The following is a 72,089-nucleotide window of genomic DNA, read 5'->3' as shown; positions in this document are numbered from 1 at the left end:
GAGCACAACAGGCATTTACTGCTCTAAAAAACGCCATGTGTTCCACTCCAGTATTAGCACTACCTGACTTCACCAAATCCTTTGTCATTGAATGTGATGCTTCGGGTATAGGTATTGGGGCGGTCTTAATGCAGGAAGGGCGACCATTGGCCTTCACAAGCCAACAACTCAGTGGGAGGAATCTGGGCCAATCTACCTACGAGAAGGAAATGATGGCCATCTTACATGCAGTCGAGACCTGGCGACCTTACTTATTGGGGCGACGTTTCCAAATCCGCACAGATCATCACAGTCTTAAATATTTTTTGGAGCAACGCCTATCCTCCCCACAACAAAATAAATGGTTAGCCAAAATGCTGGGATATGATTATGAGATCATTTAAAAGAAAGGGAAAGACAACAGTGTAGCAGATGCATTATCTCGCCAATTTGAGGAGGAAAGTACTCTGCTCGCAATTTCCCTCCCCATTCCAGACTGGATTGAAGAGGCTCGCAGGGAATGGTTTTCACACCCCGAGCTCTCCCAACTCATTTCTCAATTGCAGGTAGATCCTAATTCCAGCAAGGGCTACTCCTGGCAGAATGATATTCTTCGCTACAAGGACAAAGTTGTAATATCACCAACATCCACCCTCAAAAGTCGCATTTTGGCAGAATTGCACTCATCTCCCATTGCAGGACATTCGGGCTTTCAGAAGACGTATGCTCGCACCAGAAGATCATTTTTTTGGACAGGCATGAAACAGGACATCCTTACTTTCGTAGCAGAATGTGATGTATGTCAACGCCACAAAGGGGAAACCGTCAACACACCAGGCTCATTAAAACCATTGCCCATTCCGGCATCAATTTGGACAGAGGTTTCTATGGATTTCATTACAGGTCTTCCAAAGTCAGGGAACAAGTCAGTCATCATGGTGGTTGTGGACCGACTATTGAAGTATGCTCATTTCTACGCCCTACCCCACCCGTTTACACCAACTTTGGTTGCTCAATCTTTCATGGATCAGATCTTCAAATTGCATGGCATACCCACTTCTATTGTGTCCGACCGCGACCCGATCTTCACCAGTAATTTTTGGCAGGAACTCTTCAGAATACAAGCCACTCAACTCAAACTCAGTACTTCATATCATCCGCAAACAGATGGTCAAACCGAAGCCGTCAACAAATGTCTAGAAACCTACCTTAGGTGTTTCACTTCAGAAAAGCAACACCTTTGGGTACAGTGGTTACCTCTGGCTGAATGGTGGTATAACACCAACTATCATGCCACCACCAAAATGACTCCCTATGAAGCAGTCTATGGTCAACTTCCGCCTTCCCCTACTTCTTATCTCAAGGGGTGCTCCAAAGTACAAGCAGTGGATCAACTCCTACAACACCGCGCAACCATGCTCGCCCATCTTAGAGAGAATCTTCATCAAGCTCAGAACCGCATGAAGCAACAGGCCGACCAACATCGCTCAGAGCGCCAGTTTCAAGAAGGGGATCAGGTCTTTTTGAGGCTGCAACCATATAAGCAAACATCACTCAAAGACAAGGGTTGTCAAAAGCTCTCTCCAAAATTCTACGGACCATTCCAAGTACTTCAGCGCATTGGAGAAGTGGCTTACAAGTTGGCTTTGCCACCTACGGCAAAAATCCATCCAGTTTTCCATGTATCATGCCTCAAGAAAGTGATTGGGAACAATTGCCAAGTTCAAACCAGTCTACCCGAATTGGACGAAGAAGGGTCAATTTGGCTTCAACCCGAACAGGTTCTAGATACACGAGACAAGCACCTGCGCGGCCGCATGATTAAGGAAGTCCTCGTCAAATGGAAAGACACCTCTCCGGAAGATGCAACTTGGGAACCAGCCACTATTCTTCAGCAGTTTCCACAGCTTCAGCCTTGAGGACAAGGCTAGTCTTAAGGGGGAGGGCATGTTAGGGTCCCACCCTAACCCCCTTATTTATGTCATGGGATCATGTCATAGTCAAGAGTCAATAAAGCCCATATTAATATTTGTAAGTGGTTAACCCGCAATTAATGATGGGACCACAGTTAGTTGCAAATGGGCCGTAGTATTAGATAGATGGTATTAATAAAACCCACGGTATTGGCCCGTGGTATTGCATGTATGAGTCGTATATAAAGGATAGAGACTCCCTGCGAGGAGCATTGTGTCTTGTTTTTGTAATCGAGCTCTACTCTATTGGAGGTTGCCCCCTCGAAGAGGCATGTGAACATTGCTCTCTGAATAATAAAATCATTGCTATTTTGTGTGTTAGTGTTAGTCTTTCCAGCCTTCCTCCAGTGATCAAATATGCTCTTACAAAGTGATTTTAAAGTGTCAAGGTCAAATTTTGTCATTTCAGTGAGTCTTCAAGCAAAATTTGGTCACTAGGCATTAGGTCTAGGGTTTGGGTCCAATTTTTCTTTAAGGTCAGGTCTTTAAAAGTCAATAAATGCCCAGCAGGCCAGAGGGATGATTATCAAAGTGTTTCTTCAAAAGATTTCATCTTGTACAGCTAATTTTTACCTTGGATTTAAAAACCCTGTTTTTAAAGACAAGGTCATTTTTCTCATTTTTGTAAAAAGTTGTAAAAATTAAAAAGTCTTCAAAAATCAGCATGCTGCCTTGGTCCCCTTTGCCAAGATTCCTCAGAAGCTATCCCTGCAAAAATTTTCAAGAAAAAACATCAGTTCAACCAATTTCAAGACAAAAGGAAACCATAAAGTCAACAGCATTCCAATTTTGAAAAAGTGTCATGATAAACATTAGAAAGAGGGTTTTGAAATGAAATCAATTTAAAACAAGAATATAAAGCCTCACTCTCCCTCCATTAGTCTTCATTGTGCCTCAAAGCAATAGAGAGAATTGTGTTGAAGAGAATTTGGGTGAATTTGTGAAGTCTGAGTGCGCGCGACCCATTGAGACTGGTGCGCGACCCGTTGGGCGAGCGCGACCCATCAGAGTGCCTTTGCCAGTGCAAAAATTACACGGTCGCGACCCGTTGGGCAGTACGCGCGACCTGTTGGGAATTCCTCTGCCAAATTTCGCCAGTAAGCTGCTAAATAACCCCGGATTGCTTCAAGGTTGCAGGTAGGCCTCTCATCATTAAAATACATTGTTTGCCAAAACTTGAAAAGCATGAGAATGTATTTTAAAGTCATCATTTTGAAATAATGAATCCAATGCATATTTGCTCAAGAAGGTCAAAGTGTTGGTTGAGCTAGGGATTGTCTTGTTGTTTTCAAGGTTATCCTTTTCACCCCCACTTTTTCCCTACATCCTATTTCCACCTCCCTCATCATTTTTACTCAATCTCTCTACCAAAAATACCAAAAGCCCTAAAACCCTACCCCTATTCCTAAAAAATCAAGAATCTAATCCTAAACCCTGCTTCTCATAAAAACTTTGCAAATGATAATTGTGTGATGGGATATATCATCATTCCTTCCCTTAAACTCCCTATTTCATGTATTTTCCCTAATTCCCCTTAGAAGTCTCCCTTCCCTAACATCTCCCTTGTGTTATTTGTCCCCTTGAAGCAGCATTTCAAAAGGGTAAAACAGCAGGTCATTTGAGCGAGAGGCTATGCTTCTCCGGGTCAATGCTCATTTGGAGAGGTTGCTGGCCAAGGCCAACCAAGATAAGGACTTGCTCAGGAACATGAAAAATCACTATTGGGCATGAATGCACGTATGCAAGGCAAAAATGAAGGTGCTCCAAAGACGGCTGGCCAAAGCACAAAAACGAAGGAAAAGGTCCAATCCCCTCCATATCTTGGTTGAGGCTTCCTTGAAGGAGCATGATGCTAAATAACTCAACTCCAGCACAAATTTCAAAAAAAATTGAGCATTTTGGGTCATTTGTGATTTTTTGGGCAAAAAACAGGTTTTTTCCACCAATAGGTCGCGCGCCGCGCACGACCCTTTCGTTGGGAAACTCCATTTTGGGAAAACTCGGCATTTCTGGATTTTTCATGCAAAGTTACACTTGCTCATCCATTTCCAAGAAATTTCACCAAGTTTTGGGCCTCCAGAAAGTCAAAAAACAAGCAAAAAATGACTTTCTGCCACATTTTTGACACACAGGAAGCAGTCTTGGGAGATTGCAATTTTGGAGGGGCAAATGATCACCAAATTCAGAGATTCCACTTGGGTTGGAAAGTAGACATCCAAACCTTTCCAAAAATCCCACTTTTGCCTCATTTGGACACCTGTAAGTACCTCAAAATCAGCTCCAAAGTAGCGCGACCCGTTCAGGAAAAGTGCGCGACCCGTTGGGCAGTTTTCATAGGAATTCATTTACAGCTCAGGAATTCGCCCAGCTTTGACCAGTTTTGACTTGTGATGGGATTTTTCACCCTCTTTGATGTAATTTATGTATTTTCATGTTGACATGACACTTATTTACCTATTCTAGAAGATTCATTCATAAAATAGCAAAAATTTAATGAATGAATTGGTTTCCTAGCTTATAGAGGCAAGTTGTTTTGATTGCCTAGATTTTAGTACTCAGTTTAGAATTGGTTGAAACAGCTCCTAGAAGGATGAGCTCAACCCCTAGAGGCAAGGAAAGATGTTATATTGCCTATATTATGTACTTTCTTGCTCATTTTCATGGTTGGACTCTTGAGGGAGAAGCTCTTATTGTATTACTCATTGTATCTCTGCAATTTTGGCAAAGGAATACCAGGGTTTTGCAGTCCTTTTTGGGATTCTTGTGGTCACATGTATTGATGGTGTGTTTCTCTTTGTACTTGTAAGTGTGTTATGTGAATCATTTCCTTACTTTTCCTTCTGCAAATTAGGCAAATGAAGTGTTAAAGTAGAATTCATGATTGTCATGCTCTGCTTTTAAGTTTGCTTAATATCAATGTTTTCAACTGTTTAAGGGGAATTCAAGGTTATTGCTTGCTCTCCTTAACTCCTCACCGGTCATTCTCATCCATCCACCTCTATCAAAGGCATCAATACTGTCTCCTACCTCGCCCCAAAGAACCCCCTGCAGAAACTGTGTCCAATCCCCGCACCAAAATTTGCCCTTCCCCAACTTTCCACCAAAATCCTAAAACTCCCCAATTCAAACTTTTTAATCAGTTTACTAGCCTAAAATCAGTGTTTCCTTATTGGTTATCTCGCCCTTTGAAGATCTTATATCGAGATAGACCGGAGAGAGCCCTCTCCTGCCCCGTAGGGCTAGCTACGAGGCTAAGTGGTTTGATGTTACCTTGGAGTTTGCCTTTCTCAGCCTAAGGTGAAATTTCAAGCGCTAACACTGTGTTCTGGGTATCTTTTCTTCGCATATTCTGTATTTGGGTATTATTTTTCAGGTTAAGAGCATAACAAAAGCCATTTTTGGTTAGTCAACAGGGAGTATGTTGATTTGATTGTAACCGGAAAAACCATCCATAAAGGAGAAAATTTCATTGCCGTCACAATCATCAATGATTTGATCGATATAGGGCAAGAACGATCTCCCTAGTATCAACAGATATCTAGTGACAAGTAGGACAAGCAAATCTACCTTTCTCTAAATATATTGCGATTTATTAATAAAAACTAAGAGGTGTTTTAGACCCTACCTTAAGTCCAATGCTAGTTTGTGGCAGCCACGCTTCGACCGTCTGAACAAGTTTCCTTTTGAGAACCTGCAATCACAAACAAGCACACATCAAATAACACCTGCATAGCTAATATAATAAATCATATTCATCATGGTGATCAAGGAATCCGTGAAATAAACCATAAAACACAGCTTATTAAGAAAAATAAACTTGATTGTATTAACTTTGAAAATAGAAGAACTTTACAACCTTTGGTGCCTTGATGTTGTACAAGCTCCTCCCAGAGTCCAAACAAGAATCTCCTCTACTTTGACAAGCCTCACACTCTTCCCAATGAGATCAAAAAAGGTATGTAATCTCTCCTCTCAAGCTCAATTAGGAAGACTAAATTCCAACAGCATTTCACCTCAAAAATCTTCAGCTTTCAACCTCCTCAGTAACCAACCTAATGCCTCATTTTATAGTGCAGAGGAAGGAACTTACAGGTCCACCTATGAATGGATAGAGTCCTCCTTCAAAGGGATAATCTCCTCACATCAAGGGTTAGCTCCTTAAGGTATGGGATGCATGAACCTTAAAGGAGAGAACTTGCCACCTCAAGATTCCTTCTAGAAGCTTCCAGAAATGACTCAAAGTGAGTTTTTAAGAATGTACTTGCACATTTTTTACTTTTACAGGGGTCTGCACCCATCACACAGAGACAGAGTGGTCAGGTACGCAGGGGACATGACCAGTAGGTGCGGGACCGCAGGTAATGCCAAGAGAAAGTGCGGAACCAGAGTTTTAGAGACTTTTAAGGGCTTTCTCTTATCTTTCAAGGCTTGGAAGAACTAAGGTTTAAGACTTGCAAAGGAGGAAAGTATGAGTGGTGATAGACTCACACCGATTACAGAATGTCATGGTGACAATATTTTGTGCAACAGACCCAGTTAAGATCAGATGAGGGGCAGTGTACTATCAGATGCTTGGATATTTCTAGTAAGTATTCCTTGCAGGGAGAAGGATCTATTTCCAAGAGAAATACGTAATATAGGAGATTGGAGGACTTGTGGCCTATATATTGAGGCCTAGGTAGTCTATGATCTTCATCTTTTGATTGCAGAGAGTACAGGATAGTCTTGAGCTGATTCTTTTTGTAAACAAAAGAGGATTCCCACTTGATTGATAATACAAATAGGGGTTTTATGCTGGTGCTTTCCCCAATGATATATCTTGTGTTATGGTTGATTATTTCTCTTGATCAGTTATATGTGTTTATGCTTGATGTTGCTCATGAAATAGATTATGCTTTCACTTAATGTTTTGTAGGACTAGATCAAGTATTATGCTTTAGTACATTTCATATATCAGTTTGATCTACAGGTGTGAAATTTCTACATGGTATCGAAGCACAAGTGATCAAGGAAGAACAGTGTACAGGCAATAGAAATTCGAAGTTTATTATTTGGGATATAGATCTCAAGTTCTTATCACATCTATTTCACCGATGGCTTTCTATGGTTTGAGGCTTGAGTATGCCCTTGATGGCAGCTCAAACTACATAACTTGGAAGGATTGTATGGAGGAAGTATTGGAAGATAACGGCCTTAAGGACTTCATTGATCAAGAAGTCCCTAAGCCTACTGATGCTACTCAACTGGTGGAATGGAAAAAGTGTGTGGCTAGAGTTAGGAGAATCATCCTGGAGGGAGTTCGAGATCACATAATTTCGAGCCTCCATGGGAAGGAGACTCCACATGCAATGTGGAAAACATTGAAATATTTATATCAGAATAGCAGTGATCAGAGGAAGCTGGCACTGAAGGACAAACTTCGCAAGATCAAGTGTGAAAAGGGTGACACTATCTCTACGTTCCTGAACAAGCTCACCACCTGCAGGGATGAGCTTGCAAGTGTAGGGGTCGTGATTGCTGATGATGATATGGTGAGTCTAGCACTCCTTTGCCTTCCTAAGAGTTGGCATAGCTACCAGGACTCAGTGAATGGAAGGGACAAACTGCCAGATTGGGAAAAACTATCATCGGATTTGATCCAGGAGGAGATCAGATGGAGCACCAGGGATGGAGCTTCTTCATCAAAACATGATGATGAAGAGAACTTGGCTTTAGCATCTAAAGCTAAGAAAGGGAAAGGGAAGGCATCCCAATCCAAGTCTTCTCAAGGAGGGAAGAAGTTTGACAAGTCGAAGGTGAGATGCTTTCATTGTCATGGGTTGGGCCATTATGCTACTAATTGCCCAAAGAAGAAGTCGAAGAAAGGTTCCTCCAAGGAATCTGATGGTGATGCACTAGCTTCACAGTTTGAGATGGATTTCTCACTTATTGCATGCATGGTTTCATCCAGCATGGGATGTGTTTGGTACTTGGATAATGGAGCCTCTTTCCACATGTCAAGTGACAAGAATATTTTCATCACTTTGGAGGAGAAGGATCTCCAGATACGGATCGAGATGGGCAATGATGGAAAGTACCGTGTCTCAGGTGAAGGTATGGTTGTGTTTCAGAGGGAGAATGGTTCTCCCCTCACTCTTTCTAATGTTATGTATGTACCAGGGCTGAAAAAGAATCTTTTGTCTATTGCTATGCTTGAGGATAAAGGCTATGATGTAGTCTTTAGTTTGGGAAAGGTTTTCCTAAGGCATATCAACACTGGACAGACCAAACAGATAGGGCTTCGAATTAAGAATATTTATAAGTTACAGGTAGAAGACTGTGCTGCACTGAGTTCCAAAGCAGAGGTGGTGCATGGCCAAGATATTGGTGAGTTATGGCATAGGAGACTGGGCCACTTGCATCATGGGGCCTTGAAGATCATGCAGCAAATTTCTACTGGATTACCTAAGTGCAAGTTGGAGCAAACGATCACATGCAAAGGTTGCACTTTGGGTAAGTATGCAAAAGCTTCCTTTCATGATCGGGATAGTAGTAGAGCAGGAGTAGTTCTATAGCGAGTTCATTCAGATGTATGCGGGCCCTTCTCTACAACCTCCATGGCAAAGCATAGGTACTATGTTATTTTTGTTGATGATTTTTCTCGTAGATGTTGGATCTACTTCATGCAAATGAAGGATCAAAACTTCTTGAAGTTTTGTGAGTTCAAAGCTTTGGCAGAGAAAGAATTGGGGATGAAAATAAATACCTTGCAGACTGATAACGGTGGAAAGTATTTTTCCCAACAGTTTAAAGACTTCTGTGCTTCAGAAGGAATTAAATGGGAACTCACGGCATAACTCACAACATAATGAGGTGGCCTAAAGGAAGAACAGGTCTATTGTGGGATCAGCTCGAGCGATGTTGCATGATCAAGGCCTACCACTTCATCTGTGGGCTGAGGCATGCAATACAGCAGTATATCTTCAAAACAGAAGTCCTCATCGTATTTTGGGGATGAAGACACCTATGGAGGCTTTTTCCGGGAAGCGACCAAATGTGAGTCACTTCCGCATCTTTGGATCACCAGTCTTCTATCATGTGACCAAAGATGCTCGGAAGAAGCTAGACCCAACATTTGAGTTGGGAATACTTGTGGGGTACACGGATACACCTCGCAACTATCGTGTGTTTCTGCCTGCCAGTCAGAGGACCGTAGTGCGTAGGGATTTGAAGTTTGATGAGAAAAGAGCCATGCGAGTGTCACTTGAGAGGGAGCTCAAGTTGCATGGTGATGATGAGGAACAATTAGTTCCTAATGAGGAGGAGCTCTTGATGATGTGGATCAACCACATGCAGAGATTCCATTAGTGGAGATCACCACTGCTGGAGAATCTTCCAGAGATGGGCGAAAACGCTCACGGGAAGCTAATAGATTGATGCAAGATGCAAGAGAGAATATGGTGCAGCCATCCTCTCATTGCAGACAGAGGAGATCTCCTGATAGATACACTGGATACATGGCCCTAGTTGGGGAGTGTGTAGCGACCAAGACTTCTTCTTTTGAAGAGGTAGTGCAGCAACTAGTTTGGGTGGATGCAATGGTAGAGGAGTATGATTCTATCATGCGAAACAGTGTGTGGGATGTTGTCCCTAGACTGGTGGACAAGTCAGTGGTTACTTCCCGATGGATTTACAAGGTAAAGCATGCAGCTGATGGCAGTATTGAGAAACACAAGGCAAGGTTTGTTACCTGTGGTTTCTCACAGGTGGAAGGGATTGACTATGATGAGACCTTTGCTCCTGTTGCAAGGTACTCATCAATGAGATCGATTCTAGCACTATCAGCACAAGTGGGTTGGAAGATCCATCAGAAGGATGTGAAGACAGCTTTCTCAATGGGGAGATTGAGGAAGAGGTATACATAGAGCAGCCTGATGGATTTGAGACCTTCAATCGTGAGTCGCATGTGTGTCGGCTCAAGCAAGCATTGTATGGGCTGAAGCAAGAACCCTGTGCTTGGTATACCGAGATCGACAGCTATTTCACCGGGTTGGGCTTGACCAAGAGTGAATTGTTGAAAATAATACTAAGAGGGGGGGTGAATCAGTATTATCTAATTCTTTTAATAAATCTTCCTTATTTGTTCTTTGAATTATTTTTGCATGTCAGTACCATAAAATAATGAGCATGAACAAAGAAAACAGATAGTCACACCAAAGAACACAAGATGTAAGGTGGAAACCCAATGTGGGTGAAAACCACCTGCTGCAATATGTCTCTATCTTCTTTCAAATTAGAAACTCCTTTTACAATGGTTTTGTACTGGTGCAGTCCTTTACCAGTACGCAGGCTGCAACCTGTAGAGAGCTACAACTCTCTCTCTCGTTTTCCAATCTCTCCTGGAAGGGAGCTGCAACCCCCTACTTCTTTTCTTACAAGGACCACTTTTCATAAATTTTCAAACTGGATCCATAAGCATCAAATGATCATCAAGTATAAGAAAATCACCCAGTCAACTGTAGTAACCAGATCAGCAATAATAGAACCAAACCCAGAACACCTTATCAACAAAAAAAATACAGCCAAACAAAATGTCTTAAGACAGATACGCAGTTCTTCTTTCTCTGGTCTGCGTGCATACGCACTTCACCTTCTGCTCCCCTGCGTATACCCGCAGAGACCCTTTTTCCGCACTGCGTGTCCACGCACTGTTTCTTCAACCGCGCTGCTTACTGTTACTGCAGGTACGCACCCAGAGACACTATTACGCTGCGTACTATTGCTGCAGGTACGCGCCCAGAGATACTATCGCGCCGTGTACAGTTACTGTGCGTACGCACCTGAACCTTCGTCGCTCTGCGTACCCACGCAGGTCTCCTGTTTCTGCTCTGTGTACCCACGCAGATATTTTGTTTATGCTCTGCGTACCCACGCAGATCTTCTATTTCTGCTCTGCGTACCCACGTCGCTCTCTTGATAAACACCTGCGTACTTCTGATTAGGGCCGAATAGGCAGTCCACCAGAGTGGCACAGATGCTCAGATGCCCAGATCTGATCGTGCGCTCGAGAGATCACCCTTCACAGATTCACTTTCAACTTCATATAGATCAAGCTTTTAAGACCATAAACCAATATTTCAGATCTTAAGATATTCAATTGCAAAAGATACATAGCCAAGTGATCTCCTTTGCTTTATATAGGCAAGCTCCTCCTAAAATCATGGATCAATACCACGAGCCAAAACCATAGAAACACAAATACCGTCGGCTAGTTAAACATAAGAAACCCCACGTGTGCTTTTCTTTGCCTTGAAAAGTGTGCACTGGGGTACGCACCTCCTGGACGGCTTATCTGCGTATCAGGCCGCGGTCCCTTCACGGTGTACCTGCGGGTACGCACTTTCTGAATTGATCTCCTGCGTACTTCTTAATTTTCAATATATTGAGAGCCTTGCCATGGGGGTTGCCATCAAGTACAACATCTGTAACATATAGCCATACCAGAAACATAATGCCAACAATCTCCCCCTTTGGACTTGATGGCAACCTCTCAAACTTCAGCTTCATTCTCCCCCTTTGACATCAAGGGCAAAGGGTTATGCTCCCCCTAAGAACATGCTCCCCTGAATATGAACCAGACCTGCAGCGAAGAACCATAATCCACCATGAAAGAAAGAGATAGAGACATATTGCAGCTACTTCCATGATCTCCCTCTGCACATCCTCCATAATGCCAACAATGCATTATATGCTCCCCCTGAACCTATACCATCAATCTTCAACCAATCAGCCACCCAGCTCATGTATGCATATACAACCATCAATCAGAAGAGGTTCAGTAATAAGATGATGCATCAACAACCCCTAGCTTTTGCCTGAGGTATTCAAAAGTGTCCCTGGGCAGTGGTTTGGTGAGTATATCAGCAACTTGTTCCTTAGAAGGAACATACTCCAACTTGACCTTCTGTTCAAGCACTTGTTCCCAGAGAAAATGATACTTGATTGGTATGTGCTTGGTTTTTGAATGCATAACAGGATTCTTTGAGATGCTGATTGCACTTGTGTTATCACATAAGATGGGGATTGGTGGTGTACAAGTGATTTGAAAATCCTGCAAAGTCTGCATCATCCAAAGGAGTTGGGTGCAACAAGATGCAGCAGCAACATATTCCGCTTCAGCTGTAGACAAGGCAATCGAACTCTGTTTCTTGCTAAACCAAGATACCAGTCTAGAACCCATAAAGAACGCACCACCACTTGTGCTTTTCCTGTCATCCACGCTTCCGGCCCAATCTGCATCTGTATAAGCATGAAGTGTAAGATCTGTATCTCTATGATACCATAAGCCATAATTTTGAGTCCCTTGGAGATATTTGAAAATTCTCTTCACTGCCTGAAGATGAGTCTCCTTCGGATTTGCCTGAAATCTTCCAACTATTCCAACTGCATGCATGATGTCCGGTCGGGTACCTGTCAAATAAAGTAAACTTCCAATCATAGATCTGTAGGTTGGTTGATGTACTGCTGCAGATTCATCATTTGCACTGAGGCTACATCCTGTGACCATGGGTGTACATACTGGTTTTGCATCTTCGATGCCATATTTCTTCAAAATCTGTTTGAGATACTTGGTTTGAGATAAAAAGATTCCTCCTTCTTTTTGTTGGATTTGCAAACCAAGGAAATATGTCAGTTCTCCTAGCAAGGACATTTCAAATTCTTTCTGCATGACCAAGGCAAAGCTTTGACTCATAGCTTCTTCATTGCTGCCAAAAATAATGTCATCTACATACACAACAAGTATTAGTAATTTGTCATTTTCAACTTTTATATAAAGATTGCTATTTGCTGATCCTTTTGAAAAGCCTTGTTGATGAAGATATTTGTCCAAACGGTAGTACCAAGCCCTTGGAGCTTGTTTGAGACCATAGAGAGCCTTTTTCAATCTGCATACAAGATTTGGATCATTTCCAAGAATGAACCCATCTGGATGTTCAATGTATACTTCTTCTTCCAAGTCTCCATTCAGAAAAGCTGATTTCATGTCCATTTGAAATACTTTGAAGCTTTGAAAACTTGAGAGAGCAAGGAACATTCGGATGGCCTCAAGTCTTGCAACAGGAGCAAAGGTTTCTTCAAAGTCTATTCCTTCTTGCTGCGCATACCCTTTACAAACAAGTCTGGCTTTGTTTCTAATTACTTCTCCATTTTCATTCAATTTATTTTTGAAGACCCATTTTGTTCTGATAACATTCTTATCCTTTGGTCTAGGAACCAGCTCCCAAGTGTTGTTCTTTTCGATCTGCTCAAGTTCTTCATCCATTGCTTTCACCCAACATTCATCTTTGCATGCCTCTTTCACATTTTGTGGTTCAGTAGAGGAGAGTAATGCCAAATAACTTGAAGCTTCTGCAACTGTTCTTCTTGTTTGTACACCTGCTTCTTTCTGCCCCATAATCTGAGATTCTGGATGATTCTTCTGGACATATCTGGATGGAGTCTTTTCTTCTATTCTTTTTTGCTCCTCTGGTTCTTCTTGAGGTTCTTCTTCTTCATCATTCTGTCGTTGGGGGTAGCCTTCATCTTCTTCGATGTCTTCATGATGTACTTGCCTAGGAATGTATCCTTTCTCATCAACCACTACATCAATGTTGTCAACAATTCTGCCAAGTCTTTTATTGTAGCATTTGTATGCTTTGCTATGTGGAGAGTAACCAAGAAGAATGCCTTCATCTGCTCTAGGTTCAAGTTTGCCAAGCTGCTCATCAGTATTCTTGATATAGCATTTGCTCCCAAATATTTTGAAGTGCTTTACCGAAGGAGTCCTACCACTCCAGAGCTCATGAGGAGTTTGAGTGTTGTTCACCCGGACATTTGTTTTGTTGAGAATAACAACCGCGGCATGTGCAGCTTCACCCCAGAAAGTTGCGGGAGTTCCTGACTCATCAAGCATAGCACGAGCCATTTTTTGGACTGTTCTGTTCATTCTTTCCACAACTCCATTTTGCTGAGGAGTTCTTGCTGTAGAGAATTCTCTTCTTATCCCATGTTCTTCACAGAAATCGAAAAATTCATTTGAAGTAAATTCCCCACCTCTGTCGGATCTGAGGCACTTAATTTTGTGACCTGATTCATTTTCAACCAAGGCTTTGAAGGATTTGAATTTTTCGAATGCTTCATCTTTGTGCTTCATAAGTCCTAACCAGACAAAGCTGGAGAAATCGTCAATGAATAATATCAAGTATTCTTCTCCTCGAGGTGTTGTTTTCCTGAAAGGACCGCATGTATCTGTATGTACTAGCTCAAGAGGCATGCTAGCTGATCCTTCTTTCTCTGGAAAGTTAGTTCTGGTTTGTTTTCCAAACTGACATGATTTGCATATGGTGTTGTCAGGAATTTTGATATCTGGAAGATCGCGAACTGCCTGATATTTGCATGCTTTCCTTATTTGTGAAAAGCTTAGATGTCCCAACCTCCGATGCCATAACCAGTGCTCATCATCCTTGCTCAGATAGCATTGTTGTTGTCCTTCTTCAAATATGTACAGATTATTTGGAGTTCTTTTGCCTTTGATCACTGTTTTACCTGTATCAAGATCACGAACAAGACATCCATTTGATCTGAATATAACCTCGGTTCTTTGATCACACATCTGGCTGACACTTAGAATATTATGCTTCAATCCATCAACATACAAAACATTTCCAGCCTTGACCTTTTCTTTTAACTGAGCAATGCCTTTTCCTTTTATAGTTGCAGGAGTATCATTTCCAAAAGAGACTTTCTTTCCTTTTTCTAGAGCAGAATATGACTCAAGTTTTTCTTTATCACCTGTCATATGCTTCGAACATCCACTGTCAATGTACCATAGATTTTCCTGTCCTTCTGCATAAAATGCTATCCCACATCTTTCGGTTTGTGGTTCCTTTATTCTCCATGTTTTGGTGCTTGAGGCTTGTTCCTTTTTCTGCTGAAACCTGCTCCTGCATTCAGAGTCTTCATGACCAAAGTTATTGCAAATAGAACATTCAACTTCATTTTCAAGAACCGAAAAGTTGTTATAGGTCCTTTTTGTAATCCCGGTCATACTTCTTTGTTTTTGAGCTTCCCTAGTCATGATCGTTTTATATGCAACACATTGAGCTGCTTTGTGACCAAATTTATGGCAAGAAAAGCATTGTCCATTGAAGAAACTTTTGCGGTTATCGAATCTACTAGCCAATTGATTGTAATTTCTATTGTCATCTATTCTTGAACCAAATTGAGAAGATTTTACCTGTGGCTGGTTGTAGCTTTTGTTCACCCTTAAGATGGATTGCCCCTGATAGTTTCTGTTTGTAATTCGTCCCTGCTTTACCTGATGATCTTCATTGTGCTTTTGCTCATTTCTTCTTGCTGCATCAAGATAACTTTTTGAGGTGGATGCTTGAGAAGTTTCTCCATTATAGCCCAGACCTGTCTTGTTTAGTGGAGACCGCTGCACATTGATAATCTCATCCAAAGTTTCAGATCCTTTGACAAACTTAAGATTAATAGCTTTTGTTTTCTCAATCTCTTTTCTAAGACCAACAATTTCACCTTCTAATTTTTCAAGATGTTTTTCCTTTTCATCAATTTGAAGTTGTAGAGTATCAATGATCATATTCTTTTCTTCTATACATCTCTTGAGTCTAGTAATTTCATCATAAAGGTTATCCACATCTACAACATCCATATAATCATCATCTTCAAATGCCATTAACAACTTATATTCATTACCTCGTTCATCTTCATCACTGTTTGATAGACCATCACTATCTTCATGAGTGTAGTAGCTTTTCTTATTTGCATTCTGTTTCTTGTTCCATCTAGCAGGTTCCTTTCCTTTATCCTTATAAGGACATTTTGCAGCATAATGACCTACTCTTCCACAAGCAAAGCATTTAAAAGGTAACTTACCTCTGAACCTTCCAGAACCCCTTTGAAGATTTCTGACAAAATTTGATTCTTCTTCCTCTTCTTCTGGGACGTGGCTTGCTTCATATTAATCTCCTTTGCCTGATGCCTTGAAAGCAGCTTCTCTTCTATCTGATGGACCTCCCTTTCTCATTTCATAAGCAGTTAGAATTCCATGTAGCTGAGACATAGTAAGAATTCGTAGATTTTCCTTTTCTTCTATTGCAGATACTTTAGATTCAAACTTGGGGGACAATGATCTTAGAACCTTTTCAACCACAATAGCCTCTTTTATTTCTTCACCCAAATTTTTCATACAATTAACAATCTCATCTACCCGAAGAAAATAGTTAGCCACACTTTCATCATTATACATCTTGAGAGTCTCATACTGAATTCTGAGAGTTTGAAGTTTAGCACGCTTTACCTGTTCATCTCCTTCATAGCTCGTGACAATTTTGTCCCATATTTCTTTTGCGGATTTATAGTGCATTACCTTCATGAATTCCGTTTGGGATATACATCCTAATAGAGTACTGACTGCTTTCGCATTTGTTTCATACTTCTTTTTCTCGGCTGCATCTGTAGGAGTAGCTGAAGGAAAAGCGTAGCCTGTCTCTACGATGTCCCAAACTTCTGTACCAAGAGATTGAAGATAGGCAGTAACTCTTACCTTCCAATAATTGAAGTTTGTCCCATCAAAAACCGGTGGCCTGATTGATGCTTCTTTCTCGTAGTTGCTCATGATGAACGATCTACCTTCAAGCGATCAAGCTTCTCTGAAGGACCTGCTCCGATACCAATTGTTGAAAATAATACTGAGAGGGGGGGTGAATCAGTATTATCTAATTCTTTTAATAAATCTTCCTTATTTGTTCTTTGAATTATTTTTGCATGTCAGTACCATAAAATAATGAGCATGAACAAAGAAAACAGATAGTCACACCAAAGAACACAAGATGTAAGGTGGAAACCCAATGTGGGTGAAAACCACCTGCTGCAATATGTCTCTATCTTCTTTCAAATTAGAAACTCCTTTTACAATGGTTTTGTACTGGTGCAGTCCTTTACCAGTACGCAGGCTGCAACCTGCAGAGAGCTACAACTCTCTCTCTCATTTTCCAATCTCTCCTGGAAGGGAGCTGCAACCCCCTACTTCTTTTCTTACAAGGACCACTTTTCATAAATTTTCAAACTGGATCCATAAGCATCAAATGATCATCAAGTATAAGAAAATCACCCAGTCAACTGTAGTAACCAGATCAGCAATAATAGAACCAAACCCAGAACACCTTATCAACAAAAAAAATACAGCCAAACAAAATGTCTTAAGACAGATACGCAGTTCTTCTTTCTCTGGTCTGCGTGCGTACGCACTTCACCTTCTGCTCCCCTGCGTATACCCGCAGAGACCCTTTTTCCGCACTGCGTGTCCACGCACTATTTCTTCAACCGCGCTACTTACTGTTACTGCAGGTACGCACCCAGAGACACTATTACGCCGCGTACTATTGCTGCAGGTACGCGCCCAGAGATACTATCGCGCCGCGTACAGTTACTGTGCGTACGCACCTGAACCTTCGTCGCTCTGCGTACCCACGCAGGTCTCCTGTTTCTGCTCTGCGTACCCATGCAGATATTCTGTTTCTGCTCTGCGTACCCACGCAGATCTTCTGTTTCTGCTCTGCGTACCCACGCCGCTCTCCTGATAAACACCTGCGTACTTCTGATTAGGGCCAAATAGGCAGTCCACCAGAGTGGCACAGATGCTCAGATGCCCAGATCTGATCGTGCGCTCGAGAGATCACCCTTCACAGATTCACTTTCAACTTCATATAGATCAAGCTTGTAAGACCATAACCCAATATTTCAGATCTTAAGATGTTCAATTGCAAAAGATACATAGCCAAGTGATCTCCTTTGCTTTATATAGGCAAGCTCCTCCTAAAATCATGGATCAATACCACGAGCCAAAACCATAGAAACACAAATACCGTCGGCTAGTTAAACATAAGAAAACCCACGTGTGCTTTTCTTTTCCTTGAAAAGTGTGCACTGGGGTACGCACCTCCTGGACGGCTTATCTGTGTATCAGGCCGCGGCCCCTTCACGGTGTACCTGCGGGTACGCACTTTCTGAACTGATCTCCTGCGTACTTCTTAATTTTCAATATATTGAGAGCCTTGCCATGGGGGTTGCCATCAAGTACAACATCTGTAACATATAGCCATACCAGAAACATAATGCCAACAAAGCGGATGCGAACCTCTACCGCATCATGGTAGAAGGTAAGCTATTGATTATTATACTTTATGTCGATGATCTGATTTTGACAGGTGATGATCAGTTGATCAAGTCTTGCAAGGAGGACCTTGCAAGAGAGTTTGAGATGAAGGACATGGGCCTCATGCACTACTTTCTAGGCATGGAGGTGTGGTAGAGAGATGGGGAAGTATTTATGTCTCAAGGCAAGTATGCCAATGAGATACTCAAGCGCTTCCACATGGAGATGTGCAAGCCCATGGAGACTCCTCTAGCAGGTAACTGGAAGAAGGAGGATGCTACTTCAGGTGAGGTAGTAGCTTCTATTGTTTATTGGCAGCTTGTGGGTTCACTTATGTATCTAGTGAACACATGACTGGATTTGTGCTTTGCGGTGAACCAGTTGAGTCAAGCTATGGTTCAACCAACCAAGTTATTTTGGAAGGCGGCAAAGCATGTGCTAAGATATCTTAGAGGCACTACACAGTATGGATTATGGTATAGGCGGACAGAGGGAGTGAAGCTCCAAGGCTTCACGGATGCAGATTGGGCAGGTAGTCCATCAGATAGGAAGAGCACTTCTGGAGGAATCTTCAACCTTGGGTCAGCTGCGGTTTCTTGGTATAGCAGGAAACAGAGATCAGTTGCACTTAGCTCAGCGGAGGCTGAATACATGGCTGCTAGTCAGGCTGCATGTGAGGCCATCTGGATGTGGAAGATTCTAGTGGGATTGTTTGGTCAAATGATGGATCCTACCGTGATATATTGTGATAATCAGATTTGCATTAAACTCTCTGAGAATCCAGTGTTTCATGACAGGTCCAAGCATATAGATATCCGCTATCATCATCTATGGGATTGAGTGGTCAAGAGGATCATGATGTTTCTATACATTTCGACCGAGGAACAGGATGCAGATATTTTGACAAAGACATTGTCAAAGGGCAAGTTTGAGTTCCATAAAGATAGGATCTGGGTTGTTGATAATCCCTTTCTTGTTGAGAGGGAGCCTTGAAAAGTGTGCAACAAGAAATGCTAAATTTAAAATGTGCTAAAAATAGAACTCCTAAAATAGCACTTCTAAAAATTGCATTTTGGCCACCTTGGGTGAGAGGTGAAACTACTAAAAATAGAATCTTCTAAACATAGCATTTTTTAGTCCCTTCCTATTTTTAGCAGTCCCTGATCTAACTATAGGAAGTAAAAACGAACTTGGTCTTAACAGCAGTTTAAAATATTAATTAATTAATCTCCATGAGTTAATTAATTATGGAAAATTAAACTTGAAGTCTTTGTGAGAACATGCAATTAGTTGTCCCACTGATTAAGGAATTTATCCTTGATTTTCTCCACTGATTGAGGAATCAAGTATGAGTTCTATAATGAGAGGATTAGTTGACTTAGTTTTACTTAGTCAAGTCCAGTTAGATTAATTTAACAAGTTGTTAAATTAATGAGATATAGTTTGTTAATGCTTGCATGCATGGGACAACTATTATTTCAGATAACTGAGCATTCCCTCATGGATAACTGATGCATATCAGTTCAGATAGAGACCCAGTTGAGAACAGATGAGGGACAGTGTACTATCAGATGATTGGATATTTCTAGTAAGTATTCCTTGCATGGAGAAGGATCTATTTCCAAGATAAATACGTAATATAGGAGATTGGAGGACTTGTGGCCTATATATTGAGGCCTAGGTAGTCTATGATCTTCATCTTTTGATTGCAGAGAGTACAGGATAGCTCTTGAGCTGATTCTTTTTGTAAACAAAAGAGGATTTCCACTTGATTGATAATACAGATATGGGTTTTGAGTGAAAGAAGGATGAGTCTAGTTCGAATATTGATGAAGTAGTTGTTAGTATTTTAGCTCGGCGAGAGGGTCGACTGAGAGCGGAACAGAAGGCGAACAGCTAGGGTTTCAGATTGTTGCAGGGGTTGATCTCCATGGAAGGACATAGAGGAGGGAGCTCCACTCCCTCCTATAAGGAGGTCATGGCCAGTAGAGGCAAGAAACCTCTAGAAAATGCCAGAGGTACTGCTGAGGAAGGGAAAAGGAATATGGAAGAGGAGATAGAAGGAACCAAAACTAGGGAAAATAATAGCACAAAAGACAAGGAGGAAGAAGACAAAAAACAGGGAACAAAAGACAAAAGGGACCTTGTAAACCCAAAGCTAAGATCACTCCCAGAGTAGTTTTAAATTATCCTGCTCTGTAGGCGCACAGGGATCACATGCGAACTTATGCTATCATCTGTAAATTCATGGGATTATGGCCCACTGAAAAAGCTTTACAGACGTGGATCAAATACCACTGGAAACCTAAAGGGAGCATTGACCTACATCTTGGGTCAAAGGGATTCTTCACTGTGGTGTTCACAAATATTGAAGACAAAGACAGAGTGTTTGAAGGAGGGCCCTACTTCTATGCAGCAGCAGGCCTCTATATGCGGCCATGGATGATGAATTTTGTCCCGGAGTGTGAGACTTTTACTTCGGTCCCGGTCTGGGTAAGGCTCTATTCTCTACCTCTTGATTACTAGCAAACTGAATCGTTAGCTGCCATAGGCAATAAATTAGGTCATTTTGTCAAAGCTTCTGAAGCCACAAGAAGGGGAAAATATACTTCCTTTGCAAGGATATGTGTGGAAATGGATCTATCCGGAGCTCTTCCGGATGAGGTAATCTTGGAAGTTTTTGATGAAGAATGGGTGAAAATAGTAGACTATGAGCATATTCCATTTAGATGTCGTAGATGCCATGAACATGGGCACCTATTCAGAGACTGCCCTCTCAGTAAAGTAGAAAACAAGAGCAAAGCTAACACAATGAAGGACACTGATAGCTTTCACAAAGTGGTAAATAGAGGAAAAGGCGGAAAAAGAGGGCCAAAGCAACATCAAAATGAAGGGCAACAGGTTAGTCAGAACAAGTTCCAAGTTCTTGAAGAGGATGAAGAGATAACAAAAGAAGATCAAGCAATGGGAGGAAGTCCTGGGGAGAAGGAGAGAGAAGAAAACCGTGAACAAACACAGGATATTGATAAACAGAAAGAGACTATGATGAGTGATGCAGAACTGGAGATGGATCAGGAAATGACCCAGAGTGAAATGGAATTGGAGGACCATGAGCTACAGGAGATTCTTGACAGGGAACACCTAGATCTGGAAGGGTTCTTGATACAGGGAACCACAGACGGGGTAGAATCATTACCTAAAGAAGATCTCAATAGAATACAGCAGTTGTTTTTATGGAAAACTCAAGCTAAAGGGTTGGAGAAGGGAAAAAACACTGACAAGTAGGAGAACAGAGGTGTGAAAACGATGAAAAAAACTCCTGGATTAGCACCTAGAAACCCAGGAAAGAAAAGAGGTAGGAAAAAGCAGAATGAGCTATTGATGGAATGTGGAAAGCTAATGATAGATTCAGGTAAGATGAAAGATCTAGCCAGCTACTCCTTTACAAATCTTTAATTATGAAGTTCACATCTTGGAATATCAGGGATCTAGGTAGTAAAAAAAAACAGAGAATGCTTAGTAATAGAATGAAACAAGCAGCTCTGGATATAATCTTCCTCCAAGAAACGAAATGTTCCATTCAAAAGTTAAGAAAAATACATAGCAAATGGCTCAGCTACTCCTTTACAAATCTTTAATTATGAAGTTCACATCTTGGAATATCAGGGGTCTAGGTAGTAAAAGAAAACAGAGAATGCTTAGTAATAGAATGAAACAAGCAGCTCCGGATATAATCTTCATCCAGGAAACGAAATGTTCCATTCAAAAGTTAAGACAAATACATAGCAAATGGCTCAGTAGATTTGAGTTTCTAGAAGTCAAAGCAGAGAATACAGCAGGGGGCATACTCACTCTTTGGAACCCCCAAAAAATTGGCATAATAGATGTTGAGGCATCTAGGAATTATTTATCAGTGGTTATTCAGCCTGTAGGAGATAGGGATACCTATCTGGTCACGAATGTTTATGGCCCTCAAAGAATAGATGATAAACTCAGGTTTCTAGATTCCCTTGTGGATCTCAGGGACAAACATGCAGGAATACCTTGGATCATGGGAGGGGACTTCAACATGATCAAATCACTTTCGGAGAAAAAAGGGGGAACCAGAGCTCTAAGTAAAGACTCTTTAGCATTTCAAACCTTTACAGATAATATGAAACTAGTTGATACTGATACGAACAATGGCCTCTTTACTTGGAACAATAAAAGAGGAGGAGAGTCTCATGTAGCCTCCAAGTTAGATAGATTCATTATCTCAGAGGACCTTATGCTCATAGATAAGGAAATAATAGCGAGAGTTCTCCCCTTTGGAGGCTCAGATCACTGGCCGGTTCAACTGGAGATCAAGGGCATAGGTACCCCCAGGAATAGACCTTTCAGATTTGAGAATATCTGGCTTTCCCACCCAAAATTCATCAACAATATTGAAAAATGGTGGTCAAAATATTTGCAGATTCAGGGAACAAGAATGTTCCTTCTACACAAAAGATTAAAGCACATCAAGCTCAGGCTTAAAGATTGGAACAAGAATGATTTTGGCAACATTTTTGTGGGAAAAAAATCTGTTGAAAACAAAATGCAGGAACTCAACCAAGCCCTGATCACGGAAGGCTTTGATAAAGTCAAAAGTGATCAAGTTGATAAACATCATCAAGAATGGGAGAATTTGTGTAAACAAGAGGAATATTTTGGAGACAAAAGTCTAGAGTTCAATGGCTAAAAGAAGGAGAGCGTAACACTAGATTTTTCCACAGATCCACCATGGCGAATAGAGCTCACAACAGGATCTCTTCGATCAAGGACGAGGATGGGGAGCTTCATATCTCCCATGAGGATATAGAAGTTGTGTTAGTTCAACACTTCTGAGGCATAGCTCAGGAAAACAATTCAGACAGAGAGCATTTCATCAGGGACTTAACTAGACATATACCTAAGCTGGTGTCTAGAGAGGACAATTTCAACCTTAATAGGCCAGTAACTGAAGAGGAGGTCGGTGAGGTCCTCAGAGATATGCAGAATGGCAAACCACCAGGCCCAGATGGTTTCAATGTGGATTTTTTTAAAGCCTAATAGAATATTGTTAAACATGATATTTTGAATGTAGTGGAGGATTCCAGGGCAAGAAAAACCATTTTGAAAGTGCTCAATACCTCCTTCATCTCCCTGATCCCTAAACAGGACAATGCTCAAACACCAGATAGGTATAGACCCATAGCTTTATGCAATGTGGTATACAAGATAATATCCAAGGTAGTGGCCAACAGACTCAAACCTCTACTTCCTACTCTAGTTTTAGGGGAACAATCTAGTTATGTGGAAGGCAGACAGATTCTAAATAACATCATTCAAGCTCACAAGGTGGTTCACTCGTTAACTAGCAAGAGGAAGGCTGGAATGATCATGCAACTGGACATAGCCAAAGCTTATGATAAGGTGAACTGGACCTATATCAGGAAAGTTCTTATTGCTTTTGGATTTGATCATAACTGGGTCAGATGGGTTATGGCCCTGGTGACTTCCTCCAGCTTTTCAATATTGGTTAATGGCTCTCCCTCTGAGATTTTTATTCCTTCAAGAGGCCTCAGGCAGGGAGACCCGCTCTCTCCCTTTCTTTTCATCCTCATGATGGAAGGACTTGGTTGGTCTATCAAGCATGCTAAAGTAACGGGTAAGATTAAGGGCCTTCAATTAACTGAGAATGGTCAGGCACTGACTCATCAACAATTTGTAGATGATACCATGTTACAAGGAATCCCCACAGTCAAAGAAGCTCTAGCCTACAAACAAATCCTGAATGACTTTTCCATGGCTACAGGTATGGAAGTTAATCTCTCCAAATCAAAAATCTTTTTCTTTAACACCAATATTGCTATTCAGAGAAATATCTCCAGAATTCTAGGCTTTCAAAGGGATTCCCTCCCTTCAAAATATTTGGGAGTTCCTCTAACTGCTAAACCGATGCACAAGAGCATTTGGGAACCGTTGGTCAATAAGATGCAGGATAAAGTCAGAAAATGGACCATCAGATCTTTAAATCTAGCTGGTAGGTTGGTGCTTACAAAGGCTATGCTTCAATCAATCCCTGTTTTCATGTTATCAGCACTCCCAGCTCCAAAAGGAGTCTTACATCAATTCAGAAACATCCAAAGAGACTTTCTTTGGGGTAAGGAGGAGACAAGTAAGAAATGGGCCTTAGTTTCATGGGAAAAAATCTGTAGACCCAAGAACCACGGGGGCCTAGGCTTGGATGATCAGGAGATTCTTAGCAATGTTTTAGGGGCCAAACTATGGTGGCGTTGGGTTAAAGATCCAAAGGCTCAATGGGCAAGTATCTGGAAAGAAAAATATGCCAGCTCCTGGCAAACTAGTGATCTCATAAGAATGTCTGGAAATATAAAGGGCTCATACATCTGGAATAAAGCCTGGGAGAACAAAGGCCTAGTACAAAAAATAGTTTTTGGGAAATCTGAGAGGGAGATCTAGCACTATTTTGGGAGGATAAATGGCAACAAGAACCAACACTATTAAAAGAGGACTTTTTGGGCCTTAAGCACAAGACAGATACCCAAGGATTAAATAAGGTAAAGGATTTTTGGGATCATACTCACAATACAGGAAAGTGGAGAATCTGGAGAAACATAGATTGCAGGGATGATAGCCCCTTGAAAACAAAAGCAGAGGCACTTATGAGAATGTTGGAACAAAGGATGATTTTAGTAACAGGGGGGCAGGACCAACTAAGATGGGGCAACAATAAAGAGGGCACCTTTAATCTTAAGGAAGAAAAAGGTATTCTCCTTGTGCTGGATTCCCATTGGATAGGATATAGCAGAACCTATGGAGGCACTAAGGGTGGATGAAGATCAAACTCTTCATGTGGCTGGTTCATCACAAGAAAATCTTGACTTGGGATAATATTAGGAAGAGGGGTGTTTTGGGTCCTTCCAGATGCCAGCTCTGTGAAGCTCAAGAGGATACAATGGAGCACATACTCAATAGCTGCATTTTCACCTCCAGGTTATGGGATACATTTGCCACCATTTTCCAACAGACCGATAGGGACAAAGGGAGTATCATTAATACCCTAAACAATTGGAGAAGAAACTTTTCGGATTATGAATTTCTTAGCTCGGCTTGGGCCCTAACGCCAAGCTTCATTATATGGAATGTTTGGAAAGAAAGGAACAAGAGAATATTCAAAGATGAAAAGAATCCCTCTCATCGCCTGTTTGAGCTGATCTTAAAACAGCTTAAGGAGACGGTTGGCACCACAGTGCGTAATCACCCTAAGAATCCTCCCTCAGAGGCTGATTTAAGAATTCTCAGGCAGCTGGGTATGCAGGGGCTTATTCCTCAAGGCCTGGATAGGAAAGTAATCACAATGGAAACTGAGAAGGATTTCTGGCATCCTCCCCCGAAAGGTTTTTTGAAATACAACATTGATGGGGCTTCAAAAGGCAACCCGGGAACTGCTGGTTTTGGAGGGGTTTTAAGGGATGAAGAAGGACGCATTCTCTTCATCTTCCATTGCCATTTAGGAAGAGCCACCAACAACATGGTTGAATTAATGGCTTTGGAGCAATGCTTAGAGTTTCTGAAGCAGGACAACTGCCTAAATGTAATTATAGAAGCGGACTCTGAGTTAATCATTAACTCGGTGAAAAGAATTAGTTGTGGAACAGTGCCGGAGAAAGTCTCAAAACACTGGAGGCTAATCCGGGTTTTCCAAAGAATTCAGGGTCACCTCCAAGGACTTCGCACAGTAAGTTTCAACCATGTTCGCAGAAAGGCCAATAAACTGGCAGATATTCTAGCCAACCAAGGTGTGAGTTGTATAGAATGCAGGGTTTCAATGGAGTGGCATGAGTTGCCTCAAAGCAGACTAAAAGCACTTTGTTACGATCAAGCGGAAGAGGACAGGGAAGTGTTTCGAAACAGAGCCAAGGAGGCAAGTTCGAAATGACTAGATCTCATTATGATTCACTATTGTTTATCAGACTGGTCTTTTGTGGGAGGTTGCCCGGATTTCTCAGTTTATCGAGTGGTCGACCAGTGGGAAGGATCAAAACATTCCATGGTTTCAGGTTCAGGCATAGAAGAAAGGATGCGAGGGACGGGAATCCTGTCTTTTCCGGCAGCCGTAATATCCCTAATTTCCATTTTCGGGATGCAAAACCGCTTCCCTGGTGGTTTTTGGTTGATCGCATGACTCTCAAGCGGGAAGTGGTTTTAGCGAATTGGAAGCGATTCCATTCATCTTCCTACACGTGGCAGGGGGGTGGAAATGAATACCGCCCCCATCGCACACTAATGTCCGGAGACCTTGAACTGTGCGATATTATTCTCAACCGTTGGATTTCGCTAAGCAGATCTACGGACAGGAATGATCGTGCAGTTTGGTGGGGCTGGGTCGTTAAACACCGAACGTCTTCGCTAGGCGATATCTTCCTCTGTCGTTGGATTGAGCGAGGAGAATGGACGGTTTTGATTAAAGATGCAAGTCCAGGGAGCAGATGCGCGGGAGAATTCATGGATTTTCACACGTTCTTCTGACCATATGGCACAAACATTGTTTGTATTCTAAGGGTTCGGAGGTTACCTTTGTAGGGTTGGGGGTTCATGCCTTAGGCGGTTAGCAATTTAATTTTCTTGGGTCCACAGTGACTGGTGGACATTTATAAGTTATGTAAAATATTTTCTGGCTTAATGAAATAGAAGGAACGACTCTTGCTTCAGCAAAAAAAAGATAATACAGATAGGGGTTTTATGCTGGTGCTTTCCCCAGTGATATATCTTGTGTTATGGTTGATTATTTCTCTTGATTAGTTATATGTGTTTATGCTTGATGTTGCTCATGAAATCGATTATGCTTCCGCTTAATGTTTTGTAGAACTAGATCAAGTATTATGCTTTAGTACATTGCATATATCATTTTGATCTACAGGTGTGAAATTTCTACGCATAGCTCTCTATTTTCCGCTATCAAAAAGATATTTCATAGGATTTATCTATTTTCTCCTATGTTCTTGAATTTTATGTGATTTATTTAAAGTTTTGGAGTTAATCACAATACAACAACGGGATTCTATTTTAGGAAGTCTTGGAACATATTGATGTTTTCTCTAAGAAACTTGAAAATGTGATTGAAGTTTAGATGAATTCCATGATTATTCCATCTATATTGTACTCTTGATAACTTGGTTTTTGTCATGAGGAACACATTTGAAATTAGTATTGTTTTTAGGATGAATACCAAAGCTTAGTGAAAAACACAAAAACATCATGTTGATAGAAGAATATAAGCATAAAAGAAAAACTTTTCATGTGCTCGAGGTGATAGCAATATTGTGAAAAAGTTTTAAAAATGCTTGACTTAATCTTTATCTGATTAGACTTCATTGTCCATTATTGGATTTATTTTCTGGAGCTCTTGTACATTATTTGATTAAGATAATGACTCTCTCTCTCAGTAAGAGCTTTTAACTCAAGTTTAAGCAATTCTACTTACAAGAACATTACTAACATCATCAACTTGCATCACAAATATCCCACTTAAGCAAATAACCAAACTCAAAAGAAGTTTTGAAATATGTTTCACATGGGAAGAGGTTTTGTAAATTTAGCATTACTCCACTATTGAGCTTTTGTGATTGCAAACAAAAGATATGGATATTAGCTTTCCAAAGAAGGTAATTGCATTTACACCAAATAAAATAAATAAATTTTCAATGTATTTGGTAAAATTGTAAGCAAAAGAAAAGAGAGAAGAAGATAACATATCTATTAATTCCAAGCTCATAAAATGGATATACTAATTCCAAGGTTACAAATATACAAATGAGTTTCATAATTCTTGGATGATGATATATTCAAACTCATTACCACCACATGTTTATCAAACCAACAACAAAGCAAAGGGTGTCACTTACCCCTCTCACATTGAACCAAAGAATGAACCCCACAATTACAATTCCAAGCTCATAAAATGGATATACTAATTCCAAGAGTACAAATATACAAATGAGTTTCATAATTCCTAGATGATGATATATTCAAACTCATTACCACAATATGTTTATCAAACCAACAACAAAGCAAAGGGTGTCACTTACCCCTCTCACATTGAACCAAAGAATGAACCCCACAATTACAAAGGATGAACTTCAAGATAAGCTTTGACTTTTTCTATTACATAATAATAATAATAAATCCATATTAATGTATAATTTCTCTGTAATATATTTATAAATTTCAAATTTCATTACCATGTTTGAAATTTGTAATATAAACAAATTTAATAACTCATAAAAATATATATAGCATATCAAATTAATATTACATCCTTACAAAGTACAAATAACCACAGGATAAGCATCATGTCCATCTCAACTTTATTGTTGATGCAAAATCTAATCCCCTCTCTAGAAAGTTAGAAGGACCACATAAGAAGTTGCAAATAATTTTTGATATTTTAATTGGGTTATTACAAAGCATATTGATGAAAATGCATTCATACCTCCATTTTTGTCCTAATATCAAATGTATAATACAATATAACTCAAAGGGAAAAATTGATCTTGATTATAATAAACCAATAAAACTAAATGAAATTATGAATAGGAAGATTAAGCACAATGGCACATCCTTTTCATTATTGCACACCATGAAAAACAAAATTATCCACACACCAAGTGGTTTACTCTCTAATTAGATTAAAAAGTTTACTCCATCTTACATTACATTAAAAATCTAATGTTTATACATTTTTAAATGTTTTGTTATTCTTAATCTCTTTATTATTAAATGTTCTATTATTTCTAATCTCTTGTAATTACAAAAATCTTAGAATTTTTTTTTTTTTGTGTTTATTCTCTTTTATAAGAATTTAATTAACTACTTTTTTTGGGTGGAAAGACATGGAGAATTGATTTGCATTGAAGAATAGTTCTAAAATAAAACAAATTTTATACTTTTAATCAATCCAACTATTCCAAACACTATTAATATTGTCATGTTTTTTTTATAATTTAAGAAGATATATAGTTTTTCTACTCCACTTAGAATTTACCAAAACTATAACAATGTGTACAACAAACTCTCTTAGTATACCTTTTTGTATATATTTGATTAATATATGAACATTTAGAACAAAAGACACTAACTGTTGTTGTCATTTATCTTATTTACTATCTGGCAAACTACTACAAATAAATTATGATATTGATTTTAAAAATTTCAAAAATAATAATAATAATAATAATTTATTAAATATTTAGTTTTCTATGAATTTTTAAAATTATTTTTTTCCTTATCTGATATAATAAAAAAGAATTTCAGAATTATTTTTTTATTATTTTATATAATAAAAAATAAAAATAAAAAATAAAATAATGACTTTTGAGATTTAGAAATATCATAGTATCATTTTTTAGACTAGATAGATAAAAATGTCCTGACTCAAAAAAATGAATACCAGGTATATTCCGAAATCTCAAAGCTCTCAAAATACTCACAAGAAATCTCCAAACTCCCGGTTTAAATAATCTTTATAATGTTAAAAGTATGTAGAAAAGTTTGCTAACCTCAATCCAGGGGCACAGAACATCCCATTACCATCCCTTGGGCTATATATTTAAATTTTTATTATTTTCAACATTTATTTACTATAAATTTTAAAAATTAATCTATTTTATATTTTAAGTGTTTATTATTTTTAATTTTTTATTATAAAATTTAACCAATTATCATTGGAATTTTTAAAAACATATAAAATTTGATATGTATTAATCTTTTATTTAATTATATTATTTAATGTTTTAAATTGAAATTCTAAAAATTATAACATTATAATTATTTTAAAATATAATTATTTTAAAATATTAAAATTTTATTTAGTTATAATCTTTAAAATTTATTAATAATGATGATGGTGGTGGTTAACGTCAACCAAACTTTGGTTTATCGGAACTTTGGTTTATCGGATTTAAAGAAATGAATTATTTCTTTTGATTTAAGATTTTATTCTTATGCTCAAAATGTGAAAGGCTAGGAATGTCAATATTGCAATAAAGATTTTGAAACTGAGATCTAATGTGGTTGTACGTGGGGCACTCTAGGAGGAAGTGATTTTCATCCTCGATGTTCGTATTCTCACGAGATGGCATCCATGGCGTTTTAGGAACTGTCCAACGACCTGTTTCACTATGGAGCTCATGAGAGTTCCTTCTAGGGTGGGGTTGATGACCTCCTTATAATATCTTAATTTTCTTTTCGCTGCCAAATCTTTCTCACACCACATTTTTCTTTGAACTTAGAAGTAACAATATTTTTAATGTTATTAATGTTTAGCAATGCAACATTCTCTTCCATCTCCCAATGGTTTAACTAGGCCCTGGTGTCTTTATACCAACCTCATTTGAGCTTTAGGTGGTTTTGGCTGAAATTTAAAGCTAGCTTAGAAAGTCTATGGTCTCCTATGTTATTGAGTTTGTGCTTGTACAACATAAACTTAGTCATAGCTAGGCTTTCAATAGGGGAAAGACCCACTTTCTATAAGGAGAATAGATTTTATTAAAAAAAATTATAAGGTTTAATTTTTATTTAATTATATTTTTTAAAAAATAAAATTTTATTTAGTTATAATCTTTAAAGTTTATTAATAAATAGCATTTATTATAAAAGAAATTATAAAATTTATTTTTTATTTAATTAATTTTTTTTAATTATAAGATTATATTTTTTTGATGTTTATAAGGATTTATTAGTTCCGAATTTGGCAATCTATTTGTCTATTGACCACTATTAATTTAACATTGACCAATGCAACTTATAATATTTAACTTTGAAAAAACAAATATTTATTTTGAATATTATTGCAAAAGGTATTTTCAAACTTTTAATTGCACCATAACTTGAAGGGCTTATTAGATCTATTGTGACCTTTGTGCTATATAGATAACTGTCTCAAACTTTTCTGCTGCCATTTTTTGATCCATTTTTTGATCCAGTTGCAATGTTTATGCCATCAATTTTATATATTTGTGAAGTGATTTTTCATTTTTAAGTTTCATAAAAAATCCAACCAAAATTAAAATATTTAAAAATAGTTATACTCGTGTAAATAATATATTTTCACCATAATTTAAGTATTTACATTAAAAAAAAAAAAAGATAAGAACAAGACGTAAATAATATATTGCACACAATTATTTATGTATTCTTTAATATTTTAATAAGAGTGAGTAAAAATGTAAATGTGAAAACTTACTAATGGTTACTATCCATCAAAATTTATGTAAATCTTTGCATGTCAGCAATTAATTTTTCCATTTTATATATCAATTTGTATTTTTATGAATAACATAGACTAAACTACCCTACAATACTGTTTAATTATATTTAAAAAAATTTCTACCATTTTAAATAAAATTTATCTAATTATATTCTTTGATGTTTATAAAAAATTATTTAATTATAATTTTTTGGGTGTTTACATTTTAAAATTAAAAATTATTTAAATATTGTGGTTGAGTTGTGTGATCTAACCTGAACACGATTTTAAACTATCTTGGGTTGTGGTTATTGAGAGTTGTGTGATCTAATTAGAATACCATTTTTAAAAGTTTAAATGATTTTAAATTATTTTGGATTGTGGTTATTGAGAGTTGTGTGATCTAACTAGAATACCATTTTTAAATAGTTTAAATGTTTTTGGATGTAGTTGTTTAAATCAAAAGCTAGTCTTACAAATCCGAGATATACATATAACCTTAAAAAAAAAATCAAACCACTAAAGTTTTGTTGCCAAATTTAACATAAAAATTTAAATTTAAATTTAATTTATTACCATTATTATAATATTGATTAATATTTTATTGTACATTTTAGATGCTTTACCAGACTTAAAAAGAATAATACATTTAATAATAAATTTTAAATAAAAATAATACATTTGACAATAAGCAATAGTTTTGCAGCCACTTTGTAACAAAAACCAAACCATTATAAAATATTTTGCAGACATTTTGTAACAAAAACCAAACTGTAACCATATTAATTAAAGTTTTATTGGCAAATACAACATAAAGTTTTAAGATTTAATTGGTTAAAATTGTTGTAAAGTTAATTGAAGTTTTGTTGTCTATGTTAAGTGTTACTTTGCGTTAATAATACTAAGTAATAAGTACGAATTAATAGTTTTAGTAAGAATAACGTTGTAGTCGAAGAGTTTTTTAACATTTTTTTGGTTTAATTTGTTTTGAATTTGACAGGGACTTTTTGGAATTTTGGAATCACAAATTTAAATGGTAAACTCTCCATAATCTGAAAACTGTAATTAAGATTTAGCTAACAATATCTCTAAATACCAGCCAAAAATTTTTCACAACCTAACATATTTAAACAACACCAAAATTTTGATAATCAATAGGCAACTGTTTTGTAGACATGAATCCAGGGAAAAGAGTGTTAAATTGTATAAACTAATATGACCTGGAAAGTAGACATCCATCATATTAAACTGAATATTGCATAAACTATAAACTAACATGAGCTCAGAAGTAAGCATTAATCAAATTAAATTGAATATTAATAAAAACTAAACGTTGGAACCATTTTAATCGAGAACAAAATTAATTAGCTGAAAATAATATTATTCAGATAAAAATAGTATTTTAGTTTGGTTAGTTTGTTGGAATGGCCGAAGTGTTGTGAATTGATGTAGGAAATTTTGGTGTCAAATCTTTGCATTGGTTGTTTTTACATGATGTTTGTCGGGCTTTACTTAATGTCATTGCAGAATCAAAAGACGTTTAATATAAAACCGTCACCATCCACTTACCATTTAAGCACCATCTTCACAATGAGAGAAAATGCACAAATATTTTTCGAAGGAAATATCTTACCCAGTAATAATTACTGGTTAAATTAATTACCATTTAAATTGGTTTAATCCCTTCAAATCACAACTATAAATGATGCCTTCAGTTTTCAATTCTACTATTCATGAAGGAAATATCTCAACCAGTAATAATTACTGGGTAAATTAATTAGGATTTAAATTGGTTATATCCCTTCAAATTACAACTATAAATGATACCTTCAGTTTTCAATTCTCCTATTCATGAAGCTAGAGGGTAGTTTGAAGCTCAGTACTATAGCTCTGGTATCAAGTCGAACTTGAAGCTTTGATCATGGAACCGGATAAAATTGGGTGTTTAACGCCGAAAAGATTATCCACTGAGTCAAAGGATTCACAGATACCTAGACACTGGCAATCTCTTCAAGCAGCTCTGCAAATCGGTTTGGTAACTACCTCCCCTGCCTGCAGACAGAACCTCGAGGCTCAAAACGAGATGTAGAGTATAGCTTTAAAAAGGAGAGAACAGGCCAAAGTTGAGCAAACGTCCTCAAGGCTCAAAACGAAATGCAGAGAAGCTTGAAAAAGGAGAGAATAGGCCAAAGTTGAGCAAACGTTGGCCTCATCTATCTGCTGATATGGGCGGAGCTACCGGCCAGTTACAAAAGTTGGGCTCAAAACGAAATGCAGAGTAGCTTAAAAAAGGAGAGAACAGGCCAAAGTTGAGCAAACGTTGGCCTCATATATCTGCTGATATGGGAGGAGCTACCGGCCAGTTACAAAAGTTGGGTTCTTAGGAAGGCAGAATTTGAAAAGGGCCATGGTGGAGAGGCAGCATCTGCAATGTGGCCTGCAACTATTTATGATCTTGAATTGTAATCTGTTCTAACTAGCTTTTTTAATGATTTTACCCATGTAACTGTAAGTTGTGCAATTTGCCTAAATTCAATGAAGGCACAAAAGAAGAAAATGCGCATGTAAATACTGCACTCTTTTTGTTCCCTTTTTCTTTACCAAATGCAAATGCTCCAAGAACATGGTAGGATGAGAAAAAGACAATAACATGCTCCAAGGACATGGTAGGGTGAGAAAAAAACAGTAACATGGTGTATTCATATGATATCTTTTATGCTATGGCCATGCAAAGTTTCTTGAACTATTTAAGTTCTTCAATTATAATCTGTGCTAACTAGGTCTTTTTATGATTTTATCCATATAACTGCAACTTGTGCTGCGTAGTTGAGATTAAACGAAGGCACAAACAAAGAAAGCATGCATGGCTCCCCATTCCAAAACATGGACTCTTTCTGTTCCCTTTTTCTTTATCACATGCAAAACCTCCAAGAATATGGTGGTGTGGACAAAACCCAAGAACATCAAATCCATATCTTATCATTTATGCCATGGCTATGGAAAGTTTCTTATTTTGTCATGGGATTAAACGTTAAAAAGGCTACGACTTATTCTAAGAAAAACCATTTCAAAGATCTGCTTCAAAGTACAATTAATTCCCCATGGAACAGATCAAAAGGATAGAAAAATGTATAATGTATTATATAAGCTGATAAGATAGTGTCTGTAATGCTTGTAAATGTCCTCACTGTTGATGAAGATATCACAGCATATGGATGCCCTTATATTGTAGCAACCAACAAAGAAGCAATTTATAGCATTGTATTAAAGCAACCAACAAAGAAGCAACTTATAGCATTGTATTAAAGCAACCTTATCGACAAGCAGCGTCTAATGTCCTATGGACGTTTTCCTGCTATTTCAGGTTCTTATATAGACTTTAACTGGTGGTAAAAGAACGAGTAGTTCAAGCAACTCCTGCCAAAAGAGGAGCAGTCAAAAGAAAAACGTATATGGGTACGATCCTGCATTCTGCATGTCCCTCGAATCATATTCAGTTTCACATACCATTTTCAGTGATATACTGTTGAATATCAATGTTGCCACTGAATACCAAAAGTTTCTAGCTCAAAAAGATATAGCCCAGGTCAGGCTGTTTTGTAGAGAAGATCAAATTTATAAGCATGATGATACAATGTGTAACAAGATCTCTGCACTTCTAAAAAGGAATGCAACATGAAAAACATGAATTCAGAAATCTCCACAACTATATTTCTGAATGTATAATGAGATTGATATTATCTTAGGTGCATTAGGTTAACATATAATAAGACACAGACAATGCCAAAAAATTGTACACCATCCAACTCTGAAAATCAAACGTTACAACGAGGAGGATCGAATCATGATATAATAATAGAAATGACATGGAATATGATTAGAACTTATCACACAAGAATGACAAGAATCAGTAATTTGTGAAGCAAATCCTAAAATCTAAGTTAAAATTCAATTCACCATAATAATAAAAAAAGCAAAAGATCTCTTCAACATTTTAAATGCTGAAAATAATTCATCTTCAAATTATATTCTTTCACAATCAACTTTATATGTTTTGCAATTGTAATGGTTTCCAGCATACAAACAAGCAAAGGCCCAGATATACGACGCACAATTCATGTGGAGCAGAAAGAACTCTTTTCGCATTAATGAATTTAATAGTGAGATTTTCTGACATGAGACACAAATGCTAAAAGAATGAAATGATAGATCTAAATTTTGGAATCCAGAATTACTAAATTGTATCTTAAGCTAACTAAAAACACCATAGAGAATGCGGTGCATCCACCATCCATTTTTCATGTAAATCTATACATCTGAAGCTGAGCCCCATATTTGAGATTCTTGTCTCTACATTTGTATGACTCTGACATCAATTATGATAAATCCTGTAATAGCATCTGTTCCTGAATGGTTTATTCACCTTCTCAATAGCTTTTTCCCAATAAATGTGACTTAGCTCTAATGCACTCTGTCAACAATAACTCCAATGATGAAATACAAATCAAGGGCTCTCCCCTCTACCAGAACTATTAGACTAGAAATGTTCTCATTCTACTCCAGAAAATATGGCCCTTGCAAGAGCATTTGAACAATTTTCCCCATTGTTGCTCCAGTCACAATAAAAGAGATTTCCACAATTGAAATCCCAAAGGAAAGCTATGCCCATTCATGGAACCAGACGAGATAACACCTGAAAAAATAGTATGTTCACTAAGAGAATGGTAGATCTTGAAAAAATCAATATCCTGGTGGGGGAGGCGACTTGTATGAGAAACCAAGAGTTGGTGGAAGTGGTGTATTTCCATACGCAATTGGTGGAGTTGCTGGTGGTGGTGGCATTTCTTCCTTGCAAGGTGGAGGAGGTGGAAAAGCAGGTGGAGGTTTTTCATAAACTGGAGGTGGTGGAGCAGAGTACTGAACTGGTGGTGAGGGAGAGGGGTAGGATGGTGGGGGTTCAATGCATGGCGGGGGAGGTGGTGGGGATAAGGGTGGGGGTTCAATGCATGGAGGGGGAGGTGGTGGGGAGTGAGGTGGAGGTGGGGAATGGTAATATGGAGGTGGTGGTGGAGATGGTGATGGAGGTGGAGGGGAATGGTGGTAGACTGGAGGTGGTGGAGGAGAATGGGGCGGTGGCGGAGGAGGAGGAGGGTGGTAGACTGGAGGTGGTGGAGGAGAGTGAGGTGGTGGTGGAGGAGAATGGGGTGGTGGTGGAGGAGAAGGATAAGATGGAGGGGGTGGAGATGGAGATGGGGGTGGTGGAGATGGGTATACTGGTGGTGGGGGAGATGGTGGAGGAGGAGATGGGGATGGTGGTGGTGGTGGGCGAGGGCAGTAAACCGGTGCTGGCGGAGGTGGAGGTGGTGGGCGAGGACAGTAAACCGGTGCTGGTGGAGGCGGTGAAGGAGGAGGTGGTGGTGGTGGAGAGGGAGATGGTGGAGGAGGAGATGGCGGGGGTGGCGAGGGTGGTGGTGGTGGAGGAGGAGATGGCGGAGGAGGAGATGGCGGAGGTGGTGATGGTGGCGGTGGTGAAGGAGGTGGGGGTGAGGGCGATGGTGGTGGTGGTGACGGAGGTGGGGGTGAGGGCGATGGTGGAGGTGGTGAGGGCGGTGGGGGTGAGGGAGGTGGGGGTGAGGGAGATGGTGGAGGTGGTGAAGGAGGTGGAGGTGACGGCGGCGGTGGAGGAGGAGGTGATGGTGGTGGTGGGGAAGGTGGTGGGGGAGATGGGAAAATCCTCCGAGGATTACAGGAGGATGCAGAGCAATCTACGCCAGGCCGAGACAGGAACGCGGAACATTGTTGGAGTGTTCTCTGAAGAGGCCTGCTGGGGATACAATTTCTCTTGTCATCAAAGGTAACGCCTCTGCTAGGAAGGGCCAGGCAATTGGGTGCCTCCCCAGTAAAGAAGTTGTAGGAGTAAGTAAAATTATCCAAATTGGGCAATGCACAGATGCTCTGGGGGATCTTTCCAGTTAACAAATTGTGGGCAACATCCAATTGTTCCAAGCTGTCCATCTGCCCAATGCTGTCTGGCAGAGGCCCAACTAGCTTATTGAAACTCGCATCAAAGACAGTCAGGTTTTTCAGCAAGCCAATCTCAGATGGCAGGCAGGCTGACAGATTATTATTCAAGAATATGATCTCATTAAGAGTGGCAGCCATTTTTCCCAGACTGGGAGGAACGCATCCTTTGAGATTATTGTTGGCGAAAACAACAACAGAAACAGGAGAATTTCCAAGATTAGAAGGGATTTCAAGATGAAACCTGTTATTGTTGACGAAGATGGCATCAAGATCTTTGTCAAACAGCTTCGTGGGCAGCTTTCCCTCGAACTCATTGAACCGAATGTCCAAGTACTTCAGTGAAGGTAGACCGATAACTACCTTTGGGAATGGCCCAGCAAACCTGTTATTACTGATATCAAGCTCATACAGCAGGGTCATATTCTTGAAACTATGAGGCACAATCCCACAGAACCTGTTAGTATTGATATGGAACAATGCCAGATCTGTGAGAAGGCCGAGCTCCATAGGCAGATACCCTGCAATGTCTGCATGGTTCAGATCAATGCCCGCTACAACCAAAATGGATTTGTTGTACGGTGGAGCAGAACAAAACACACCAGTGTAGTTACAGACATTAGGGCCGACCCAGTTCCCAGTTATGTTCAATGGGTCTGAGAATATAGCTTCTTTCCAAGCCTGGAGAGCAATGTAGGCATCTCTAAGCTTCGGATTAGGGAACTTGAACCTTGGATCGACCACTACACTTTCTCCTCTGTCCCCAAACTCATCCTTGTGATACAGCAGCTGCCTGTGGGTAATGTACTTGACATCTTCATCGGACAGCTTGCCATTAAAATCTGACTGAGCTGCTGTAAGCCCAAGAACGAAGCCCAAAACAAGCAAAACAACAAGACCCGCTTCCTGCATTGCAGGAAATTGCTTGATTTTGAGTCTTCCTCTCATGTTAACCCACATTCTCTCATTTGGGTTGCAGGATTATCAATTCAGGAGGCTCGGACCGCTCCCTTTAAAGAGCTAATCTAGGCTACTCAGGCAGACCCACTGGAAATTTATTGGCTGGGAGTTCCCAGGGGCCAGTTCGCCTTGATATCGGTAAATAGCAATGCGAATCGAATGCTATTCCATCTCCACCTTTAAGTATATGTAGCTTCAGTTCTGTGGTGGTTCTCGTGCTCATGCTCTCATACTAAGACTGAACGGTGCATTCCCACCACCCGCATTTCAAGAACTCGCTCCCCCTTGAATTTTTCTTTAACTTGGCGTGCCATCGCGTCCAACCTATTTCAGGCCAGCTAAACCCCAGCTCAAATCCCACTTTATCTTCTCAAAACCACCTTCAAGACCACAAAACTCCCTTTACAAAACCACTTTCTTGGACCTTTTTGCGTTGAAAACAAAAGATTTCAAATAAATTAACGTCATTCCCTTTGCCCTGCCAGCTCCTCGCCGCCGTTCCACGCGGTGCCGACTTGCAAGCTGGACCCGTTAGACCCGCTCCAAAAACCACTTTCCAGCCACCCCATACGCGGTTTTCCGAATGCCGCGCTTGCCCCACCCACTTCTTACACTCACCCTTAATCACGGATCAAGACAAGCAGCTGCCCTTTGACCCTGGTTAGAAGGCGCCATACATCCATTCACATGCATATATGCCCATGCATCATCCGCGTGTATGCATGATGACCATGACCTGGTTTGTTTTGTTTTATCATGCCCGCATGTGAGTGGGCTCCACCCGTCGAAAGCAACGTAACGGAACACAACGGCGGCGGGTAGGCTCCGGATTTACGCGTTTCCGACTTCCGGTTTCCCGTGACGTTGCTTCGCCGTGCCGGCACCCACACGGCGAATCTTTTAATTTTAATTTCTTCCCATTATTTCCTTTAAAATAATAAGTTCCCAAGACGTGTGGCGTGGAAGAAAATTCGATGAGGGTCTCTAACTGTAGGGACCTTAATTTTTCTATATTATTAAGAATATTGCAGGTTTGTGGTTGAGGTTATTTCACAGTAATAATTTCATCACCACCTTCTTTAACGAAAAATTCGGCCTCGTTCTTTAAAAGATAAAATAGGTTGTTTTTATAAAATAAATTTAATTATTAAATTAAATAGGTATATATTTATTGAAAATATAAGAAATATTATTTGGTTGAATAAACTTATTAAAAAAAATTAATAAAAAGAATTAACCTCTCCACATTTTCAACTGTGTGGTAATGCACCATATTGGAGGAGACAGCATCTTCCATTGGATTTTTCCCTTTGTATTCTTTAGCTTTTGGCTATAAGATGCATGCAAAATAAAAGCAGAGGGCCCACTTGGTTCCTGACAACTGTATCTGTGTGTAGAATAATTGTTCCATTCCAATCCCAACTCAATTTTGGCACAAATTTGTCAAAGAAAATGGGGAGTATAATAGTGGTTGCAAGTCTTCTTCTCTAACTTATTCAAGGATGAATGGATGGGTGTAGTCATGGAGCATTGTAATTGAAACTGTTTGGTTTCTTTAAAAATAATTGACCACCGATACTGTTGACGGGGGGCTTGCCTTGCCACATCACATTCACAAATAGTGGAGAACATGTGATTTGAAAGTGAAATTTCCATGAACTTCTACCTTTTCTAGTCATGGCCATGATCATTCAATGTTTAAAAAAACTAAAGTAACAAAATATTGTTAGGAAGTTTGTTGATTTTTTGTTTGGTAGTTACGAGGAGGTGAGGGTATGATAGTAATTGGTTTTTAATAAAGGTTTCTTTTGAAGGTTTTTTTCCCTAATCATGATATTTTTAATTTTTAATATAAACGAATTTGAAAAGTAATTTTGAAGCTAAAATGTAAATGGTTAATATTGAAATATTTTATTATTTTATTATATAAAGAGAGTAAACGAATTTGAAAAGTAATTTTGAAGCTAAAATGTAAATGGTTAATATTGAAAATTTTATTATTTTATTATATAAAGAGAGTGGTCACTATATTTCACCAAATAATGCGAGTTGTTTTATACCAAATTATTATGAGAAATTATAGTTTTGAGAATAAAATAGTGTACATGTTTGGTCAGATTAGTTACCAATTTATTATGGAAAATAGATGTACAAATCCAAAAAAGAAAATTACTCAACAATCATGTATTGTGTTAATGTTTAACTTGAGGATCAACATTAATGGGTATAATGAGGCCTCACCTATCATTAGGGTGCTTCAAGCAACTTTGAGATTTACGATGCCAACGTAAGGAAATGTTTGTCTATCCATGGAGGTCTAGTTGTCCTATTGCATGCTCTTTCTTGCCTCTCTCAAACTCACTAGCATACTCCATGGTCAGGCCAACTACAGTCAATATAATCAACCCAAAAGCCTAGAGTGAGTCAAGATAGAAAAAAAAGAGGCCTAAGTGGGCTCGATTAGTTGAACAATCCAAGAGAGTACATAATCGGTGGGTCTAGCAATAGCTTGCTCATGGTATACAAGGCCCCAAGCCAATGATATAGGAGTTCATGGAGGTGCTCCATTTCTAGCCACAATTTATGTGGTTGTATCTCAATTTGCATAATCAAATTGTCATAAATCATAATTGCATTGTATCACAAAAATTGGTTAAACAATATAGCATCATTAAACAAGCATTATTTCATTGCTTCCAAATGCAAAATAACACTTTAACAAACATCCACACGCCATGAGGCTCTATGGTCCATTAAAGATGGTTGCCTAACAAGGCAATGTGCAATGAGAGGGAGGTGGGAAAAAACTATTAGCGCACAAATTTGACATAAGTTTGTACCTTCTTAACAAGTAGATAGAACAAAAGAGGTGTTGCAAGTTCAACTTCTCCACATTGAGGAAACAAAACTATGAACCCCCAATGAAGTTAACCTTCTACCAATAGGGAGAACCCACAACATCATGCTCTGAAAGGAAATTACCTTGCCCCAACTTTAATGGTGTTGCAAGCACAAGGTGAGGAGACACTAAGCTTAATTTATAAATCGTTTGGGATGAGTCCCTATATTTGGTCAATAATAATCCTATTAGATTACTTAGTGAGAACTCTTCCTTAAGGTCAAGCCACATAATATAATTTTTGGTAATGTTATCAAATATGTCAATGGTAAATGGATGCCTCAATGTCTGGAAAGCTTCAAGGCCAAGAACTAGGAAGACTTAGCCAAAGTATTCCCCTTAAATAGGATCAACGGGAACCAATAGAGGTAGTGATCTTTAAATGACAACCCATTTTTTACAGAAAACCCTTTTAAGATAGGAAGGATTCAAGTGACTCTCATGCATTTTCATATACTATGTACAATAAATGTGCACTATATCTTTACCATTGAAGGGGTTAAAAAGAAAATTTGACAAGAAATCCCTTGTGATGACATTTTACCTAGTGGCCACCCTTGTTTGTTGATACAAGAGTGCTTAAAGAGAATATTACATGCATCCTAGCCTTCAATAGCCCTAATCACCCACTTGGTCCATAATTCCCACACCTATATTCGAGTTTTGATGATCTCCAAACCTCCAAATTCCTAAGGGTATAGTAAAGCACCCAAATTCCTTAATGAAAGTTGGGTCACTCGTTAGGTTTGACTAAATTTATTTATTTATTGCAGGGGGGTTGCAGCTATTCATATGTTGTCTTAGACAACACCCAACAAGAAGAGTAGTAAACATGGGTGGTCGTCATTTCTTTGGTATATATTTGAAATTTAGTAGCCATCATGATAGGTTTGGTAACCCACTCATCAATTTTCTTTTCATCCCTCTAAACAATCAAATCCCAAAATTCTGAGGGAGAGGCCTAACCTAGTTGAATTTAAGACCAATTTAGGGTTTCCATCTAATGAAGCATTGGGCCTTGATTATGCATATAGTATTGAGTCTTGGTCCATTGGATATTAGACCTAGAAGCAAAGAAAAAAGTATCTAAGTGATCCATAGTATTGTGTCAAGATTGTTTGTCTTCAATTAAAAAAGGATTCGTTTGTAAAATTCCCTTGGCGGGTTGCCCCACCTCATGCTTAGGAAGTGGAATACCTTGAATGTGCACCAAATTCACTATGGAGTTGAGTAGATAGCAAGAGCTTTAGTGGTGATGACATATGGGACTAGAGCTAGTGGGTAGACTTACTAGATGGATTGGAAAATCCCAGTTTCATGTACTCTGCAACAATTAATAAAAAGAGAGAGAGGCTTAGGAATTAGTAAAGAGGGTTTCCACACTATCGATGAAAGGGAGATCAAACCTAAAATCCTTGAGAATGGCCAAAATGAGGGTCCAATTGACTCTATCATAATCTGTTTTGAATTCAAAATCTTGATAAGCAATGCATCCATGCTAAATGTTTGTGCCCATTCCATACCCACCCATATTGCAATAACATTACATAATATGTATCTTCTATGAATTAAGCCATTACGTTTAGATTGAATGATCTTTGCAACAATCTTAAGTTGTAGAGTTAGGTATTTGGACAAAATCTTGTAGTATGTATTGATCAAAGTAATGGTCACTGGTTCATAATGACCTTTAGGTCCCTTACTTTTGGGAGAAATTTGATTAGCCCTTTCTTTATTTTGACACCTAAAGAGTGACAGTGCAAAGCCCCTTATATATGCAAAGTAAACTAGGACAAACAATGTCCAAGGTAGCTTTGTCAAACTCATAAGGTAACCTATTGAACCTATGGGCCTTATCATTCACCATTTCATGGAGTATCATGGCTAGCCCATCGAGATAGGTTTGGTTAATAGGCTCACCTTTGGTCATCCAATAAATGGCATGAAACAACATTGATGTGTTTATGTGTAGCGTCCTGCATATTTGGTGATAAGTATTGAGATTGAAAGATCATATAATAGTTCTCTTGGATGATTCAAATGACAAAACCTCCTTTCTATATATAGGAGTCTAAGGGGTCACAATATAATCAGAGCTAGCATAACAATAATAATGTAAGGGCACAACAATAACAATAGTGGGCTTCTATAGGGAACAATAATAACAATATGGGGCCAACATGGGAACAACAATAACAATAAGGGCTACAATGACAATAATAATGGGGGAATACACTAGTATTATAGGGACCTAACAATTGCTCACAAATTCATGTTCAACCTCTTCTTGTTTTGTTGTTTAGATAAGGGTTGCAGACGAGATAGCCTGTGATGAACTTCATTAAGGTATGATTTTGATTATGATTTCTATTTGGTTTATCTAACATGACATGTTTACAGGAAAGAGAAGGCCAAATATGATGAGCATAATGGTGGATTATAGTTCACGTGACTCTCTTTACAGATCAGTTGAGCAGCAAGGAGATGAGTATTCTCTTGATATAGTAGATACATTGAGAAGTTTGAAGGCATAAATCAGAAGTTGCAAAGCAGATAATAACAGGATGATTGAGACATAGGAAAGGCTTTCCAGTGCTCAAGAAAAGTAAGTCAAGGTCAATGCAATGATCCTTCAGATCTTATCAGATTTGCAAAGACAAGGACAACGAAGGATTAGTCATGGACAGGGTGAAAGGACTAATGGGGCATATGGTAGTAGCTCTCGATCAGGAAACATGTTGGACAAAAATGATATAGTCAGAGGTGTAAAATGGTTGGATACACCTTACAAGAGAGGTAGTGCTTATGGGTTCTACTCTAGTTCTGGTTCAGAGAGACGTCATCGTCATCACCACTAACATCCTTATATGACGAATGAGAAGCAGTATTTGCAAGAGGATTTCAAGAAATTAAAGCCTCCTACTTTTGATGGGGATGTGAAGAAATCAGAAGATGCAGAAGCATGGCTACTTGGGATGAAGAAGTTCTTCAGATTTCATGATTATTCAGAGAATATGAAAGCTAAGATAGTGATATTTAGTCTTAAGGTAAAATTAGATATCTGGTGAAAAGATGTGAAGCATGTCAGAGGCATCAAGGTAGAAGAGTTGATTTGGCATGAGTTTAAAAGACTCTTCAGGAAGAAGTACTTGTCTAAGAGGTATTGTGATGGAAAGTCCAAGCAATTCTATGAGTTGAAGATGGATTCCATGATAGATGAAGAGTACATGACCAAATTTCTGGATTTTTTGAGGTATGTGCCTTATATCAACGATGAGAAGACAAAGGTCCAAAGGTTCATCAGTGGATTTTCATTAACATTTAAGGATTGGATTAAGTATGATGATCCTTGGTCATTGGAGGAAGTCATCAAGAAATTGAAGCATTGTTATGAGCAGTGGAAGCGCAATTCTAAGCCTAAGTGTGATTAGAAAGGGAATGAGAAGGCTAAAGGAAAATGGCCTCATAAGCGAGGAAGACCTTAGGATGCAGATGAGAAAGGAAATGTGGCTCCTTACAATAAGTTTAATGCAATTGAGAAGGGACATGGACCTTAGCCTAGAGAGAAGTAGAATAAAGGTAGTGGCAGAGAAATGTTGTAGTTTTGGATTTGTGGCAAAGACCATCAAAAGAAGGATTGTCGATTGTACCAGGGTAGCAGGCTACAAATATACAGTGCTCAGGAGGTGCAGACAATTGGGGATGTTGGTCAAAGCATTCCTCGGATCTATGTAACACTTGATAAGAGGCAGGTAGATCATCAGGCATCCATTATTGAGATGGAAGGGAAGTTTGTGATCAATTTGTTTCCATTTTGATTGATCCTGGATCTAATTATAGTTATGTTAGTCCTGACCTGGTGGATAAGTGTGGTTTGAGTAAAGAAGTGCATGAAAAATCTTGGTTGGTGCAGTTGGCTATAGGGACCAAGAAAAGAGTCCATCATTGGGTGAGAGCTTGTGCATTTAAGCTGAATCATATGCCTACATCATCATATCTAAATTTGATTCCATTGGGTACATATAGTATGCTTTTGGGCATGGATTAGTTGTTTACTCATAGGACAAAGGTAAAATGCTATGACAAGGCTATTGAGTGCTTGTATGATGACGAAGAGAAGAGAATCTTGCAGGGAAAGAAGAAGCCTACATCAATGAGAATGGTTACAACCATGTAATGATCTGAAATTAGATTTGAACGTTTTATGTAAAGTTTGCAAGCTATTTTATGTCTTATGGGCAATGGATCGATACTGCAAAAGCACATAAACTAAGTTAAATTTTGCAGAATTTAACACTGAAAAATAGATGACATGTAACACAACAAATCAACAATTTGATAATGAAGTTCACCCCTCCTGGGCTACATCTAGGTTCAACTTCCAACGTTGGCCCTTTATATTATATGCTAAAATGTGAAATTACATCAACATATAATTCTCAAATTGCAAAAATAACACTGCCATTATGTCCATAACACCCTAAAACCCCTATGTAGGTTCTTCTTGGGCTCAAAAAGCATGAAAAATTGCCAAGTTAGGCCTCTTTATCCATTTCCTTACAAATTGTTATGAAAAATCGACCTTCTATAAAAAATGGCAACGAATTTGGACTTTGGTGGCCTTTCACAGCGACAATTTTACACAGGTTCAGCCACACATTCTGTCGATAATGGTGAAATTCATTAGACGGTTGATTTAACACATGCACCCTTATTCTCTGCCCTTCTCGTTAGTCACATGGAAAACAATGTGACCAGGGGGTGCGGGCCAGAGGCCACGTGCCCGCCAACACCACTGCTGGTTGCGTGAGGTGTAATGTGATTGTGAACTGGGTGCAGGCAGGGTGTCACATGCCCGCGCCTCCCATTTATTTGCTGACAACTATGTGAATATGATGGAATTGGAGCTAGGGCCTTGCGCCCCGCTCCTCTTACTTGTTCGGTGTGTGTTATATTCTTTCCACGACTACCCCACATTCTGCGCCCCCTATATGTTGTGTTGAGCGCAACAGGGGGGCGGTAGCCCCCCTGTACGGGGTCCGGGGCAGCACCCCATAATTTTTTTTTTGATCCTAAATTAGGTGGGCAGACCTATCTATGGTTTTGTGCATGGATTTCGCACATGGTTTTGGGCATGATGGTTTTTCTATCCATGGTATTTTGTAGATCTGGTTAAGGGAACTACGGTTATGTTCTAATCCAGGGTTAATGGATTGGGGTTTATGGATGCTTCGGCATGTATAGATATGTATTGTAACATTGAAAGGAATATAATGAAAAATCAATCTGGTAGTCCTAGTTTTGGGATCTAGGGGAAAATCTCTATGTATATTTGTTTTATGTTTTATGTTCTCACCATTTTTTTCTGGTTTTTTTAGAATTTGTATGCAGGGAATTTATGTACGGGGTTAAAAAATACACCGCCTTGGAACTCGGTTATATAACACCCATATGCCTTGGGGCTAAGCTGGTTGGGTGAGCCTATCGGCCCCCCCCCGCCCCCGCCCCCCCTGCAAAACTGCCAACCAGTAGCACATTAAATAAAAGTTTGTTGCATAACTCTAACAAGACCTGTCAGTGGCGTAGTGGTCGAGTGTCAGTTTCATTGTTGAGAGGTTATGGGGTCGAACCCTGTGGAGGCTCATTCAGAAATTAACCCAAACTTTGGCCTTATCTAGAGTGCCATGTGGTTCCCGATGATTGGGCCACGTGTCACTCCATGATTAGCCCAATCCATAACACCATCAACTAATAAAATCGCGCCATTTGGTAGCATACGACCATGCAATGTGTCAAATCAAGATTGGCCTATCTGACCAACATACTTCCCTATCATCCTGTTGATGTCATCATGACATCATCGTAAGGAATATCACGTGGTATCCATACACTGCCCAGTCAACCCTGTAAGTTGACTTTTTAATTGTTTGTCAAAAACTTCAAAATGCGATAACTTCCTCATACGATGTCGGATTAAGGTGATTAAAGTGTCGTTGGAATCAGAATAATGAGATCTACAATTTGGCGCTAGTTTTAATGGAATTTGAGCACTTTTATTTTTGAGCATATTTTTTATCCCCTGGATCATGCAAGCTAAGTGTAGTTGTAGGAAAGGGTGTGTATTGTTTATACTACATGTTTCCGGTGAAAAAGGGAAATATGACAAGAATGATGAAGTCTCTAAGAGGTATCCTATTTTACAACAGTTTCAGGATGTGTTTTCTACAAAGATTTCAAAGTTACCGCCTCATAGGGAAGTGTATTTCTCTATTGAGCTAATGTTAGGAGTGACACCAACATCAAAGACACCTTACAGGATGAGCACTCTAGAGTTGGGGGAATTGAAGCTTCAACTAAATTAAATACTTGATAAGGGATACATAAGGCCAAGTGTGTCACCTTGGGGTGCACTACTGTTGTATGTAAAGAAGAAGGATGGTACTCTCAAATTGTGCATTGATTATAGGTAGTTGAACAAGGTGACTGTTGGGAGCAGGATCCCCCAAGGGCAGTTTGGGGCTAAGAGCCCATGTTTAAGTCAATTTTTGTAATATAATTGTAAAGACTCTGCATTTTGTGGTCGCAGAGCACGAAGGTGTTATGTGTCAAAAAGGTAGTCTGCCCTTAGTTTTATAAAGTAAAGTCGGCTGTAAGATACCTACCCATGGTCTGTGGACCATGGGATTGTATAAAAAGAGTTAAGCTCTAAGTAATTTAGGATGAATAGAAATGGGAGATCATGTAGTAGAGTGATAGCTCTGAAGAAGAAGTCTAAGTCTTGGGTCGTAGCGTAGATAGAGGCTCTGCAACTGAGTGCACAGAGGCCTAGGGTAGAAGTCTGCAGTTAAGTGTGCGGACCCCTACAACTGTGTGCACAGGGTGGATAGAGTGTATAAACGCTTGGAAGATATCAATAAAAGGATTTATTTTGCAATTTCTGTGCCTTTGTTATGTTGATGTGTTTGGATACTTTATGTATGAATTTCCTTTATTATGCTTATATGATGCGTGAATGAATTCAATTACATTGAATAATCGAACGCAATTACGAATATCTACTTATGCGGTGTTAACTGTAAGTATTTGACGAGATAAGAAAATCACTTAAAATAATTGAGGAATCTACACGGCACGCTGCCTTAGCAGCACGAAAATACCTGAGCCACAATTAGGGTTGCGCGAAGGTCGATCCTATACTTTCACGAAGGTATTAAAGGCCAGAATATAGGGTTTGTCTTGCAAGCACTAGAGAGAAGCCACCTGCACGAAGGTAGGGATAGAAGAAATCAAACAACATCACAACCATCTCAGGGTGCAGAAACTTGGTTCCAGCATCCCCCCATACTGCTTCGGGTGAGACTTCAGTCCGCGCTTCGCGGGCTGATGCCGAAAGGGCCAGTAGTGTAGGGATTTGTTTGGCTAATTAATACTGAACCTGGGTCAGGCCCCCTCAAGCCAACAAATGGTTCTGTTTCCAGGACCGGAATCTGCATAAGAGATATGTCATGTCGTATCACTGGAATCCAACTAAGAAGGAGATTGGAGACTGGTTGGATAGAAAGATCCACGAATTCGCGACACAGGAGAACAGAAACCCACGACTGACAAAGGAACAATGGTTGGACAGATACCTGTATACAGAGATCCACGAGATCTTTTTCTGCTCCTTCCCTATTGAGCTATACGAGTGGATTGCGAAGCTAGATAACCAAGGAAGGTGGAAACTTGACGGACCTATTGTGTGGACCCTGGAGCTAGTGCGAAGGTTGGAAGCATCGGAGGATAAGATCACCCGCGTTGTCGATCACTGGCTCGATCGCATCATAGGAGGATTTGTGACTAAATTCTCGGTCGATACCTCAGTCAGCTATAACGAGGTGGAGCGACACTTTTTTAAAGGACCGCGAGGTAAGTATGTAAAATCTTTGAATACCTAGATTAAAATGCTATTGTGTGAAAAACGGTTCATGCAACTACCTTGATGTTTGGGGCTATGTGAAGCAGAAAAACTTACAGGAAGGAAGGAAAAAAGGGTCCAGAGTATAGTCCCTTGATTTCACCTCCGCGAGGCGACGAAGAAAGTGTTATTCCGTTAATAAGACAAGGATTCCCGTGAATACCACCTCCGCCTACACCACCTCTGACTTCACCACTGTTGGAGAGGCAAATCCCCTCTACGGATAGAGGCGATCCCTCCTAGCCCAGAACGGGTCTAGCAACAATCAATCAATGCTACTGTGCAAGTTCCTAATTGCAATTAAACAAGAGGCAAAGAACACCTACTTGGATTCCAACGCTATTGTTTGAAGAAGAGATGCCGCTCTCGCTCCTTCGCTCCAGCCAGTCACGATCTATCACGATCTCCGTGAATAGATACCTGCACACACAAAGAGACAGACAAACACAAGCGTGAAATCTAATAAAAGCAACTATACATCAGTCAGAAAAGATGTAATTCACATTAACCATTGCAAGACAAATGATAATGGAACCATAACAATAGTCATCTATTATTAAATCAATAACAGAGAAAGGTACAACCAATGTTCTGACGCTGAGTCCTTCTCTTGAGGGTCCAGCCAGCAAGTCTCATAAGCATTCACCTTTGGAAGTGAATTCTCCCAACACAAAAGCTCTCTCTCACACAAACAACACTCACAACCTTCCTTGAGCTTCCTCTAACAAAACCACACATGTCACACCAATTACCTACTAACAGCAGCAATCCAAGCACTATGAATTCCACACTATCCAAACTAACTGCTCATGGTAATGGTGGAGGTTTATATAGAGAAGGAGTCTCCATGAATGGTGGGAGGACAAGCTTATCTTCAAGGGAAGTAGTTGCAAAGGGTCGAACAGACATGCCATAGAAAGGAGGCAATACTCACAAGGCCAACAACCAAGTCTGGAGTTATCTGGAAGGCTGGCTGTTGGAACAAATTCGCCCAAACTGGATCAGCGCGGGTGAATAACTGGTCTGGCGCGCTGACGTCGCAAGGCAATAACGGTCAAGCTGTTGTCAGCGCGGGTTAATACAAACAGAGGCTGCGCTGGTCATGAAATTCGACCAGCGCGGAAAAGTCGTGTGCTTCTGCGCTGGCAGCGCACGCGGTCTGTTATGAAGCGCCAGTCAGCGCGGGTATTTTAGAAACAGACGCGCTGATGAGGAAAACTTTGGGAAAATGGTTTTTTTGTCCAGTTCAGAAGGCATGAACTTGATTATTGTGAACTCCTGACACAGTAGGGTGACTGACAGGGAGACAGTGACAAATTACTGTGTAACAACCACCCTCACCTCCAACTTCACCCGTACCACCTCCACCTCCACTACGGTTCAGTATGGCGAATATAGTGAAGTTTCCTTTGTTCAAAGGCTTAGGAAATGAGGACCAGGACCAATTCTAGTTCATTCTGAGGGATGTATGGGAAGCTCAAGGTGTTACAGATGATCATATAAAGAAGGTGACATTGGTTAATGCTCTGCAAGATCACACGCTAACCTGGTATATTAAGTACTCTAATGATAACTCGAATGCTAGAGTGGTAGACATCCAAGCAACATTGAATAGAGAATTTAGTAGGCCTAAATCTGAGGCGCAGTCGATTGTGGGATTCAAAGAGATCTTGATGAAACTAGGTGAGACACCTTGGGAACTAGATCAGAGGCTAAAATGTACAACCCACAAAGCCAAAATGAATTTGACAGATGGACAGCATTGCGAGTGGTTTGTGGCTTCTCTACTACCACACTTAAGGAGTGTGTTGTCGCAACAGAAGATAACCACTCAAGCGGAGTCCTTGTAGATTTCCATGAGACTACATGAAAATCCGATGCAAGATCCTAATCTAGGAGTTTAGCAGATCCATGCACAGCTAAAGAATCTGTGCCTTGAGATGCAAAGTCTGAAGCAGGACAAGACGGTTCGACTAGAGGTACGCGAGGAGGTATGGTGCTTGAAATGCAAGAGTCAGGGTCATGACAAAGACCATTGCCTGGTCTTTGCAAACTATATTGCCGGAGGAGGACCGATGGCTTTAAGGCCATAAGCTCAAGAAGGACCTAGCGCGGGGCCTGCATTATGGTGTGTTATCTGTCAAGTAGATGGAAAACATGCCACATATAACTGTCACTTGCTAGAGATGTTTGTACAGACACCGCAACAGTTGTTCTAAAACTTTTGTAGGTCAGCAGGGCATGATGAGCGTACTTGCAGGAGCTATGAACTAATGATGGATAGAACTCTCGCCTATAGAATTTAGGCCAAAATACGGCCCCTTGACTAGAGTGCACAGATGACGCAGTCAGGATTTCAGGGGCACAGAAGAGGCAGAGGCGGAGGAAGACTTGGTAGAGGTCGAGGACAGTTGATTTTCTACAATTGCGGAGGACCAGGACAGTATGCCCGTGATTGCACCAATCCAACGCGTCTATCGTGCAAGTATTGCACACTATTTAATCATGAAACAGAAGACTATCTTACGCTGATAGCTACGATACGTGACAAAGGGGCGCTACCATCTCCGCCAATTCAGAACCTGTAGATGATGAGGTATGAGTCGCGCGAGGAAGATCCAAATGTAATGTTGGGCATGGAGCATGATTATTTAGAGGTCTTTGTTTCAGACGGATGTATACCCCAGGAAGATTGTACACCCCTCCACACGGGGGGGTGCGGGGGGGACTTGTCACCCCCGCCTAATTCCCCCTAGTTGGGGGGTCTGGGGGCTAGCGGTTCCCCAGCGGGGGTTTTGGGGGCAGCGCCCCCAAATCTAAAAACAAATGTAAAATTGCCTTGTAAAAGTATAGTAATTTCTAGTCAATCTGGGTCGTTCATTAAGCGGATGATATGACAGTAGACTTTATTTTTAGTTTATGGTTTTTTGCCCTAGAAGGCAACCCCTCTCTTTGTGTGAGGGCATTGTATTGTGGCTATGTAATAGATGTGTATTCTTCGAGTGAGAAACAAAGAGGTGAGACTGTGAGAGAAAACAGAGGATATTACAGTGGATCTGCTGTAGGTTGTGTCTCTTCATTTTGCTGGATAATAGAAAGGAAGGACTGGTTGTTCGGGGTGGACGTAGCCCAAACTGGGTGAACCACGTATATCTGTGTCTCTCTGGTTTTATGTGTTTGTGCTTTTCCGCATATTATATGTCTTGCATTTCTCTGTCATATATATAATTTTTCTAACACGTAAAAATAGTACTCAGAAGTGGAATCACGACAGGAGATGACAAGGGGAAATAGCCAGAAAACAGTACATGGGTTCACAAAGCCCCGAAAAAGGAGGCTGAGTTCGATTTGGAGTGTGCACGTGAAACCTTCATGGAAGCTAAGAAGAGCTTCGCTGAAGCATCCACCTCAGGAAGCAAGGATAAGCCTGAGCAAGAGATGGACCCCTCTATGCTCACAACTTTCCTGGAGACCTGAATGAAGTTACTGCGCAACAGTAAGGCTGTGAAAGGGTTACAAGAACTCATCAATGGATGCACTGTAACCATGCCAGGTGAGCTGCATATAGTATGAAAGATTGGAAATCATAAAACAAGGACAAAACGGGAGATGAGACTGACCGTAGAGATATGAGAATATGAAATGGATTAGGTCATTTTGGACCTGGGGTCAGATGCGAATGTCCTACCAAAGCAGACTTGGGAGCGAATAGGGAGACTTGCGCTACAATGGTATCCGATTCAGCTGAGGATGGCAAACCAACAGAAGATCATCCCCATGAGGTGGCTATAGGTGGGTGACCATGGATATTGAGGGAGCGAGCGCGCTGTCTGATTTTGAAGTAACAGAGATAGTGGATAACAACAATCCCTATCCTGCTCTCCTGGGAATTGATTGGGCTACTAATATGAACGGGGTAATCAACCTGAAGAAGCGAAAGATGATCTTTGAGAAGAAATCGTTGCGCGTAATAGTACCCCTCGATCCTGCTGAAGGATTGCGATATACTAAACCTGTCCGCGTTTATGAGAGTGATGACGACCTGGACTGTATCTACAAGATAACAGTGTGAGACAAAGATTGGGTGAATCCCACTGCAGATGGACGAATTACATGGGATCGCTAGAGTTCCTACACTTCGGACTCCGATGAAGAGATAGAATGCTGGTAGAATCGGTTACATGAAGTAACTACGTTGAATTGCAACATGATGACTCGATCGCTGCGCTATGTGTCATTAGAGGTAAGAAATTTGCCTACTTATGATGGTCTGAATGAGGTAGATATCTTTTTGGATGCATTTGAAAGGGAGGTACCAGAAAAGCAATGCTTCCAGGCGTTGGATTGGGCATTACGTGCTACGCCCGCAAGATGGTGGGGTACTCATAAAGGAAGCTGTGATGATTGGTGCGAATGTAGGAGGATGATGAGAACACGATTTGGGAAGCCTAAGATGCGACTGATAGACAAGTATGAAGGGAAGAATGATCCATGCATGCATCTAGCCAAATGGACCCAGGCTTATGGAGAAAAGCCCCAACCTAAGTGGGTGCACTTGTTCTATCATACCTTGGATGTTGTCCCAATGAATTGGTATATAGAAATAGAGCTTCGCCATGGCACAGGCGAATGCAATATCCTACATGAAGGATTCATGATGACATTCAGTTTTGAGGATGGGTTTGACAGTATTGATGAAGCACTACAAGAGGTGAAAGCAACAATATTTAGGATACCACAGGATCCTTTAGACCTTATTCAGCCTGAATGGGCTACTCAGCTGAGTTGTGCACTAGAATGTTATCATGTAACCGTCGAAGAAGAGGATGAGGATCTACGGAAGATTAACATTCCAGAAAAAAAAGGTCATCGCGAGGTTCAGGGACTACAGATTGAGAACCCTGATATAATCGCGCCGTTGAAAATGAAACAAGTGAACATTGGTACGAAGGAAAAACCCAAATTCGCGAAGATTGGAGACTACTGGGACGACGCGACAGTGGATAAGGTTGTTGAATTGCTCCGCGAATACCAAGACTTATTCCCTACCAAATTTACGGATCTGAAAGGAATAATCGGGGACCTAGGAATGATGAATATCACGTTAAAGCCCGGTGTGAAGCTAGTTAAGAAAAGGCCTTACCGTCTCAATCCGAAATATAAGGAGAAGGTTCGCTTAGAGCTAGACAAGATGCTTGTGGCAGGCATCACTGAGCCTGTGGAAGAATCTGATTGGGTAAGCCCAATGGTGGGACAATAGAAGAAGCAGAAGGATGAGATAAGAATATGTGTGGATCTCAGAAAACTAAATGATGCCTGTGTGCATGATCCTTTCCCGACTCCATTCACTGATGAAGTATTGGACAATGTAGGCAGCTAGGAAGCATATTCCTTCACTGACAGGTTCTCTGGGAACCACCAAATCAAAATCGCATCAGAGGATAGGAGAAAGATAGAGTGGGGTTGTTTTCAGTACACTGTAATGCCGTTTGGATTGAAGAATGCGCCTGTGATATTCTCACGCGTGGTTGTTGCGGCATTCAAGGAATTTATTCATAAGTTCTTGGAGGTATATTTTGATGACTATACTGTATTTGGGCTGGTCAAATGCCATGTAGCAAGCTTGCGCCTGATGTTGGATACCTTCTGAAGATATTAGATCACACTCAATCTCAAGAAGTGTTAGTTTTGTGTTCCTTTTGGGAACCTGTTGGGGCATGTAGTTTGCAGATAGGGACTGATGGTAGACCCTGCGAAGATCGCGGTGATACTGAACTTAGAAGTGCCGAGGAGTGTGAAACAGCTGCGCGCTACTATGGGACATACGGGATATTACAGAAAGTTTATCAAAGGCTACGCCCAGATCACCGTGCCTATGGAGAAATTGTTGAAGAAGGACGTCACATTCTGCTGGAATGATGACTGTAAGAAGAGCTTGGATATATTGAAAGAAAAGATGGTTACCACGCTGATTTTAGTCTTCCCGAATTGGAAGAAAGAGTTTCATGTACATTTCAATGTGTCATGTATAGCACTGGGAGTAGTACTAACACAGGCTGGTGGGGAAGGCTTGGACCATCCTATCGTGTTTGCAAGCTGACGATTATCCAAATCAGAGAAGAACTATTCCATCACTGAGCGTGAGGGGCTAGCTATGGTGTATGCGCTCCAGAAGTATAGGCATTACTTACTAGGAGGCCATTTTAAGATGTATACGGATCACTCTGCGCTAAAGTACCTGGTAAATAAGCCTGTGTTGGGGGGGGAATCTGCAGGTGGCTCTTATTATTCCAGGAGTATGATTTTGAAGTTGTTGTGAAGCCTAGATGATTGAACGCAGGACCAGAGCATCTGTCGCGCATCGAAACAGGGGAGGAACCTACTAACATGGAAGAAGGATTGCCTCATGCACAACTATTTGCAGTGTGTGTCACTGATGGTCATTTTGAGGATATAATACACTTCCTAACAACAAGAACTTCTCCAGAAGGATACACTATCCAGTAAAAGAACGAATTAGTAGTGTGCGTGGCAGATTTCTCTGTCATTGCTGGTCATTTATACAAGATGGGGACTGATGAGATATTGCGATCTATGTACCTGAGTTCGAAAGAAGCATCATCCTCGCAGATGCTCATCGGGGTACCGCGGGAGGACATTAAGGAAGAAGAGCAACCGCGCAGAAGATTCTACATGCAGGGTTGTGGTGGCCAACCCTTCATCAGGATTCAAAAGCATATTGCAAGGAGTGTGATGTATGTCAAAGAATGGGCAAGCCATCGCGAAGGGATGAAATGCCTTTAAATCCACAAATGACGTTGCAACCCTTCGAGAAGTGGGTGATAGATTTTGTAGGACCCATTCAGCCACAAGGAAAGACAGGAGTGAGGTACATTATCACTGCGATGGAGTATTTGACTCCTTGGGTAGAAGCACAACCGATGAAGGATTGCACGGGTGTGACTGCCGCGAAGTTCCTATTTGAACATGTACTGACGTGATTTGGATGTCCGAAGATCTTGATGAGTGATCGTGGTACGCACTTCCTAAATGAGACGATCAGTGCACTAATGGAGGAATTTCAGGTATACCAGCAGAAGAGCACACCTTATCACCGACATGCTAACAGGACAGTGGAGCCGTTCAACAAAGTGCTCGAAAACGCACTGACCAAGGTTTGCAATGCTCAATGAAGTGATTAGGACCTAAGCATACCTGCAGTACTGTGGGCTTATTGAACGACATGCAAGAAGTTGACTGGACAAACCCCTTTTAGGCTTGTCTATGGTGTGGAAGCCGTAATGCCTATGGAATACATCGTACCTAGTCTGTGCATAGAAGCGCTCACAGGAATGATGGATCATGGAGCCTTGGAAGAGAGGCTCGCATAGTTGGATGAGCTCGAAGAAGAAATATTTTTAGCTGGATTTCACTAGCATGTCCAAAAGCAACACGAAAAGGCATGGCATGATCGACACATCAAGCTGCACACATATAAGGTAAATGACCTGGTTTTGTTATATGATAGTAAGTTTCATAAATTTCCAGGAAAATATAGGATGCACTGGTTAGGGCCTTATGTTATTAAGGAGATTACTAACGGAGAAGTGGTACAACTGGTCAAATTAAATGGAGAAACCTTCCCAAGAAAGGTGAATGGAATTCGCTTGAAGCCATAGACCGGCGGTCTAGCCATGTGACTAAATGAAAGTAGCATAGTCTTAGTGCTCCAAGCAGCTGAAAGGAGGAGCGGGACTATAAACTACACTGCCCGGGTTGGGGAGCTGCACGATTAGAAGATGGTGCAAAGCAAGGATGTGTCACTGGGTCTGCGGCAGCATGAAGGGAGCTGCGCGGAGAGAGCTACCCAGGGAGAAATCGTGCAAGTCGGCCAGAAAGTGACCGTTAAAGTCACTGTTCATGAAAAGACGACAGAAGTGAGGCCAAATTGTTATAGACATATTTGCGCACTGTAACCCCAATCACATATGTCGATAAACCAAGGGCTCCTAAACCCCTAAAAGTATTGTTTCACACCCTAAAGGATCATGGTCAACTGATTACATCATTTCCCAGAAGTTCCACCTGAAAAACCACTCAAAACTGGCCAAAACTTGACCATACTAACTGCTCCATGGTCAGGGTGCGATTCATCTCACCTGCTACACATGGGCAGTGCGATGCATACTGAAAATTCCTTCTGTAGGGTGCGATGAGTGAGAATAGAAAAATGGCAGAGACAATTTGCTAAGTGGATGATCAAGGAATCTTCTAGAAACTTCTCATATGACACTTGCCTCTCAGAATTCGCCCAGGGATGAGTAAGAGGTCAATGAAATCTCCAAGTGGAACCAAGAACTATCAGTGGAATGACACTAATCAAAAACCCAGAGCTGACTCACACCTCTGCAAATATCTATATATGGATCCCTCATTTGAGAGATCTAAAGGCTGGAATTTTGTATTTTGTAAGGAAGTGTTGTTGGTTTCTCTATGAGACATTGTATTGTTGGGTGATCTAGCTTTTCATGAGGTGAAGAGGGCTTTCATGCTAGGAGGATGGTGCTGGATCAGACAGCTGGGTTGTAATCCTCTCTTCTACTACTTCTATCAATAAAGCTATTTGAGTTTTCCTCCATATACTTGTATATTTCTGAATCTTATATTTGTGTATGCATTTGTATGGTTAATGTACAACTGATTCTACATTGTTTATGGTTATAGATCTCTATGATTTGATGGTATTTTGCTGCTTTGACTCTACAGGTGTTCTTTGAAGCGGGACAAGTGAGGAAGGAGTGTCGAAGCTCTATCAAAGGAGGGAGGAAACAAGCAAGGAGCCAAGCGAAAGACTAAGGTTGGTTCTCTCTGCTTCTCTCTCATCTATCTCTCATAAAGGAAAACACAAGTTACTTTGAATTGTTTGTTTCTAAGATAACTACCTGTCTTAGTGGGACTAATAGATCTGAGTAGACACTAGTTTTCCCGGAAACACAAATGGAACGGGCAGTTGACATTTAAGACGAAATTTATGGTTTAGATCCTTGAAAATCTGCCTCCAATCCGGCATTAATGAACCAATTTTGGGGGGAATGGTTGGGTTTGAATTCAAAATGCCCTATAAATTACAAGTGGTTGTCCAGCGAAAAACACTTGGCATTTTGAGAATTGAGTTGTTTCGCTCTCAGGTGCACATGAATTGTGAATTCTTTCAAGATTTGGTAGCGATTCCAGCACTTGAACAATTGTCAAAGGAGACACAGGAACTAGTGAATAGTGTCATGTCGACACATGTAGAAGCTATGGACACCGAAGGAGTGGCAGCCGAGGAGAATGTGCAAGAAACTGATAGGCGGGCCGAAGGAGTTGCCCCGGAAGTATTGGCGAAGGTCCCTAAATCCCCGAGAATGCTGAGACCGAAGCCAACCCCAACCAAGGAGACCGTGAAGGAAAAGAAGGGCAAGCAACCTGCCATACCAGTGTGCGCATCACCAAGACAAAACCCACCAAAGCTCATTGCCCAGGAGAAAGGCAAGGCTATAAACCTAGAATCCGAGGAGGAGGATATCGAAGATATCCTGATGGACGATGAGGATGTGGGAGTGGAAATAGAGGAGGTTGAAGCCCAGGGTGTGGACCCTATTACACGATTGTTGGAGTATGTCCCTCCATGCAAGCCTAAGTCCAAGGTCCCAAAGGACATTGATGAAAGTAAGACTCCCCTGCAAACCCCTCTGCTACCAGATGAAATTGCTTTTGATGGTCCGCGTTTGGCATGGGTGCCGATATTGAAGCTCGAAGACTGGGACTTGGCAGACCACGAGAAGTTCCCACACCTGGTGATTGAATAGTTGATGTGTTGCATCATAGACACGAATACAGGGATGACAACGTTGGAGTCACGAAGGTGGCTCAAGGGGGTAGAGAAGGCAGTATTGTTGAACCTACTCTGGGTGTCGCACTATAACCGCACCCCCGTGACTGTTTTGGTCATCAAGGAGCTGTTGTTATTGGTGCATGATAGATGTTTGTGGCTAGAGGAGCCGATACCCATCACCGATATGTTGATTCACATAATCACGTGCCTACCGTATACATGCGAAAATACAGCTATGATCTTTGGCAACAAGGGTGGCAAGCAGGCACTCGTAGAATCAATGAAGGAGAAATTCAAGCTGGTGAAGAATTTGCGTGGGTACGCTATCTCCAGCATCTGAAACCCCACTGTGAAGGTAGCAACACAGATCCTTGTAGGGAAGGTGATGCGGAAGTGTCATGCCGACAAGGTGTCGGCGCCTGTCATCGTGCTCGCACAACAGTGCGTGAAAGGAGTCTAGTTTAACTGGTCGGACTACCTTTGTGGAGAGTTCCTGGCGAATTGTCACGAGGCGTAAGAGCAAAGAAAGACCTTCCACTACATGTGGCTCTTTCTGTCGATAGTGTTGGTAGTGTGGGAGCTACAGAGGAGAGCCAGTTCCACTCAGTCACGCCAGACCTTCCTGAAGCAGCGAAGTACGCTTCGCTATGGGCAACCAAGGATGCGGAGCGAGTTTGGGACAGCTAAATCTTCTGGATTTTGATGGAAATGAATATCAAGATGGCCATCAATCACAAGCTATGATTTTCGTCCATGGTATACGCTAACTTGCAGAGCTATGCCGAGTTTAAAGCTGATTTCCATCGAATATCAATCAGCGCGCGAAAGGACCCTGCACAGAAGTGGTATGATTTGTCATACCTGGCCACAAATGATTCCATCGATGTGGTGCTTAATAAATGGCCGATGGAGTGGCGCACTACCACAGACTTGGTGGTCAGTAGAAGCAAGTCCACTGCACAAAAGAAGAAGGAAGAGGCAAAGATGAAGATGGCATAGCTGGTTGAAAAGAGGAAAAAGGAGGCCGCTGAGAAGGCCTAGGCGGAACAGGCAAGAAAGGAGGCAGGAAAACATGCAGGTGGCTCAGAGCGTGGCTCTGACAAAGGCGTGCGGTCGTCTTCACCTAAGACTGAAGAGGAGGACACAGAGTAGCATGGCGCAGACCCTCAGGAGATGTCCGCCCGCATTAGGTGCCCGAGAGAGCTGAAGAAGGGAGGGTCCTAAAAGAAATCCAAAGCGACCAAGAACTCGTTGGACTCTATCACATTGACAGAGGGCAACTTATATGACATTAGTGACACAGTCAGAGATGTCACCGCGGAGGCCCTGCAAAAATTTGAAAAGCAGCGACAGATCATCCTAGGGTCCATCCAAACTGGGCTGCAGGAGTTGTAAACCCACACGTCACAAGCTAGTATGCTGTCTACCATCTTGGCTAGCGGCATGTTAGAGGCTACCTATATGTTGTGCACGAAGGCTTCCAGTGCGATAGTGCTGCCAGATGGAGCACTGACCATGGAAAATGAGGCTGACGGCTCACTGTCAGCGCTTTAAAGGGAGTTGGACTGAACCTGGAAGCACTTTCACGTGAAGCACTCCACCTCTTGCAGGATGGAATAATTACAGAGCTGAGGCCCCATGAGCACTGCACCCTCTAGGTGATCAGCAAATAGAGGACAAACAAAAAACAGATGGCCTTACAGAGAAATGTTACCGAGGCGACCAGCCAGAGCAAGAAGATCATACAGGTCATGGAGGAGGCATGCAGAATGGTCCCAGAGTTGGCCATTCCGGAGGAGGAGCCATTCGAAGTCCGCATCTGCAATTGGCCACAGGGGTGCACGACACTCGGACAGAGATGGCGCGGGTTCAGTTGGAGCTGAACCTATAGATTACAGAGCTTCAGTTGAGGGCCCAGCCTTCAACACCACTAGAGGTAAAGGAACAGTGGGCGGCCGCTGTCACAGAAGTAGTCACGGTGGTGGAGAGTGCAGTAATAGAATGCACACAGTTGTTCGAGCAATCGTTTGAGGTTGTGACTAGCTTGCAAGAGGACCCAAACATCTAGAGGCTAGATATGGAAGTGTGCGAACTCCAACACCGTTATGATGAATTTAAGGGCACATTGCAAACCGTCGCGTTGACACAGATGTTATCCAAGTTGCAAGAAGCTAAAGTTGAAGGAACAAGTGGACGCAGCGCTGCACAAGGAAGCAATGTTGAAGGCGCGACTAAAGCCCTGGCTGGAGGAAGCTTACGCAGTCATAGGAAACATTGAAGGAAATCTTGCGACTCTGCAAGCGACGCAACAACAACTTCAGACTAACAGTGTAGGAGCAGTAATAGAGAAGACAGTTGAAGATGCGAAGCAGGCAACAGCTCAGTGCACGGCCGAAGTTGCAGTCATCTGAGTCGAGCTAGACGGACTTCGCACAAAGATATTCATGCCTACTGAGTGACTCGAGGGCAAGTCACGATGTTTGTGTTGGGGGCCTATTGGGAGCGAGATCCCCCAAGGGCAGTTTTGGGGCTAAGAGCCCATGTTTAAGTCAATTTTTGTAATATAATTGTAAAGACTCCGAATTTTGTGGTCACGGAGTGCAAAGGTGTTATGTGTCAAAAAGGGTAGTCCACCCTTAGTTTTGTAAAGCAAAGTTGGTTGTAAGAGACCTAACCATGGTTCGTAGACCATGGGATTGTATAAAAAGAGCTAAGCTCTAAGTAGTTTAGGATGAATAGAAATGGGAGATCATGTAGTAGAGTGATAGCTCTGAAGAAGAAGTCTAAGTCTTGGGTCGTAGCGTAGATAGACGCTCTGCAACTGAGTGCACAGAGGCCTAGGGTAGAAGTCTACAACTGGGTGCGCGGACCCCTGTAGCTGTGTGTGCAGGGTGGACAGTGTGTATAAACACTTGGAAGATATTAATAAAAGGAGTTATTCTGCAATTTATCTGCCTTTGTTCTGTTGATGTGTTTGGATACTTTATGTATGAGATTTCCTTTATTATGCTTATATGATGCGTGAATGAATGAAATTACATTGAATAATCGAACGTAATTACGAATATCTACTTACGTGGTGTTAACTGTAAGTATTTGAAGAGATAAGAAAATCACCTAAAATAATTGAGGAATCTACAAGGCACGCTACCTTAGCAGCACGTAAGTACCTGAGCCACAGGTTAGGGCTGCGCAAAGGTCGATCGTATACTTTCACAAAGGTATTGAAGGCCGAAATAGAGGGTTTATCTACAAACCCTAGAGCAAAGCCACCTGCGTGAAGGCAGGGATAGAAGAATCAAACGACATCAAAACCATCTCAGGGTGTGGAAACTTGGTTCCAGCATCCCCCCCATACTGCTTCAAGTGAGACTTTGGTCTGCGCTCTGCTGGCTGATGCCGAAAGGGCTAGTAGTATATGGATTTGTTTGGCTAATTAATGCTAAACCTGGGTCAGGCCCCCTCAGGCCAACAATGACCATCAAGAAAATGTATCCATTATCGTAGATTGATGACTTGTTTGATTAGTTGAAGGGAGCAAAAATGTTCTCAAAGATTGATCTGAGATCAGGATATCATCAGGTGCGCATAAAATACGAAGATATCTACAAGACCACATTTTGTACGAGGTATGGACATTATGAGTTGGTGGTGGTTCTATTTGGTCTTACTAATGCTCCAACCACTTTCATGTGTTTGATGAACAATGTGTTGTGTCCTTATTTGGACAAGTTTGTGATAGTGTTCATTGATGATATATTGATATAATCCAAGAATGAGAAAGAGCATGCAGAGAACTTGGTAGCAGTGTTCAGATTATTGAGAAAGCACCAGTTGTATGCCAAGCTTAGCAAGTGCAGTTTCTTTCAGACTCAGATTCACTACTTGGGACATGTTTTTTCCAAGGAAGGGATAATAGTGGACCTGAAAAAGATTAAATTTACCATGGATTCGCAAGCTCCAAGGCAAGTGGATGAGGTCAGATCATTCATGAGACTAGCAGGTTACTACAGGAGGTTCATCTCTCAAGGATTTCCTATCCTATTACATATTTTCTGAGAAGAGGAAATAATTTTGAATGGACTAAGGAGTGTGCATATAACTTTGAGCAATTGAAGCATTTTCTTACAAATACTCCAGTTTTGAAGATTGTAGATCCTGATAAGGAGTTTGTAGTCTGTACAAATTCTTGCAAGAAAGGAATTGGTGGAGTCTTGATGTAGGAAGGACAAGTGGTATGATATGAATCAAGGAAGTTGAATGAGCACAAGAAGAACTATGTGAATCATGATATTGAGTTGGCAACTATCATTCATGCCTTGAAGATGTGGAGGAATTATCTTCTTTCCAAGAGGTTTATTCTGATGAGTGATCATAATGGACTAAGGTACTTGTTTGACTAACCTAATATAAATTCTAGGAAATATATATGGTTGGCTACCATTAGTGAGTTTGACTTTGAGATCAGATACATCAAGGGCAAAGAGAACAAGGTTATAGATGCTCCCAGTAGGAGAGTGAAAGTAAATCATAATTCAGTTGTGAGCTCTTAGGGAAAGATTTACATGAGTGGATCTTGCATGCAGAGCAACATGATGAGAGGTACCAACAACTAAAGAAGAGGTTGCAACAACAGGGTGAAGGTGATATAGATTAGGAGTATCACCTCACGGCAAATGTCTTGGTCATATTTAGGAACAAGATTTATGTGCCAGATAACAATGAGCTCAAGAAGCTTATCTTGAGGGAGTTTCATGTCAAGTTGTATTCAAGTCACCCAATATATTAGAAGACTTTTACAGTTGTTAAGAAGTTCTATTATTGAACGAAATTGAAGAAATAAGTGGTTGAGTTTGTTGCTAGCTGTTTGGACTATTAACAGGTAAAATTTGAGTGCAAGCACCTAGCTAGTCTATTACAGCCTATTTCGATTCCAAAATGGAAATGGGAGGTCATTTACATGGACTTCATTATAGGTTTTTCGAGGACATCGAGACAACATGATTCCATCATGGTTGTGGTTGATAGATTGAGCAAGGTATCTCACTTCATTCCAGTGAAGTATACGAATTCAGCTAGTGAGGTAGCTCAGATCTTCATCAAGGATATGGTGAGGTTGCATGGTGTTCCCAAAAAGATCTTATCAAAAAGAGATGCCAGGTTCACTTCCAAGTTTTGGAGGGAGTTATTTGTAGGTTTGGGCATAGAGTTGGCTTTCAGTACAACTAATTATCCACAGATAGATGGATAGACAGAGAGGGCCAACAAGATTCTTGAGGACATGTTGAGGATGTAGGTCATGCATCAATAGAGAAAGTTGGAGGAGTATCTTCCACTGGTACAGTTTGCATATAATAATTGGTATCAATAATCCTTAAGGATAAGTCCATTTGAGGATGTTTAAGGGAGTTGTAATACTCCCATCAGCTGGAGTGATCCAGTGAACAGAGTGTTGCTTGGACCAGACATGTTGGCTGAGATGGAGCAAGAGATGCAGGTTATTAAAGGGAACTTGAATGCAGCACAAGACATACAAAAGAGTTATGCATATCAACATAAAGCAGTCAAGGAATTTCAGGTTGAGGAGCATGTGTACTTGTGCATCAAGCCCAAGAGGAGCTCCTTGAGGATTGGGCCATGTGCCAATTTGGCACCTCGATATTGTGAGAGATCCTTGAGAGGATTAGACCAGTGGCCTATAGACTTGCACTACTACCGAAAGTGAAAGTCTTTGATGTTTTCCATGTTTCATTACTTAAGAGATGTGCAAGATGCTAATCATGTGATTGATTGGTCTGTATTGCAGGTGGAACTAGAGGGAGAATTCCATCCAGAAACTCAATGCATATTACATCAGAAACAACTCATGCTCGAGAATGAAGCAATAGATCAAGTTAAAGTATAGTGGAAGCACTTTGGGCTTGATGAAGCTACATGGGAGATGGCTAATCAGATGTGGGCTTTGTATCCTTCATTATGTATTGTTTTAAGCAAATGAGATTTTGGTATATATATGTGTGTGTGTGTTATAAGGCTCCAATGGCAGTATGTTTTGTTTTCAATGGTTTTCTAGTAATAGGTGTCATAGAACACCGATGACGATGTTACCCCAAGGAGGATGGGTTTGTAACAACCCTTGGTTAAAGTTTCATGTAATAAAGGAAAATAAAGGAAAAATAAGACCAAGGTCATGGGACATGTATTCCAAGTTGAATGTTGGGCAAACACTTTAGTGGGCATCATTTGTGGTTTAATAATGGCTTTGGAAATTGGCAAAGGCATTGACAAAGGAAAAGAGGCAATAATTAGCATTTAATTATGAAAATAAAGGAAAACAGGGAAAAAGGAAGGTGAAGAGACACAAATTTGTATGCAATGGAAATTAGAAGAAAATGAAGAAAAAAGGGGACATCAATGATAAAAAAGCATTAGAGAAACAATTGATAACTTTGTCAGTTTATTTTTGGCTCTCATTCACTCTTGCACACTTAGATCATTCTTGGAGCACTTTAGAATTCACTTAGATTTGGAGAAGGGCAAGAAAACAAGCAAAGAAAGGAAAAGGACAAGAAAATAAAAGTGAAGGGAAGCAAGGAGAAGGGTGGATCAACACTTTATTAGGAATATCTCACAGGTAATAGGTTTCATGTGTAATTTCCTTGCTGGGATGTTTATTTGGTTCATTTTTTGTCATTGGCATGGGTTTTTCTTGGTTTGACAGTGGTTTCAACCTTACCTTGCCATTTCATGGATATCCATGGTGTGATGGGATTCATTCTTGGTTTAGCTTTAGATTGCTAGAAAGTTTTTGAATCGGGTGAGGTAGTCTTAGGAAAATCCCAAGGGTTGGGGGTGGAGATGGTTTTCTCTTGGAATCCCTTGACAGGTGGGTGGAGATAGGAATATTCCTCAAGGTATGGTGAAGTAATTATGAGGTATCCAAGCATGATTTGGTTTTGAGATCTTGGGACTGGTTTAGGTGAGATCACGCTAGCTTGAGGGTGGAGGTGGTTTAACCTTTGGAGTCCCTATTTAGTTATGTCTTGGTTTATCCCATGAGATCCCACATTCATGCTTGGAATATGGCATGGAGGTGATTGGTTAAAATAAAGATTTGGTTTAGCCCAATCTATGGTCGAGTGGTACGTGGAAGTCCCTGACTTGGTTGGCTTTTGCAAAAGTTAATATGGGTTATTCTTCTAATGTAATTAATTAGCATAAGTACTTATTATTATCAAGATTTTATGGCTTATTTGTGATGGTTTCTATTCCATTTATATGTTGGTTATATACCTAGTTATATGTTGTGCTCTAACTGTGGCTCTTGTTCATGATTTGATATTTTATTGAATGGTTGATGAATGCATGGGCTAACAAGTGTTGTTGCAGCTAGCTTGAGAGGGCATTAAGCTTTCTTGGTGTGTCTTAGATGAGGTTCAAAAGTTTATAATCAAATATGCGTTCATGACCTGTAGCTTATATGTTTATCATGTGTTTGACACAATATCTATCATGTACTAGGCATGTTTTGGTCAAGATCTTGTTCAAGTTTTGAATGGTTAACCTTGTTATCATGTTATTTATGTTTCTTGAAACTTATAGGTAGTTTTGGGCAGAGGTCTAGAGGCTTGCCTGAAAAAGTGGCATAGTTTTCACGACTGCATGCACAGAACAAAAGATTTTTTTTCATAACCACATGCAGGTAGGCTTATGGGTGTGGTTGGAGCCTCATAAACACATGCAGGCAGGCTTATGGGTGCGGTTGGAGCCTCATAACCGCATGCACAATGTGTCAAGGGTGTGTTTGGGGTTTTAAGTCAATAAAAAAGAGCTCCGACTAAGGGATTGATCACTTGGGGTGCTTGTCAGGGCCCGGAGTGGTATGTAGTCTTTAGGGGATGTCATTAAGTTGTCAGGTTGTAGGCCCCACTTCCATCACTGGAACTTGGAGGTCAGGTCTTTCATAGTAGCACTCAACTCATGTTTACCATTGAGAGCTTGTCAAAATGGGTAAATGTGGGAGGGGGCATTATAGAAAATCCTTGAGGTGATGACTAATGTTGCTTTATTCATTTTTCTACTGCCGATCCACTTCTTCGCCCCTATGAGCATCCCCTAATGTAATGAGTGTTGAGTGGGTTGTTTAATCTCATGAAAAACTAGTCATTATGTTTAAGGAACATGGGATATGGGTCATATTGGGTGATTAACTACACTAAATAGTTCATCCTTGAAAAATAAATGTATCAAAAGTTTGACTTTAATAACCCCAGGCATGCTTAACACACTCTACATATAAAAAAATATTTGCATTAAGGAAAAAAATGCACTTTACAATCTAGTTTGAATATGTCTACTATAGATTGAAACCATTCAATAGAGTTCTACACAATATATGAAAATACAAATCGTTGACTAAATTTTTATTAAGTGATACACATGCTTATATATCTTTCACACAGACAAAACTAACATGCTTCTAGTACCATGAAACTCAACAAATTTGAAGAGAAAAATTCAATAAACTACTAAAAATGAGTAACTAATTAAAATAAGACATCTAGTTAGAAACAAGATATCTATTATCCACAATAACAAATAACAAAATGGCAACAAACCACCATTGTTGTATCCTATACTAATCTCTCACGAAAAATGTAATATGGGATGTTGTTAGCTTGTGACTCGTATATGATCTTGAATTCCCAAACCACCTTTGTATAATTCACATTATTGGATATTGTTTTTATCCTAAGTGTGTTCTAAATTCCCACTTTACCTCCACCTTGGGTTATCTCTTGATGAGGTATTAGTGTGATATAAAATTAAACTTAAGAGGTGGCTTCCTTCATGTGTGTGTCTGTGTGTGTGTGTGAGAGAGAGAGAGAGAGATATGTGATGTTTGGGATTGTGGTATCTCTAGAGATTCATGGAGGAAGATAAAACAGATCCAAGACTATTTTATAACCTACATTCTCAATATTAAAGGAAATAATGCCTATCCTATCCTCCTAATTGAATTTAGTATTTCCCCCATTGAAAGCATGGTTATTACTAGTTATCTTATGTATAAGAAGAAATTAAACAACATACATGTTATAGGCCATTTTTTCGCATCTTGTCAATAGGCCTTCAAACGGGATCAATTCACATCCTTCAACATATTGTCATCATCCCTACACAAAGCCCTAAGCATGAATCTACTAAATCCCTGATTTTTTGCTCTTGACTATTGAGTTTCCAAGATTTCAAATCCCAGTGCACCTTGGCCCTTTACGGACCAACGTTGACTATCAAGTTGACCCTCTCTGCACATACGCTGATCACCAATAGGTTGCTCAGTCTTGGGGGTGCGTTGATTCTAGAAATTCAGGAAAAATAAAAGGAATCTCAAAACTTCCTCTTCCAGAAGCTTTTTGAGGTTGTTTCAACCATTTACCTTGGATAAGAGTCTCGAATCCTATCTGATCCTACCTTGAATTTTTCACCTCTTATCCCTTGAGATCATCCTCCCATCTCAAGTGGATCTCAAGCCTAGATTGGTAAATGGATAAGAATTCATGAACTACCTCCCTCATCTATATATTTACAACCATCCATGGGCAATGCGTTGGATTTTGGAAATGGATTCTACCCTCATATTGTTTCTTTGAGAGTCATTATTCCATGAATTAGGGTGACATAGAGGTATACTTTGTGGCAAGGAAAGGACAAGTCAACTTGGGGAGCTCTTCTACAAGATCAACTCCTATTTTTGGTTGTAACTCTCTCCATTTCTATTAATACAAAGAGTAGATTGTTTTCCTATATATGATGTTATGATTTCATGTATTTCAATACCATGTTGATCTATTGAATGAAGTGATTGGATTATGCTACATAGATGTCATAGATCTTTGGCTTGTCTTGTTTGATTGTGCAGGTTCTAATTATAGTGATCAGAGCTAGGATTGGAGCATACAAGCTGAGGAAGGAGCGAATCTTACGACAAATTCCAGGTAGGCCTCATCCCATCATTCAATTACTTTAAGGAAGACATTGTGCCCTTTTCTTTCTATTGTTCTAGTTCAGTCCACCAGGCCTAGGGAAGACATTTATGTCTACAGTCATATATTTCATATAACAAAGTGGCGACCATATTGGGGAAGGTTTACTAAGTCTCTGTTGGCTCCTATAACAAAATATGCGGCTAATGTTAATTTTTCTTAGGGCTATATTGATATTTACTTTGATAGTTGCATTTATTCATTAACATGTTACATTCACCCCATAACATCATAAGTTATTCAGATTTACATCATTATTCAGTAGCATATGCAACTATATAAAAAGAACAATATCATCATCAATGCAACAGAACATAAAGGAACAATAGAAGAAAAGCATTCACACATAGAGACACTAGGATTGGTCGGAGACCAGGGAAAAATCCACTATGGGGAAAACCCTTTTAAAATTTTCTTCTTCTTCTTAGATTGTCATCAAATGATTCAAAAAAAGAGACTACAATGATCCATATCTTCATCTATGCAACTGTACAGCCAAAACTACTACAACATCCATGAATTGAACCCAACAAAGCTTATACTCAAAACATTGATTCTAAATACTGTAATGAATTATCACTAACTGCAGTCAACTGCCGAACCCTGCGGTCATTAAGTGAAATCTTTGGACCACTGAGATTCCATCATTTAAGTCTTGTTCGCACGAAGGAGGAGTAATGCAAGTGACTATATCAACCCAGTCTCACCCTTAAGCCCGGTATGCAAGCGACTAGGGTCGGATTTGTCTAGAACTATCTTAGAACCTCAGTCACACCCTTCAAGATGATATGCAAGTGACTGTGGCTTCCCAATCTCTCTCTGAAGCACTGCGAGCATGTGACTACAGTTGGATCTGACCTGAGCGAAGTGAGCTACTGTGATTTTGAAACCCTAACTCCCAGTCGCATGGATGGCGAGTTGTCTGTGACTGGAAGGCTCTAGTCACATAGATGAGATAATGTGCCAGTGGTTATGGTCAGATCCATCATGTGTTGTACCCGTGACTGATGCCCAAAACCCTATATCTGAAATGTGAGCTTCAGACCCTGCAATTTCACCTCAGAGCAAACCTATTCCTCCGCGGATGAGCCTTAGACCTGTGCGAGCAAAAAAAAAACAAGATAGAAGAGTGTCTCATAATTGTGTCCAAATGAGGTAGAGGTCCCTTGTATTTATAGCCTTCCAAGGGTGTCCACTTTGATTTAGGGCCAACGTTGATAAATGTGCACATGAGGGATTTTATTCATAAATATACTTTCCCTTATCCGATTTGAGTGATCTTTAGGTCGATTTTGGTCCTCTCAAAAATAGGAATTAAATGAAATCATTATCTCCATCAAATGAGCTTTCCAAAGTGGAATTTGACAGAAGTTGCATATTTTTAACACTCCCTCTCAACTAAGGAGAATTCTACCTACCAATATCTGACCATCGATCAATATGACATTTTTTCATCAAACCATACCCAATATAAAGTATCATTGTGTATCATCATTGATCATTTCAATTCATCTCTTGCTTATTCCTTCTTATCTCTTAATTGTCCTTGCTCAATCTACTACCCTCTATCCATCAGGCTACTACCTGAAATCTCTGCCAGCGGGTTACTACCCAGGGATATCGGTGGGGATCTAAATCTGCGATCTGTATCATCATCGGAGAGCATATCATCAGGGAGCACATCTCAACCTGGAACCACACTGGGGATCTCAATATCAACCCGGAATATCATGGGGGAGCTAATATTACAACCCCATATTGAGCAATAGGATATCCAAACATACAGAGGAGAAAATCTCAACCCTGGAATCACATCAGGGAGCTCATTCTCAACCCAAAACCACATAGGGGAGAAAATCTCAACTCAATCCTATTGCATGTTGATCTTCCCATCGATGAATCTAAGAAATCATGTGCTAGAACACTTGCATCATAATTGATTTGGGTTGTACACCCCAAGTATACTCTCAACCCGTTGGCCAAACGTGGAGTAGTATTCCCAACAATCCCTGCTTGTTGGTATGCTGCCAACTAGGGTATACTCTGCATAGACCAAATAGGGGAGCAACATCTTCGACCCTATGAATATAGGGGAGAAACATCTCCAACCTTATGGGTAACAGATAGGGGTGATACCCTATTGTCCAGAGTTCCCTCAACCCCAGGAGCCCTCCATCTCAATTCCACATCCTGGGAGCTCAAGAAGGGGAGGAAGAGTTGGCCCAATGTCCTCAATCAACGATGCTCTCTATAAAGCATCAACATATCATCGTACTCGTATCTATAAATCATTATGTCTCAATAGCAATAGTCTTTTGTTCATACAGGGCATCAAATCAAATATCATATTAGAATATAAACAATCTTATATATACATATATATATATATATATATATATATATATATATATCACAAAAAGGATATCATAGTCATCCTCCCTCTTAGGAGGTGCCAACAACAAGCCTAAGCTTGTCTCTTACAACAACATTGACTCGATGTATGAAGGTATCTTATTCTCAGTTCCAACTATATGTTGGATTCTCTACCAATCAAATCCCACTATTTATCATTGCAATGTATCCATGTCATGTCCAAATCCTACTCAGACGGCTCTTTAAGGAGCTTCTTCATCCAACCTCACAAATAGCCATGCTAGTAACATCATACTCAAGCTCGGTTATGCTACTAACCTTTCAAATATCATGGCAGATGTCATAGTAAGGAAACATTTAAATATGCTCATCTCATCAATAAAGATCCTAATCATCATCAATACATCCAAGTAGTCACATATTGTAGAATGAATATCTCAGATCAAAAGTTGATCATCCCATGCAAGTATCTCGAAGGATACTCGACAACAACTCAATGTATATGAAGCGGCTCAATCATGACTTCACTCAAGTTC

General features: G+C 40.2%; 1 protein-coding gene across 1 annotated transcript; it reads right to left on the bottom strand.

The window, feature by feature from the left end:
* Positions 1 to 35,610: 35,610 nt before the first annotated feature.
* LOC149210995 (leucine-rich repeat extensin-like protein 4) lies at positions 35,611 to 38,754 on the bottom strand. Its single transcript, XM_089396845.1, has one exon. It carries the CDS (start codon positions 38,399 to 38,401, stop codon positions 36,161 to 36,163), a length of 2,241 nt encoding a protein of 746 aa, XP_089252971.1. The 5' UTR covers positions 38,402 to 38,754; the 3' UTR covers positions 35,611 to 36,160.
* Positions 38,755 to 72,089: the final 33,335 nt, after the last annotated feature.

This window comes from Pinus tabuliformis, chromosome 1_2, assembly GCF_031772625.1.
Source record: "Pinus tabuliformis cultivar Carrire ecotype Pingquan chromosome 1_2, CPIR1, whole genome shotgun sequence".
Lineage (NCBI taxonomy): Eukaryota > Viridiplantae > Streptophyta > Pinopsida > Pinales > Pinaceae > Pinus > Pinus tabuliformis.
Note: the sequence above shows the minus strand (reverse complement) of the source record. Positions and strands in the feature narration are given on the sequence as shown.

Coding starts and splice junctions, on each gene's coding strand:
- LOC149210995 (XM_089396845.1), bottom strand. CDS start 38,401: ATGTGGGTTAACATGAGAGGAAGACTCAAAATCAAGCAATTTCCTGCA.